Below are 72,089 nucleotides of genomic sequence, written 5' to 3'. Positions count from 1 at the left end.
TATTTTTATGTTGTGGTTAATTAAAGGTATGACCTAATAAATGTTTATTATTAGGCTATAATTACTACGGTGGTATTTTCTAGCCCACTATCAATCAGTAAAAACACAGACACCTGTTATATTTTAAGATAGACTTGCTTCACCTGGGGCAAGGCGGGTATTAATTCCCTAAACTGTCTCCCATATTTCCCTGCCCCAATCCCACGCCATCTGATTCTAATACTTTCTTTCGAACTACCTCCCATCCATAATCCCAAATACTTGCTAATGTTCTTCACTGGGCCGAATCCTCCACCCAACCCATAGCACCAACCTCCTTCCTCTCTTGTCTCCTTCCCAAGATCCTCTTCTGGTCTCTGACTGTTTCTTTTCCTAAGAAGGTCTCTGTCCCCAAAGCCGGAGAACCTTAGCCATGCCCTATCCCATTAGCCTGGCCAGGTGTATTAGCTTTCTATTGGTCAAGTAGGAATATGTTTTTTAGGTGAGGTTACACAGCAATATTTGGGATCCATTAAAAGACAGCAAGCGGGAATTAACATCAAAATACATCAGACCAACTTCAGACATTTTCATTTTTATGTACATTGGTGTTTTGCCTCCATGTGTCTGTGCGAGGGAGTCAGATCCTCTGGAACTGGGGTTCCAGTTGTGAACTGCTGTGTGGTTGCTGGGAATTGAACCCAGATTCTGTGGAAGAGCAGCCAGTGCTCTTAACCCCTGAGCCATCATCTCTCCAACCTCCTCAGGTTTTGTTTTAACTCGATTTTCTGTAGGGATCCCTTGTAGCTCAGGCTGGCTATGACCTTGCTTTGTGTATCCAAGAGGAACCTTGAACTTCTGGCCATTCTGCTCCCACGTGGCAAGTTCAGGAAGCATTTTCCGCTGGACCTGGTTTTCTGTGGCGCTGGCGATGGACTGCTAGGCTTCACGCAGGGAAGATAATCACTTTACCAACTGAGTTACACTCTCAGGCCCTGTCGGCAGCTTTAAAATGCAAATTAAATTTCTTTCATGGATAGAGGATTTTTCAACTAATCTATTTGGTTGGTTTTATTTTGTTTTGTGAGTTTCAGTAATTTGAATATCTTTAAAAGGCCATTTCTTCCAAGTTGGCCAAATATATATGCATACAGTTGTTCACCATGCGTCTATACTATCTTGCTAATGTCTATGGACAATGAGATATTGTCTCTTTTGTCCCTGATATTGGTCATTTATGATTTTTTCCTTTTATTCTCAGTCATCCTGGCTAGAGGTATAACAATTTTTATCACTCTTGTTAAATTTTTTTGTTTCAATGATTTTTAAATATTTTCTATTTCCTTAATAAAAAAAAATGTTTGTTGTTTCTTCCATCAGCCCCTGATAACTTAGATGTACTTTGAGTTTGGTTTTGTTATTTTTCTATTCACCAAAGATGGGAGCTTGGGCCACTGAGAACATTTTTTTGTTTTCTTCTGACATCCTGGCAGGCTAAATTCCCCTCAAAGCTCAACAATGACTTTATTCCTCAACTTCCAAAGCTCCAGAAACCAGGGAAGCACCCAGAGACCTGTTTCCTCACTGGCCAGGCTTCCAGGTCCTCTTCTTCACCAGCCTGACCTCAGGCTGCAGGCCAGTGCCCTAGACCTGGCCTCTATGCCAACCTCCATGAAATATTTGGCTGACTCTATGAGCAGATGACCTTGCCCGTGACCCCATAGACCCAGGTAACTTGGCTGACCCCTCTAGACTGAGGCTCTAGACTGATTGGCTCCTACTCGCTGAAGGCATAGATAGGCCTGTTCCTATAGACTCAGGCTCAAGGCAGACATGGTACCAGGCCGACCTCCGTGTAAGTAAGTTTCAGGCCAGCTCCTAGGACCCAAGCACCATATCAGTGGCCATAGACCCAGGCTCCACAGCTCCACAGCCCAAGCTACAGCTTGTTACAGTAAGAGCCAGACTGTAGGGTCCATCCAAGTAATCTAGCCCATATGCTCCACGCAGCCCAGGAAGGGAGCCCTCTGCCCTCCCCCCTCCCCCCCCTTTTCTTTACCCAGTAAGTAGTAGTCAATATTTGTGTGGAAGGGAGGATGCGTTCCAGCTGCCCTGAACAACAAAGTAAAGCAGAAGACAGTTTTATTCATTTATTTATTCTCTCGTTCAGTGAATAGCCCGAGCTGCTCTGGTAGGAGACTCTGTCTTGAGTAAAAAAGTGCTTCAACGGAATCACAACAGGAAATGATGGGATGGCTCTTGTTACAGCCCAGTTTGTTCCAGCTCCTATTAGGCGGATGGTGCTTCCTAGCCAGCTCCTTCAGCTACAGATGTAGCAGGTAGCTGTCCGAAGGGCGCCCCCCAACCCCCACTCAGCCTCCCCCCACCCCCTCCAACAACTCACAGGACTTTGCCTTCAGACTTTCTGTTCTGAGAATTGCCTCAAGAAGGATGAGTTGTTTCTGAGGGGAAGACACAGTAAGCCGAAGCCCTGTCTCTAAATGTAGCTAATTTCTATTTAATTGGCCAGTAACTGCATTTAAAATAAACACCAGTTGGTAATCAAAAACAGGAGGATAAAGGCTGAGCAATTGTGTAAGCAAGATAGAATTACCAAGCCAAAACAAAGCTGGGGGGGGGGGGGCGGTGGAAAGTCATGCTGCTTTCAGAGACTACGCAGGCGCAGGCGGGCAGGGCCAGCTGTGGCCCGCTCAGCCCTCATAAAGACAGACAGGAGCTACTAGTGTCAGCAGTGGATTCTGGTCACCAGCTGATCTCTCGTTATGAAGCCTTTGCTCCTTTATTAAATAAAACTTTAAAAACACTCATAAAGGGCCCTTTCGAAACTGCCAAGCAAAATGAGCTTGGCACACCCTCGGGTATCCCCGGAGACAGACGAAGAGAGCTTGGGCGGAGTTCCAGAAGATTCTTTACTCCCCACTTGCTCAGACTGTCAGCTGAAAGTAGAGGGCTGCAGACAAGTGAGCTTGCTTCCTTCCAGGAGCAGAATGTGCCATGGCAGAGTAGAGCGGCAGGGGCATGCTTATACTGGGGGGCTCTCTGCACCACCCAAGATGCACAAATGTGTCCTGTACAGGCTCATTGCTGTGGCCCTTCTGTTTGGCACTGGAAGAAAGGGACAGAGGAGGAAGAGGAGGGCAGGGCCACAGTGTCCTGAGAAGGATCTTGAAGACAGGAGCAAGTCCTTTAACTTGAATCTCCATTCTTTTAGCCTGCGCTCAGAACCCAGACCTTCATCGGTCCTATCTCTAAAAGGCAGACTACTTGGCTCCCTTCTAATTAGCAAGAATTTTTTCCCACTTGGACAGTGGGGCTGAATTTTTTTTTTCCTTCCAAAGACAAAATTCACATCCCTGCTTACTGTTTGATTCATTTGGAAACAGTACTTACTCATTAAAGGGACGAAAACAACCTGGGAGGTTGAGTTGAGGAGTGTGTATAGTCACACACACACACACACACACACACACACACACACACACACACACACACACACAAGAGGGTCACAGTAAGTAGCACTTCTCATCAAATCAGCTGCCCGGAGCTTTTTAAAGGGGGGAACGGCATTTATTGGTTTCCACAAGTCTTGGCTAAGTTAATCCTAGCATACAGTAACCCTGTGAGGTAAAATCATGATTCCTGGTGTTTTGAAAGCAGTCAGTGATCCAAGAAGAGGGAGTTAATGTCCCCCAGAACCAAGATTAAAACCGACACATCGAGGGAGGTTCCTCTCCCTTCCTGAGACGGGAGGCCCGCTTGTTTGTTTCCAAGCAGGACCTTGGGTGAGCCACACTCGGTCTGAGAGGCCCGCAGCCACAGGAATGGCAGGCCCCTGCTCGGCTGAGTTTGCCAGGCGCTGTCCTCTTCTAAGGCTAGGGAATGCGGGTTTGGCCCCGGAGGCTGTTGAGGTGGTTTGTTAGTTACATATTCTTGTAAGTTGTCAGAAGTCCGCCGTGTGTACACCTCCCCCTCCCCCACGCAACACACACACACACACACACGCACGTACACACGCGCGCGCGGACGCTGCCCTGGGCCACCCACACACTGGCACGCTTCTGCACACGGAGGCCAGCTCCCACTCTGCATTAGCTGTGGCGTGGACTGAGTCACATCCGCACAGCCAGAGGAGTGAAAGCCTGTAATTTACACAGACTCTAGTTCTTTGAGTCAAAGCAGAAGATCAGGGTGGGATTTTCCTTTCCAAGTGACTACTCATCATTGAATTGTGGGGAAAGCCTGGGCTATCATCAAGGGACGCGATCGAAGAACATGGCAGGCTTCTCTTTGGGAGCCTTTCCCAGGAAAAGTGGATGGCAGCGCTCCCCTCCCGCACTCCACCGGGCTTCATGGGAAAGCTTCCCCCCCCCCCGCCCCCCTGGTGTTTGGAGACTGGGTTTTTCCTGTGTAACAGTCCTGGCTGTCCTGAACTGAGTAGATCAGGCAGGCCTCGAACTCACTGAGCTCCACCTGCCTAAGCCTCCCGAGTGCTGGGATTGAAGGCGTGCGCCACCACGGCCGGCCTGAAATTTTAACTGAGAAAACAAAGGAGTATCTCAGTTACTGTGTATCAAGCGGGAAGGTGTAGAAGAACGTAGACAAAAATAAGCATTAAGACCACACTGAGTCTGTCCACAGGAACCATAGGACCACGGCGTTTGCATACACCAATTTTCATTCTTTTTCCTCTCCCACAGGAAAAGCTTGCTTGGTCCATTCCATTAAAAAAAAAAACTGAATATTTTATTAACTAAAACCTGAGGGGGGGGGCGTGGAGTTGGAGATAAAACATATTTGGAGGGCCAATTTTAGCTGTGTTTACATATTATAGATGGAATCTCTTTTAACTAGGTTTTAAAAGACTCAGAACAGCTCTGAAATTTAGACGCTTGATGAGCAACTATAGAAGTGTCACAGCAACATTTGGACATGTTGACGATTGTGGCAGGGACTTTAGTGGTGAGGAACGAGAGAAGAGATTTTTCTTAATGATGACATTTTAGTAGCTGGGTAGAGACTTCAAAAGCCAGGGCAGACATAGGGGGGAAAAATCATCTTGGAGAGCTCCCCCGGAAGGCTTCACCAGCCGGCCTTCACAATGTGGAGAAAGAACTCATCCTCTCTTCAAGTCTAAATACCCCTCAGTTCCCCAGTTAGGAAAGGAAGGTGGGGAAAGGCGTGCACGCTGAGCCCCCACTCTGTGGGTGACTCTCTCCTCGGGAACCCCATGGTCTGGGCCAGTGAAAGAGGTGCCCTCTGCCCAGGCTTCTACCTTCACAGGGATCAGCTTCTCACCCAGCAGTCCAGAGAACAAAGGGCAAGTTTCATCTGCCTACAGAAGGGGTGGGGCAGGTGGGGGGGGTTGGGGACATGGGGGATGGGGGTGTGAGGGAGTGGGGGGGGTTGTGAGGGGGGGTGCCTTACCAATGCCCATCTCATGGCCACTGGGGCATAAGAGCTTTTAAAGAATTCTGCTTTTGAATACCAAATTGACATGAAAAGTGCATTTAAGAAGAGAAGGCACGGTCCGTGCTGAAGAGCGTGCTCTATGCAAATAGGTTGGGTGGTCACTTGCTGGTTTACAGTCCTGGTTCTCGACTGGGGCTGTGCCTTGTATTGCTCGCCTTAAAATCCTGATACCCTGTATCCTGCAAACACCTTTCTCCCCCCACCTCCATCTCTCCTCCCCTCCCTCCCTCCCCTCCACCTACACACATACACACACCACACACACACACACACACACACACACACACACACAATCTATCATAGCCTAGGCAGTGGAATTCTTAAAAGCTCTCTGTCAGTGCCATCAAGACCGTAGAGTTATCTAACGCAGTGTTCAAGGCCTTTTTTAGCCTAGCTCTAGGCTCCTCTTTGACTTTTTCCCTCCCAAGCCCATGTTAGCTTCTCTTCTCTGAAACCTTCTCCGTCAACCTCACCATGAACAGTGACTCACTCATGGCTCCTGGATCACGGAACATTTTGTCCGCATCTTAATGAGAGATCACTTCTCACACTGCATTAAAGACAGGAGTAAATAAGTCATCCTGCTCCTCCAATAGAATGTAGAGGCCCCGGTAGGTTCCCCGGTAGGCACGGCAGGATGTGTATCAGGGCACAGGACTGTCTATTGATTGACTGTGTAAGCGAATGGATGTCAGTCTTGCATATTAGTTTGCCTTAGCAGACTGGACCCAGTGTTCGGAAGCCAGCCCCCACTGCGAGACTCGGAATCAGTAATTTGGAGGTGGGAGAGCTACATCTTGCCACTCAGCCTTGCTCGGTGGATTAGCGGCACCTACATCACACAGAGCTTGTTACATACATGTGCTTGACATCTCAGGCACCTCATATGCTAGTCACAGTTTGGGGGATGTTTCCTAGGACCTCCCACAGGATTTCTACATAGCCAGTCTGACAACCAACACTGGATCCCACTGTTTTAGGCTTCTGATGAACACAGTAGGCCCTGAGTGGTTGCCTTCTGGTTTTTTTTGTTGTTGTTGTTCTTGTTGTTTTTTTGTTTTGTTTTTGGTTTTTTAAATTTTTTCTTTTTTCCCAACCTATAAAGTCGTTTTTGTTCCTTGCAACCAAAAGTATTCCTTCATATTCTGAACATTTAACTATGATTATTCAGTCAGAGCATCTTTATTATGTCTTACGTTAATTAGGAGTATCGGATATATTTTCTCTACACATCAGATTTATACTGTAAATATCATTCCAGTTTTCTGGGTGAAGAAAGTGAACTTTGGAACAATTAAAGTGATCCATGACATCAAATAGCTAGCATGTAGTAAAGTTTGAATTTGAACCCAAAGTTAGAATCCAGGGCCTATAGGGCTCTGAAGAATAGATTTGTACCACTCCACCACACCACTTAAGCCTTAAGTATGGTTTTTAGCAGGTCACATTTCTCAAGTAATTGAACAGATACTGAGAATCTCAAAGGCTTTCATTTGCTTATATTCTTTCTATAGATAGATTATAAATTGAAACAGGGGACTGCAAAGATGCCTCGGCGTTTAAGAGCACCGGCTGCTCTTCTAGAGGACCCCAGTTCAGTATCAACACCGTGGCTCATAACCACCTGTAACTCACTGCCAGGCATTCAGTGCCTTCTTCTCGTCTCCACAGGCTCTGCACTCGTGTGTACATACACACATACACAGACACACAGACATACAGACATGCAGACACACACATACATACACACACACACACACACACACACACACACACATGGGCGGGGGTAGGGGTGGGGGGGTTGGGGGTGGAGCGGAGAGAGAGAAAAAACATGCATACACATAATGAAAAATAATAAAGATAAATAATTTTAAAACAAGAAATTAAAACAGAAGCTTAAGATTTAATTTTCTTTAAAATGACTTTAACGTCATTATTTCATTCTAATATAAGCAAGTTCTTCATAAAAAAAATAAAACCCTGTATTTTCCCAACCAAAATAAAGTAGTGGGAAGAGTGACATTATTTTATATTTTTTCTCATTTCTAACATCTGTGACAAAAGCAAATAGTTGAGTTTGTAACTCAGACGATGGTATTTGTGCTTTCTGTGTGTACATGAGCTTGCGGCAGGTGTGCCTCAGGCAGGGTTCCTGTGGTAGACATTACCTAAAGGCTCTGCACCGATAGACTAAGGTGAACAGTCTTCACAGCTTCACCAGGGAATCATTTGGAAGGGGTTCTCTGACTGTCTCCTTGTTTGATTTTTGTTTGTTTATATCACCGCTGTGTAGCAGTAAGGACCTCTGACTACTAATGTGGTTTGTTCCCACTTCCTTGATTTGTGCACAGGTATTAATAGTTTTTTGTTTTGTTTTGTTTTCTGTTTGTCATTACATCATCAGTGTAAGTGGCAACACAGCCAAACATGTAAGTGGCATTCTATTATTGCTATGAAAATAGTTTTGGTCTAATGGACCACCTTAAATCACCCGGAGCTCTCCTGGGATTAGCAAGGTGACATTGGACAGCTTCTGCCATAGATCGATTGACTGAGATTTCTTAAAGAGCATATAAACACCAAATGACTCCTGTGGGCACCAGCAAGACCCGAGATTGTATGTTGCCTCACAGTTCTGTCTCTGCATGGTGTTCAGTGTCACTTTTAACTTGGTGCTCGGCCCCTCATCACTGAGAGAAGGCTCCTTAGAAGTCTCCAGGTGCTGAGTGCTCGTGACACCTCAAGATGGAGGAGGGCATGGGAAACGGCTTTCCCAGATGTGTGCTGCCTTAGAGGCACCATCACAGCACAGTGAATATGCAGGTCCATCCTTTGTTCTGCTGTCCAACACATTAGGTGATTTAACAAGGCTTCTGCTTGGAATGCTCTGGTCAGGTGATCTAATTCTGTTAGTAATATTTAAAATATTTAAATATAAATATATAAATAAATATAAAAAATATATACATATAAAATAAAATATTTAAATATAAAATCATACACACTCAGCTTTTTTCTTGAGCTGATTTTTCCCCCCTGACACTGTTTAAGTAGGAAAGGTTTTGTATAGGTCGAAGGGGGCATGGAGACTTTCCCAAGCACTTCTCCCCTAGGCTTGCCAGAGCAGCCATCTTGGCAGCAATATAAAGTAGCAACTCTGGGCTATTTCACTGAGTCTCTTCCATGAAGGAAAAAACCCTTTGCCCTTGAGCCAGTACATGTGCCCTTAGGGATGGGGTTTTCTTTTTTCTTGTTAGAGACAGGAAAAAAGAAGGTAGTTTGCATGAATCCCTACAGTGGGGAAATCTATTCAGCTTTTCCGTCTTTCTGGGCTTCTCCATGCCACGGACACTGTTCCCTGGCTCCCATTTGCACTGTTGGAATTTGCCCTGGCACTCCCTGAAGGGTTAAAGGAAAAAAAAAACGTGGATCCTGTCCTTCATTAGCAGCAAAGCTTGGGGTTGACTCAAAGTAGGGAAAAGGCTGGTCACACTGCCCAGGCTCTGTTTACTGAACAGATCTCTTAAACGCTCTGGAGCAAGGCAGACAACCCACAAGATCAACATGAACTCACTCTGAAAAATGATGCCTTCTGCTTTGCTTTAGGAGAAAAAGAAAAAAAAAAAGCAGTTTTAAAAAGAAGTTAAAACCGGAATGTGCTGGAGGAGGCAGCCTAGATCATCAGAGAAACGGCTCTGGGTTCTAACCTTTCATCTGTTTCCCCCCCATACTGTTTCCTTCAGGGTCTGCTTTTGTTTTGTTCAGTTCTGTTTCCCCCACGCCCAGACAGGTTTCTCTATATTATCTTGGCTGTCCTGGACTCACTTTGTAGGCCAGGCTGGCCTCGAACTCACAGCAATTCACCTGCCTCTGCCTCCTGAGTGAGTGCAGGCATTACACACGTGCGCCACCACGCCCGGCTCGTTCAGTTCTGTTTTTAACTGAAAAACTACGGTCGTGTACCTTCCCTCTCTCACTTCCATAGTGGAAGGGATAGTCCTGTCTCCTGGGCTCTTGGCCTCGGAATCTTCAGAGAGAATTTATCTACGTCTGCACTCAGGCCCGGATCGCACCTGGACGGGAAAGAAGCCGGAAGCTAGACCCAGCAGAGCCGGCATTGCCCAGACCTCCAGCTATTTATGTCTGTGTGCCTAGCTGGACTCGGCTTTTGAGCATTGGTGTTGAGGAAATGTGACGTATTCTGGGTACCTGCCCTGCCTACGCTCAGCCACTCGGAGCTTTTGATCGCTATTTTCACTTTCGTTATCACGTGGAACACCCTCTCCTCAGCACAATGTGGAATTTCTCAGTTGTTCTTGAAGGAGAAATGGACCCATCCGTAGCGGTAACGTGTGTTCTGTCTGTGCTGCTACGTGGTCATAGAAACGGAAGAAGCACGTCCCCTCCTCTAGACTTGGAGGATGGCTGCGTTTGCAGTGATTCACAAACCTGGAGACCTCCTGGTACTTGTCATTTTAAGGTAGCAGTGTATCCCACTCAAGCTGGAGAGGCTTTTGGGAACCACTGGTGCTAGTGGGTTCTGGCCCTTTCAATCCTCACATTTGTTTTCTCTCTCTTCCCAAATGCACTCACTTCCTCCTCCCGTCCCGGCAGCTGGCGTTTAAACTGCTGAAGCCTGTGCCTCCTAGGTGGTCCCATGACTCGAGGCCACTCCCCGCCTCTCAAGGCCTCAGGCTGGACGTTGGGCACTGCAGAAGAGAGCTAGGCTGTGTGATGATTCTAACAATATTGTCTTTATTTGAAAGAGTGCAATGGAGGGTCAGAAATCAGGCAGCAACAGCAAATAACCTGGGTGGGTCGGAGGTCATCTGTCGGCAAGCAAAGCTCAACATTCCTCGGGCGCCATGTCCTAGCAGACACACAAAAAGGCTTCTGCTGCAGGGAAAGAAGGTGACTGCTGATAGGGGGGGCGAGGGACAGATCCTGCCCAGGAGTGTTCTCCTGATGCATCCACCCCACCCCCACTGAGATTTACCTTCCCATTCCTATGACCATGATCGACAAGCTCCCACCTTCACGATGGGCCCCAGGGTTGGAGAACTTCAAACACTCAGGGAATATAAACATTTACTATGTGGGAATATTTTATTGCTATTGCCTATGAGCATTGGCCAAAAAGGTGCTGCTTCTACATCCCCTCATCTTGTTGTATTTCACACAGTGTAGATTTTAAAAAGAAAGAGAAAAACAGAAACAGTGAACACACACACACACAAATATACACATACATACACACATACACAGTACATACATACACACATATACACATACATACACACACTCACATACACACATACACATACAGAGAGAGAGAGAGAGAGAGAGAGAGAGAGAGAGGGAGAGAGAGAGGGATGACAAAGAAAAAAGAGGAGAAGGTTGGGGGTAAAGGGAGAAAGAAAGAAATGAGAGCGAGCAGGCAATTATGTTGTATAATAGTTATCTGTCACAGCCAAACTCTGACACGGCAAGACCATGTTCTCAACTACAAAGCTCATGCAGAGAACTGTGCAATTGAGTTTTGAAGACTCTTGGGTTTTAAGCAAGTTGATGATGTTGTGTTAGGCTGCATTCTTAGCTCTTCGAGGCTGCGCAGGGCCCACAGGCTGCAGGTTGGCCACGCAACCTTCAGAAACTTTATCTTCTTTGTGGGGGATGTTGCTTATAAAAGCCTTTCACCTGCCAGGGAGTAACTTGGCCTATTTAAAGGGTGCAGGTGTGCGGCAGCACATAGTACTGAGAAGTGCGGCACATTCAGGCAGAGAAAAGACTGCCAGAAGCAAGCCAACCAATAAAGAGCCAGGCTGTTCCTCTCCCTCCCTCAAAGGCACAGGGAGCAGGTTCTCAGAGCCGCGTCCTGGGGATTACACTTGATCATATATCTTTTTTTTTTCTTTTCTATTCTTTAGTGAGAGAAATGTCAGGTCTTTCTACCACTTTAGAGTGAATGCAGCTAGCTTCCGTGGGAAAGAGAGCTGTGGAGTGAAGAGGCCCCTTTACCCTGAGTTTACAACAGAAAGAAAGGGGAGAAGGCATCAGTCGGGTTGCTATGTGGAGACGATGGTATTTGTTTGGGTCAAGGAGAAACAGGTAGATGGCTGCTATCTGCCTTGAGCCACTGTCCCTAGCCTCCTGGCCTCTGCAAGGTGTCTGTCAGTGAAAAAGAGCCACATGTGCAGGTCATTGAGAACGGCTTGCCAGAGACTGGGTGTGGCTGGAGAATCGTCTGTTTGCAAGATTGTAGCGCTGCTGCAAGATCCCACTGTGATCCCTGAGACTGTGAACTGTAAAAACCTGTCTTTTGTTTGGTGTGGTTGAGCCCTAACACACACCTTTAATCCAAGAGCTTTCACTACACAGGGTTTAATAAAGTCAGGAGACGGAGCAAGGAACCAGCTGACAGGGATTAAAGACTAGGAGGGATTTTGAGTTGAGGGGTATTTAAGGCGGCTTGTAGAAGCAGAAGGAGCTCTTGGGCTTTTAGCTCTTAGCACTTTAGCTCCTCAGCTCCTTGCCCTTTGGCTAGCAAGCCTTTGGCCTTGGGTTTTTTGGCTTTTTCCTCCTGTGTTATCAGTTGAGCTATTGAGCCTTTTGGGTCCTTTTACATCGGGATGTGAGCTGAGTAGGAAGGTCAGCTGGGTGCTCTCTCTGCCTCTCTGAGCTAGCAGGTTTTCACCCCAGCACCTGGCTCCTGAGTCTTTACTGGTAAAATAAAATGACCGGGAGTTTCATTTAAAACAACAAAAGAATGCTGCAAACTATCAGCTCTGATGACTTCTGCGGCAGTGGTGGGAGCCCAGTGCCCAGTGTCCAGCCTCCTCCTCTGGCCCCAGACCTCACCCTCAGGGTTTGTTTCTCTAGGGGTATTGGACTACCTCTGGTCACTGAGCCAGCAGGGGATCTACAAATGACCTTTTGAGCTCAAGGAGGCAGCCGGGACTCTTTCCGTAATCAGACCACTGGTGAGGGCCATGGAGCCTAGGACACCCAGAACGGAGTGACAGTTTCCGAACCGAACCACCATGGACATCCTCCCTCCCTGGTGTCTGCATCCTAGCCTCTGAGCTTTGGAAATGCCTGCGATCCTAGCAGCTCACTACACTACAAGGGAGCCCGTCTTCGCCATGGTAGCCAGAGCAGAAGAGAATGAGGACCCACCTAGTGGGGTGAGTAAAAGCATTCTTGTTGTTTTGACATCCTGGAGCCTCCTCACCCCACCCCACCCCCCCAAAAAAAGAAGTGTTGCAGAGGGGGCCTCACCTCTGTACTCCCAATGCTTAGGAGGGTGAGGCAGAGGAGTTACTGAGAGTCTGAGGCCACCCTGGTTTACATGGGCAATTTCAAGCCAGCCTGTGCTATACTGAGACTCTGGCTCAAACAAAACAGAAGAAAGAAGAAGAAGAAGGAGGAGGAGGAGGAGGAGGAGAGAGGGACAAAGGAAAGGAGGGAAAAATGAATAGAAAAGAAAGGAAAGGAGGGGGAGGGGAGGGAGATGAAGGGGGTTAGGGGAAGAGGGAAGAGGGAAGAGGGAAGGGAAGGACTTTTCCTGGGCATCCTTCCTTTCACAGTCAAGCCTCCTCTCTCCCCTCTACCTCCCTGTTCTTTTCCTTATGGGGAAAACCAGAAAGGCAGGAGAGGTGGCAACAGTTTTCAGCAAGAGTCACTCTAAGAGGCTCCCTCCTGCTGGGCGCATTGGCACTGTAATCTCAGCACTCTGGGAGGCAGAGGCAGGTAGATCTCTGAGTTCGAGGCTAGCCTGCTTTACAAAGTGAGTCCAGGACAGCCAAGGCTATCTACAGGGAAACCCTGTCTCGAAAAAAAGTCTCCTTCCTACCTCCCCAATCTTCCTCTCCTGCCCTAAGCCTAAAGATACCTTGGAAGAATTTCAGGAAGGGGGTGCATCTAGCTCTCCCTTCCCCAGCTGGATGACTGCCTGAGCGGTGGGCATGCAGGTCTCCCCTGTGCCCCACAACTCCAAGCAAGAAAAAGGCTGCCCATCGGCAGGGGAACCCAGGAAGAGAGGCTGTGTGGTTACCACCGCTGCTGAAAGGTAGCGCAAAAGCTGCACTGAGCTAGACCTGCTGTTTCTTCCCATTGCAACAGCCACATCGACAAGTATCTCAACGGTGAGTGGCCAGAGTAGAACACTGACTTAGATCATCAGGGTCTGCATGTGAACAGATAGCAGTTTAGCATCTAGAGAGGCAAGAGGAGTAAAGGAAGTGGTGAGGACACTCCCATGATGTGTGTGTGTGTGTGTGTGTGTGTGTGTGTGTGTGTGTGTGTGTCACTGATGCTTTGAGCCAAGTCAGAGGGCAGCAACCAGACAAGTGCAAGAAGCACTTCATAGTTGCATTCTTATGCCCCTTTGAGGTCAGGATCTAGCTTTGCATGTTGTACAGTCCTGAGCAGCAAGAGGCCTACGGAAGCTTGCTCGTGATGAGACTCCATACCCTCTCCCTCCCTGAGGTGCAGGCTTTGCCCACAGCAAGTATCAACTGGAGGATGGCGGGGCCCATGCCTGAGACTGGATGTGTTCAGGCTTGTCTGAAGGATGGCTAGATCAGCCAGCCTGGGGCCCTTGTCTGAGTCCCCAGGGAAAAGTGGGAGGAAGGACCAAATGGAAAAATTGAAAGAGCCACTAGCTGACAGATGAGAGAGTTGCGCTAGAGCAGTGCTGCCAACTAAATCACGCTTCTCTTTAGGCATACTCTTTAGTCCAGAGAACCAACATTTTCAAGAGATGATGGCTGTACCCACAGAGGTGACAGAACATGGCAGGAGGGTATGGGGAGCAATTCCTTCCCTTCTGGTAAGGCTCAGAATTGAGAGCATTTGGGACAAAAGCCTGAGCGGAATGCATCACGTCCTCCCATTTCCCCACCAGGGGTTAGGAATGATACATAACAGAAGTCTGTGAGTTGGCTAATACCAAGTTACTCCCAACTTACTGGCCTAAAAGAACAATAGTTATTTGTTATCTCAGAGAAGGTCAGAACCCTGGGTCAGCTTAGTAGGATCACCCGAGATAGGCATTTTGATGAGGTTGGTATGATGTCACCTGGGGGATAGGTGGCTTGAGGACCCACCTCCAGGAGAGTCACCCACACTAGTACCTGTCAGCTGGGTGGTTGGTGTTGGCTCAGCACTTGTTGACTTCCTCTAGGATACAGCACAGCTACACATTAACTGCCTCCTTGAACTAATTTTAATTGGGCACATATGGATAGGTAGTTCTAGACCCATTTGATTTCCTAATCCACTGGATTAAAAAAAAAAAAAAAAGCAAAGCAAGTGTCTGAGTTACCATTTGGCAGGATGCGGCTGAAGACAGTCAGTGTGTGGCCAGCCAAGCTCTCTGCTAGTTTGACTTGCTAAGGCGGCAGCTGTGCCCCAGTTGTTGCAGCTAATCTATTACACACTGACAGTGGGCGAGGTGCTGTGCTTGGCACCTTCCGTGCCATCTCTTGTGCAATCCTGACTTTTTTTTACAGTCAAGTCTATTGTCGTCTTCGTTTTATAGCTGAGGAATTTGAAGCTTCAGGGTGACATCCAATTACTAAGAGAAGGGTTCTTGGGCCAGTAAGAAGGCTCAGCAAATGGAAGAAGGCCAAGCCTGGCAACTTGACTTCAGTTCCTGGCACACTGTGGTATGTGCGTGCACATGCGCGAGCGCAGACACACACACACACACACACACACACACACACACACACACACACAGACACACACACATGCACACACACCAGCAGCAGCAACAACAAAAAGAGAAATGGCTTTAGTGTATGTCGCATCTATTTAATAAAGCAGGTTAGTTGATAGCAGTTCACAAAGGACATTTTAGAGCTTACAGGACAAAGTGGCAAGTTCACTTGCATCTCCCTTAGGCTGGACATGGTGGCGCATGCTTCCAATCTCAGAACTCTGGAGGCAAAGGCAGGTAGATCTATGTAAGGTTGGAGCCAGTTTGAACTATATAGCAAGTTCCAGGTCAGTGTTGTGTCAAAAAATAAAATAAAATAAAATAAAACAAAACAAAATAAGAAAGAAAGAAAGAAAGAAAGAAAGCAAACAAACAAAATCACCTTGTCCTATGACCAGGCACAGCAGTCAGGTGGCTTTGCGGTCTCTCCCAGCAAGATTCTGTACTCTAGGCCTCAAAGGTCTAGGGGGTTGTCTTCCAAGGAGGTTGTCTGTTGGAACAGCCATCTCTATTGGCTGTTATCAGAGTCCTGTGAGGCCCAGGAAGGGAGCTCTGTGACAGAAGGGAACCGCAGCCTCTTCTCTGGGGTGATTGCTGATAATCAAACCTGGGCATTTCCTCTGTGTGTCTGATTCCCACAGGGCATTTCTCTGACCAGCTAGACAGTCTGGATGGAGAGACACAGGCCTATGCCTACTTGGGGTGCCACATGCCATAACCACCCTAATCCCTGCCTCCCGACCATAGAGACACACTCAAAGAGGTCTTTCTTTGAAGAAAAGAAAAAAGCATCCTCTTTGGACTTGAGGTCAGCACGGACCTCGCTTGCTCTCCCTCTGCCCCAGTTTGAGTGTTTTCTTAGCCTTGACAAGCAAACAAATGGGAAAGCCTTGGCATGTTTTCTCTTACAATGATGTTTTGGGAGGCCTTTCTGGATCCCAGTCCCTCTCAGCAGGGGGTGCATATAGCACTGTCAAAGATAAACTGTCTGGACTCTGAGATTGTGTAGTTTTCATATACAGGGTGTGTGGTGTGTATATATGGCAGGAAGGCCATAAGGGGTGTGAGTTCATCCTGTAAATTTTTTTTTTACAACACAATACATGCCCCTCAAGGCCTGAAATGATGTGGGGAGTAATTTATGCCCCCCCTCCCAGTGTCTCCAAAGAGCACTAGAACGTCATGGTTTTCTGGGCTTCAGACCATGGTGTGAAATGTTTCAAATCTGACCCTGAGAGACTGTAAGGCATCCAATGTTCTTTCTGGTATTTCATGGGTTCTTTTGGAACCTAGACCCACGATGTAAAATGTTTGGACCCTTGGCATCTCTAAGGGGGCCCCTCCTTCATTCTTCCCAGTCTGGGACTGACCCTTGGCTTCCACTCAGCAAGCATAAGGCTGAGAGGGGAAGATTCCGCATATTGGCCCGTGAAAAGCAGAACTGGCGAAGGTTCCAGTCTTCCCAAGGAAGGGAAGGCAAGGCGGTACCTTATAGAGAGATGTCTATCTCAGAGCTTACAGTGTACGCAGAAACCAAAGGGGCCACTAGATCTCCGAGTCCTTTATAACAACCTTTCCCACCATTAGGGACTCCCAGGAGGCACATGTGGCAGGCTCTCAGGACAACCGGGAGAGACGCTATGTAATAGTCAATTCAAAGGGGAAGGCGTGCTATTTATGATAGTGCAATATTTCACGCCAGCTGGAAGCCATCGTTTGTAAAGACAACATGTCAGGAAGCAACCGTTGTTCCTGGAGGATCATACAACAACTAGGAGACTAAGGAGGCCTGGAAAGCCTCCTGAGCGTGGGACCTGCCTTCCTCCACGTTATCTCTGGATCCGTGGAGCAGGGCGCATCGCTGATCTGTGTGATTCTTCACTCCCCTCCACTAAAAGCAGCATGGGGCGTGTTTGAAGTTGTGCTTCCTGTGGGAAGAGCTCTGGGTTCTGATCTGGACTCTGGTTTCTGTGAGCCTCCTCTGTAATTGGAGTCTTTACCAAATGGATTCAGATGTTCTGCTGGGTTGTTGTGAGTCTTCAAGACCATGCATACAAAGGCCTGGCATGGAGAGATGCTTCCAAGCCCTTAGTTAATAGTCATCGTTTTTTGTTGTTGTTGTTGTTGTTGTTGTTGTTGTTGTTGTTGCTCTTTTGGGGTTTTCAAATCTTATTTTTATTTATTTATTTATTTACTTACTTATTTGTTTGTTTATTTTTAGTCAGGACCTTGCCTTGTAGCCATGGCTAGCCTGGTAATCACTATATAGCCAGGCTACATTCAAACGCTAAGTGACCCGCCGCTGTATGATTGTCTGCATGGACCGCTACATCTGGCTGAATGATAATTCTTAATAGTAAGCTGAATAAAGATGGTAATCCTTAATTCCAGATGAATAAAGGAACTGTCAATATCATTTCATATGGATGTTTGGAGCCTTTTAAAAAAGATTTATTTAGCTGTTTTCAAACATAGAGAAAAGTATAAGAAATAGTAGACTAGCACTACACATACACACACACACACACACACACACATACACACACACACAAAAGCTGCCTTACCTTTGTGTAATTTTGTTCTATTTAATTAAGTGGTGAGAAATGTAATGCTTCCTGTGGTGATCCATGCTTTATCATCTTAAACCTCTTGGGAAATGATGCCATCTTTTACCAGAAAGGGAAGAAGTTTAACAGGAAACTGTGAATAGTGATGGCTTTTATCCCTGTTTCTGCCTGTTCAGAATTCATGTCATCTCTGTCCCTTAGGTTTGTGTGCTATGTCCACAAGTGTGTCCACTGCCTGGACCAGTTAGCTCAGAACAGCTATGATAACATGTCAATGACATTAGACTCTACATCTAATAATTTATTTTCTTTCCTGTTTCCCTTCCTTCCTTCCTTCCTTCCTTCCTTCCTTCCTTCCTTCCTTTTCTTCCTCCCCAAGACAGGATCTCTCACTCACTATATAGCTTTGGCTGTCCTAGAACTTACTCTGTAGACCAGGCTGGACTAAAACTCACAGAGACACCTGCCCTGCCTCTGCCTCCCCAACGCTGGGATTAAAAAGGCATTCCCTACTTGGCTAATAAATGTGTTTTCAAAGAGAGCAGACCCTGCTGGAGTGAGCCCAGGCACAGTAGGAGTGCACTGAGGCCCTACCTGCCCCTTGGCCACCACATCTGGTCTGTGGAAATCAGTGTGAAGGCGATCCCTTCCAGGGGGGAAGTACTGAGGGCAACAGAAATCCTGCAGTTACCCTCAGTGAAAGGGCTGCCCCAGGGGATCATGGAAGCTTTCCACATCCTTCTTGCCTCCCAGCAGAACGGGTACACCTTAGCACACTTAGTTGATAGAGTCCTTTGTCAGCTGAGGCTTGTTGCTCTTAAATCCTCACTCTCACTGAGGTACAAAACAACCCTGGGGGAAAACTCACAGTTCCTCAGGTTTGTTTATTCATTAGATGACACTGAAAACAGATCCTCCTTATAAGGAGTGGCCCTGGTCCTGGCACATAGAGCATCTTCCTGGATCTTAGTTAAGGATCACTTTTGTTGTTGTTGCTGCTGCTGCTGCGGGTTGCTATTTTGTTTTGTTTGTTTTTGCTGTTCTTTTGCATTTTGGAGAAAGGACCTCGATGGGAAGAAAAACAAATAAAACCAAGCACCAGAGTAATTCAAGTTTCCAGATTAGGAGTCAGGATGAAGAACCACAGCTGTGGTGACAAGTTCCTGTAATCCCAGCACTCAAGGAGGCAGAGGCAGGTAGATCACTGTGTGTTCCAGGCCAGCCTGGTCTACAAAGTGAGTCCAGGACACACAGAGAAACCCTGTCTCGAAAAACAAAACAAAATAAAACAAAAACTAAGAAGCAACCCCCCAAAGCAAAACAAACAAACAAAAACCCCCATTACTGCTACTTACCTAAATAGTTTAATTCCAAACTGTATTCTTTCTTTTTTAATCTTTTGGAGACCTGGTCTCACTGGGTAGCTCTGACTAGCCTGGAACTCACAGCACCTGCCTCTGCCTCCCAAAGTGCTGGACTTAAAAGTGTGGACCACCACATCTGGCCCTAACTGTATTTTAAAATATTTATCTTCTTATTCACCCATAAGGCCCTCATCCTTCATCCAGGGAGCTTCCTTTTGCAGCAAAGACTGTTGCAGAGATCCGCAACTGGCCAAATGAAAAAAGATAATTTACCGTGGGTGTCCAAACCCACTTGATGCATTTACAACATAACCCTACATCTAGGGTTCAGAGAGCATGGAGGAAGAGGGTGCAGAAAGAGTGTAAGCGCCAGAGGACCAGGGTGTCTTCTGTAAGGCAGTGTCTTCTATATGTGACAAGGGAGCTCACCCAGGAAACCCTAAATAAGACCTGCATAATGGCACCACCAGTCGACATGCCAAAGTGGATGGGGAACTCTCACAAGGCCCCTACTAGATAAAGAACCATAGGCAATCAATAGCTTCGAAGAGAGGAAGAGTCAGTTTTATCCCATCCCAAGAGGTCAGCATAAAATGCACACACAAACAAGCAACAGTGCTAAATGTGCTCAATAGAGATGAGGGTAAGTGCGGGAGGGCGGGTGGTCGGCTTCTGGAGGCATGCTGCGCTGCGCTGCTGGGGGGGGGGGGTCGGGTATAGGCTGTGGGTTCTAAGACCCATCAGAATCACGTGAGGCCTGGCATGGCCAGAGGACAGCGGCCAGAGGCTGCAGCAGACAGCAGCAGCAGCAGCATGTGGCTCTGCAGTTCTTAACCTTTGGAATTTGCCAGGAAGCTGCTGAGAAATCCCCCGTGCGGTCACGCATGTGGTCATAGGATGCTGCACACATATGATTACATTATCCTGCTTACTCTTCCCAGGCCTTCTAGCAGGGGTGCTTTCCCACGGAGTTTGTCTTCCTATCATAAAACTAACCTTAGAGCGCTGTCAGCTGCTGACACCTTCCTCCTGGATCTCTTGCCTGCCCACTGACACCTCCTAGAAGTCCATAGTCCCTGCAACAGTGTCCCGGCCTATATCTCCCAAGGCCTTGCTATAATCCTGTTTGGTTATTTCTGAGTCATTCTAGGCAGGTGGCACCTTAGATATTCCAGACTTGGGACGCCTCAGAGGGTAGAGAAGTTTAAAAAGCTGCCCATTTCCAACAAACGACTCTAACTTGTTAATGGGAGGCAGGGAGGAAAGGCAGGAAGGGTGTGGACAGTTGTCCACAATGAGGCACAAATTAGAGAGGAGGGCAACTCCTGACTGTTGTTGGTGAATCCGAGCACATTTCCTTTTGAGCGAGGATGTCTTTGGGGGGCTTGTGGTTGTTTGTGTGTTTTTGAGACAGGGTTTCTAAGCCCCAGGTAGCTGGCCTTGTCTTTATCTTCTTACCTTCTGCCTCTCCCTGCGTGCTGGGGTTAGAGGTGTGAGCCACTGGCCCTGTTTACACAGTGGTGGAGAAGGGCACAGAGCTCTCGAGAGTGCTAGACAGACACTGTACCGCCCGAGCCACTGGCCAGATGGTCTCCCTTTCTTAGGACGCATCTTATTCCTTCTGAGACAGGATGCATTATAAACTGTCTGTCTGTTAACGTTGGGGCAAGAAAAATGGACGCTCTAGCAATGGTTCTTGTTGGTCCTGTGCAGGACCCCGGTTTAGACCCCAGCACATACTTCATGGCTCACAACTATGGAACTGTAACTCCAGTTTCAGGATCCAATGCCCTCTTCTGGCTTCCTCAGGGTCCTGCATATGGCCCACATGCAGACAGATACACACAGATAAGTAAAAATAAATATTAAATTCTTTTATTATTAAAAAAATAACAAAAGCTTTCTGTCAAATCATAAAGAACTTATATAGGGAGAGTCATTGGAATTTTTTTTCTCACCCTTTGCTCTGACATCCTTCAAGACTTCACTTGTCCTGACCTTATATTGAATTTCCCTCTCTATTTTTATTAATATAATGACACCATGGCTTTCCATTTTCTGTTTTGAAGTTGCTTTATTCATTATAAATCATCACATTGAAATATCTAGTGTTTTCCCAAGTGTAGAAAAACAAATAGGAGTAAAAACTGAGTAATTAAGTTCTACCTCTCACTGATGTGTGGTGGTACACACCTGTAATCCCAGCACTAGGGGAGGTAGAGGCAGGCAGATCTTTATGAATTCAAGCCTAGCATGGACTACAAATTGAGTCCAGGACAGCCAAGGCTATATAGAGACTGACTCAAAAAAACCAAAACCCAAACCAAACCCAAACCAACCAACCAAATAAATCAAAAACACCCTCGTAAAACAACAACAACAACAACAATAACAACAACAACAACAACAACAACACCTGTCTCTCCCTCAATTGCTGGCTGACACCCATATAAATAAAGCTGTTGCATCTTCCGCTACTGAAGCACTGGATGGTACCATATCAAATAATTTTTTTGTGGAGTCGTTTGATTTCTACCTGAAGAACCTGGAAAAATACTCACAGTCACTGGCTGCTCATGGCACCTCAGAAAGAAATGCTTGCCATGGGAGATGGTTTGTTCCTTCTGAATGAATGAAACCCGACAGTCCTGAAGATAGTCACATTTGCTAGGTGATTCTTCTGTTGAAAAGATTAAAGTAAGGAGCCAGAGAAAGGGCCCCTCTCCCAAAGCCCGGGCCTGTTTCTCTCTGGCTCCTCCTAGCCTGTGTGTGCCTTTGTACCCACCGGCTGGTATTGACCCAGCAGCAAGTTCGTTATGTGGCCCTGTGTTTACACATGGGTCTCCTGAAAGGCCAGCAGTGAGTGAGCTGCACCAGGGCAGGCCACACATCTCAGTGCATTTATTTGCCTTTTCAACTGATATAGGCTTTCCAAACACTGGTTCACACACTTCCCTTAGAGACAGGCACACAATGTCAAATTCCTGCCTTGTCAGAGAAATAGGTGCAGAAAGGCAGGTGGTGGGGCCAGGGCCACACAGCGAGTGTCCAAAAGTATTTGGCCTAGGCTCGGGTTCCTCTGACCCCAAGCCTAGCTGTGTCTTGTCCTCTGGATAGCACACCCAAATGGCCAATCTTGCAAGCTACATGGGTGCACATTTGGCAAATGTAGCACTGGCGGAGTGGAACGCTGCAGCTTGCCAAGGGCATTGGTTCTGTGTCAGGCTTCTTGAGAGCTGGCAATGGATGCTTCAGGAAGGCAGGGAGTGAGATGCTTCTTGGCTGCTGTAGCCTAGCACCTACACCTGTGCCTGGTGCAGAACAGAGACCCCAACAAATGCTAGATGGATGGTAGATAAATCTTGCCTGAGCCTTGCCTGCCTGCCACCTTTGTGAGTCTTCAAGGGCATTTTACAAGACTTTTGTGGCTGGGGGTGGTGGCATACACCTTTAATCCTGGCACTTGGGAAGGTGAGGGAGGAAGATTGCAAGTTCTAGGTCATCCTGAGCCACCTAGGGAGAGAGTGTCTAGACAAGTAAATACACCACAAATAAAAGCAAAAAGCCAATGACCCTCTCTGAAGAGGACACAGATGACTGCTTCTAGAATGGTCTATGCTCTACACACAAGGACTCACAAGCACATGGAGGCCGGATGTGCTAGAATTAGATCTCTCAGATGAAATAAGGCATCAGCTCTCTTAACTACCTCACAGTGGCTTTTCTAATGCATCGTCACCTCAGGTTTAGCAGATAGCTACAGCACAGTTACACGGAGGAACCCAGAAAGCCATGGCCTCACCTGTGTGCCTATAGCACAAGTTGGGCCAAAGCACAGATTCCTGTGAGCCATCCATCTGAGGGGATGGTATTGGTGTGTGTGTGTGTGTTTTGCTTTGTTTTTGTTTTTGTATTTTGTTTTTTGAGACAGGGTTTCTCTGTGTAGCCCTGGCCATCTTGAACTAGCTTTGTAGACCAGGCTGGCCTCAAACTTGTAGAGATCTGCCTGCCTCTGCCTCCCAAGTGCTAGGATTAAAGGCGTGTGCCACCACTACCTGGCTAAGGGGATGGCATTGTTAAGCCTCCAAGTCAGGCTTGGCAAAATGAGCCATTGAAAGGGACAGCTCTCCTAGGTAGAGGGTTTGGTCATGGAAACGGCCTTGGTGGCTCCTGTAGAACTCCTAACAGTGCTCCCACTCATAATAGTGCTCCCACCCCACTAGGCAGGCTGTGTCCTCTCTCTTTCTCCCTGAACATATAAGTCATTTGGAGTGGTGTTTCTTATTTCCCAAGCAGAAAACTGAAGGCAGATAGATGAATTTATAAATCTTTTGAAGTGAAGCTTTATTTTGCTTTCTCTGGGGATGGGAGTTTCACCCTGGGGGCCAGGCTGGCCTGAAAGGCACAGCAAGCTTCTTTTCCTAAGCTTCCAGCAGAGTGGTGACAGGCAGGGTCACCACACCCAGGCACATGGTGTTTGAAAATGTATAGAGAAATGCATGTGGACATCTCCAGTGAGACAGAATTCCAGCAATGCCTCTTTTCAAAATCGAGTACATTTCATAATCACAAGTACCTAGTCCATTTTTATTTGGAATATATTTTATAAAATCTCCGAAAGTATCTAGAACCATCCAGATCAACTTTGGGTCTCAGTTATGGAAATCACACACTGCCTCTAGAAGGCACTGGTTCGCGCCCAATCTCCACACTGTATTCTCTTTCCAGGCTTGGAGAAGATACTTGCTCAAGTGCTCAGGTCTGGAGGATCTAGAATTTTGCATCACTCTTCTGGAAAAGGCCCAATCCTTTCTCAGTATTAATATTGGAGATTTTCTAGCTAAAGAGTCTGGGCCTACTAAGAATCATTGACAGACCCAAGAGAAGTCCTGTGGACCAGGCTGCCTCAAGTCTGTCCCACAGAAGATCACCCAGTCCCACCACATTCTCTCAGCAGTCTCTGGGCTGCTGAGGTTAAAACTGGCAAAGGCCACGAAGAAGTTCCCACGATCCTGCACTCAGGAGTGGAGGCCCAGCCAGGCAGGAGCAGATTGCTGACAGATGAGGCTATCTTTACGCAGATAGCCTTTTGCTGGCTGCTCTCTCCTTGCCCTTCAGATCTGGATGGCCATGCTCAAGAGGGACTGGAGAATCTCAGTAGGGAGGTTTGGAAACAGCCACCCACCCGGCTTGCCGGGTTGCTACTCAGCTTCCAAAGCTGCCTTTTCACAGCACGTTACAGAAGCTTGAGAAAATAGTATTATCTCTGCTAAAGAAGCCGGGATGGTGACCCTAAGGCATGACATTCACACGTAGAGGTTACATCTAATTTCTACACAGGAAGTGAACGGCAGAGCTCTGGGAAACACACGATCTCTGGCAATGAAGAGGAACTTCCCTCATATACTTAATTAAGATTGAGAAGTATTTTCCAGTGGGAAAAGTTAGTTGCTGACCACCTGTATCACTCAGGATTTATAACGTCTGGAGAGCTCAAATGACATTGTCACGTCTTCCTGGGGCCAGGCCAGTGAATGGGTGGCACAAAATGTTAATACCGACAGTCATTACTGAAGTTTCCCACATGGCTGAGCCCAATTAATTAGGCCTAGCCAAACCTGCTAGCCACACCCAGGACCCAGGTGAATAGCTCTCTTGGATTCAGGAACACCCCTTCAACAAACACTCATTTGTTACTACCTGTTTTCAGTGAATCACTGCCGAGGACTCTTCCTGACAGAGCGTCCTCAACACAGCACTCCAGACCAAAGTCAAAAGCCTCTGCTTTAGAGTTCATTAAAGGTGGTCTTTCAACTAGTTTACACGTGGTAATTTCTATTTCACTTTGACCCATGGTTTGCTCACAGCCAAGGATAAATGCAACTTATGTTTTAGGCCCAAATCAAAGGACTGGATAGATTCTTCCAGCCCTGTTTTCCTTAAAGCTGATGTAAATCATATTTTCTCTCCAAAGCCTGTGGACTACTAGCAGAATGTGTCAGAAACTCCTGTGGGCCAATGTTTTGTACATGTCATGGACAGAGATGGGAGTATCCTGGAGCAAACTCATGTCTTGGGTACCAAAGGTATCAAAAGTGGTCTAGACCAACCAAACCATATTCACCGAATGCCAGTTACTGCCAGGTACTAGGTGGGAAACAGAGATAGTCATCCTTTCTGGTCTCCTAGATTTACCTTCTAGTTGGTAGGCAAGTAGGGAAAGAAAACAACAACAACAACAACAACAACAACAGCAACAACAGCAACAACAACAAAAGCCAAACCAAACCCAAACTCAAAGGGACTTCTAATAGCAAGTGATGCTAAAATAACTCAGAGGACTGGTGGGGGGAGGGGCTCAGTGATGGAGCACATAGGTGACATCTTGGGTTGGAGCCCCAGCAACTCTCAAAAAAGTGGGGAGGGATAGCATTTGGGTGAGCCTGAGTCAAGGTCTTACTATCTAGCTCTGGCTGGCTTGGTACTCACTATAGAGCAGGCTGGCCTCAAACTCATGAAGATCTGCCTGCCTCTGCCTCTGCCCCCTGAGTGCTGGGATTAAAAGGGGGTGTGCTACCATGCCTAGTTCATGCAGGTTTATTTTAAAATCGTCTCCACAAAAACAAACTCAAGCAGGACAGAAAGACTGTTAGGAGGCCACTGTCCTCTGATGCTTTTACTTTGGTGAAGGGAAGGTATTTATTTGGAGGCATGCTGAGAAATTGATGCAATCTCCAAGGTAAGTGACGTGATAATATGTCCCCAAACTTAAAATGCACTATCCTTTGACTCAACAAGCCCACTTCTAGGGACTTAGTCTGTCAAAATGGAACATGCTCAAGAGGGTATGGGTACAAGATACCACAGCGCAGTTTGTAGTTAACAGCATTGCCAACAACCTGAAAGTTCATCAGTAAGAAGTAAGTAAATCACAGAACATTCCTACCACAGACTGTTTTATAGCCATAATAAGAGTGAAGAGCTAGCTGGGCATGGTGGCACCCGCCTTCAGTCCCTGCACTCAGGAGGCAGAGGCAGGAAGGTCTTTGTGAATTTGAGGCCAGCCCGGTTTACAAAGTGAGTCCAGGAAGCCAGGGCTATTACACAAAGAAACCCTGTCTCGAAAAAACAAAACAAAACGACAACACGAAGAATGAAGTTGCACTCCATATATTGACAAATGAAAAGAAGCAAGGAACACAAACTGTGTTTAATAGCCCATTATCTCTGAAAATTAGATATACTCATCAATGTGATCCTTGGAAGGTTCTTATGGGTTAGAGATGAAGTGTCACCCAAAAGGTTCAAATGTTACATGCCTGGTTGTCAGCCGATGGGCTTTTGGGATGTGACTTGATCGTGAAGGCTTTGACCTAATCACTATACTGCTCCATTGATGAATTCTTAATTAGATTATGGGGAGGAGAGAGAAGCTGAGGAAGGTAGGGCCTGCTTGGAGGAAGTGAGCTGCCGTGAGAAGTATAGTTTGTTCTGGCCTTTTCCTCTCTCTGCATCTCTCTTGCTTCCTGATCACCACGAGGCCAGTTTGTTTGTTTTTCCTTCACAACAATCATGTAGCAACAGATTAAGCTGATCTTAACCCAAAATCTCTGAAACTGTGAGCCCAAATAAACCTTTACCCCTTCCAAGTTGTCTACGCCAGCTTGCTGTCTGCCTGTTTGTTTTGGCCACAGAGAGAAAGTGCCAACTATCTCAGATTATATAAGGAAGTGATGACAGCTTTTGCCTCTTCTCTTCTGCATCCTTGTGCACATATTTGGCCAGTCAGAAAAGAAGATGTTTTGAAAAAACACTGAGGTATTGGGAAGCATACTTCTCCCTTTCACACACAGTGTGTTTTGTGTGTGTTTCTGCCTGGTGGTTCGATCTCACAGGTAAGTGTTATCTGTAGGCAAACACTCCTTCTCAGCGGTGTGATCTCTTGTGGGCTGACGTAGCAGGTGAACAATTCTCATCCAGGGCTCAGTATAGGGATCAGACATAGGGACTGTATCACAACAGTGTTGTCTCTTAGGATAGCTCTCTTCTTTGGACGGTGGTGCATTTATCTCTAATCCAGTCCAAGATTTGCATAGCTACCTTGACCATCGAACAACACATTAAGATAGGGAACTGAGGGGGTAGGGGTGGGGGATGGGAGGGGTGGGGGGGCGGAGTCTTGAAAGATATTTGCAGTGTGTCCTTGGGTTCTAAAAACACATTTCTTCCAGCGGAAATGTCGTCCCAGCTCTCAGAGTTCCTCAACTCCTGGGACACTGTGGTGACAGGCTGGAAGAGCAGACTGCTAAGGGAAAGGCTGGAAATCGAGTGTAACTCTGGTTTCCTACAGTGTTGTGCCAGGGAAGGTCAGCCAAGAATACTCATAATCTGTTCATCATGGGCATAAAGTGTGTCTCATGTTAAATAAAGCATGTCTGCATATGTAAAAGTCTTATTTAAAAGAAAATTTGTCATCAAGAACATGAACTAGCTATGGAAATGACTTTCAGTCTCTATTTTTAAGATGCATTAAATATGTATCTTAGTGGAGGAATTAACTTGCTTTGGGGCAGATTTTCCATTCCGTTCTGAGGCAGGTGTTGGAACTCAGGCAGGGGATAGAGCTTGGGGAACTGGCAAGAGTGGCTGAGGCTGCCGGGAGAACGGCTCATTAGAAAAGACCACGGGAACACCCCCACCCCACCCCAACCCCCGCCCCCAACCCCGCCCCGAGAGCGGCTGCATGTGAAACTGAGTCAGAGAGCACAACCTAAGAACAGAAACTGCCAGTCATGAGCCTGGGCCCACAGCTTTGCATGCTCCGTTTGAAATCAAATGTCTTCAGTCTGCTGCTCACCCCAAAGCTGGGTCCAGAGGAAAGGTTTCCAACACTAGCTCAGGAATCCTCCCTCAGCCTCCCCCCTGCAGCAGGAACGCCTGGAGGGCGGCGGCAGGCCTGTCTTCTGGGCTGACAGAACCTGATCACAGAGGAGGAAGCGGATTAACACGTGGGGCATTCAGTCCAGAAGGCTGAGCTGACTTCTGGATCAGAGCTCCTGGTCTCACTATGAGGCTTCAGGGAAGGCTTTTGTTTTTCCGGGTCCTTGACTACGAACCTTTCGGTGTTCTTGGGGAGAGGGCCTGCTTGACTGATGGTATGGGCACAAGGTAGTGGAAGTGGGGAGACAGGAAGAAAAAGGGAGGGATGACAGAGTGGGATAAAGAAGGGGAAATAGAGATTCCAGAACTCACATGGTGACATCACTGACAAGAAAGCTCTATAAATAGGCAGCAGGTACGACAGGGTCCTGTGAGGAATTCTCAAGTTCAATTTTCTTTCTCTTTTCTGGAGTTTTTTGGAGTCCTTCAGCTTGGAATCAGATGACTTTCCTTATGACATAAGGCTAAGGCCACAGTCTTAGTATTAATGATTCAAGCAATAGATGGACTCTCTGTTCAACTGTCACAGAATCATAGGAATGCCTTCAGATGTCTGTTCCACTCAGTTTTCAGATAAGGAAACTGAAGCCTGGAGTAGTCAGGTGACTTGGTTAAAACTCACAAGACATCAGGGACTAGAATTCAAGCTCTCTTTTTTCTAAGTAGTCAAATGATACTAATTTTTCACTCTCACATTTTACTCAGAGTTCTATCCACTGTTTCAAAGTACATGTTTAACTCCTCTCTCCCCCAAAGCGTGCTGTTTTTCAGGAATGACTCAGGAGACAGGGAAGACCAGCAAAGCTTACGTACAGGAGCCTGCAAAGATTAAGATGATTAAAGAAAATTGGTTGTTGTTTTGAGACTGGGTCTCTTTCCGCAGTACAGACTGTGAATTCAAACTTATGGCAATCCTCCTGCCTTACCTTCCTCAGTGCTGGAATTACAGGATCAAGTTGAGTTACCATTTTTTTTTTTTTTTGGCTTACAGGAATGTTAATTAGCAAATAGTGACCAGAATTTAACAACAGCTGAGGCATAAAAATAGATTCCAGCTCAACCTAATACAATAAAGGTCCAGCCCTTGTCTTCAGGGAAGCCATGCCTGCTAAGCACTATCTAATCATCAGCTGGGATGTGGTCTGGACTCAACACTTAGTCATTGCAGGTAACAGTCACAAGGCATGTAGTAAAACAAGAATCTGGAAGTTTCCAGTTTAGTAAGTCTAAATAAATGGCACAGCTTGACATTAAAGTACATTACATTTTACCAGAACTTTCAGGCTTGGCAGTTTATCTTGATCAAATTGATTAAATTATCGGTATTCCGGCTATCTAGGTGAGAACAGGATTAAAAATCTAGTGCTGTGGCAGATTTGGGCCCAGGGGCCCTGCTCAAACTATGGCACCAGCCAAGGACTATACGTGCAGTAAATATTGAATCCCCACCCAGATCTAGTCAACAGACAGGACATTCTCTACAGTTGAGTGCAGAGTGGGGACTGACTTTCACATGAACTCTGGTGCCCCATATTTAACCACGTCCCCTTGATGGGGAGACCTGGTGGCACTCAGAGGAAGGACAGCAGGCTACCAAGAAGAGACTTGATACCCTATGAGCATATACAGGGGGAGGAGGTCCCCCTCAGTCACAGTCATAGGGGAAGAGAGTAGGGGGAAAGCGGGAGGGAGGGAAGAATGGGAGGATACAAGGGATGGGATAACCATTGAGATGTGATATGAATGAATTAATAAAAAGGAAAAAAATCTGGTGCTGTGCCTTGAACCACTTCATGAAGCATGGAACATGCCCAGTGAGGGTGGAATTGCTTATTCTCTTGACCCAGAGGACTAGCATCCCTCCTTCACTTGGGGGCGGGGCTGTGAAATAAAGACACTGCAGGATAAAAATCACTCTAACCATTGTGTATGTATGTGTGACTACACTAAGCTGCCAATATATAGAATTCTTTACCTAGGAATTCCATAGGCACGGCTGTCAGCTATTTCCTTCCTACATTTTTGGCTCACTAGATACCCCTGAAGAAGTCTCATAGTTTGGATATGAAATGTAGTGCCCCCCCAAAGCCTACCTAAGGGGGCTCAGTCCTCCCCTAACTCTATTCTGGGAGGTTCCAGAAACCTGAGGAGGTAGGTCACAGCTAGAGGAAGTAGGTCACTGGGAAAGGGGCCTTGGGGAGCATCTTGTGCCTGGTCTTTTTCCCATTTCTATGAACCCTGAGATGGCTCGTCTGCTCTTCCCATTACCACCATGTATAGGCCAAGGAACATAAAACCAAGTGGGCATTCTGAAGTCACAAACTAAAACACACCTTATGTCCTTTATGTTAACCTAGTGAAATTTTGGTTATCGCTACTCAAAAGTACAACAAAATCCATGTCCCACACCTACTTGTCTTGCTTCTACACAGCCCAATTAGCTACAGGCTGACCTGACGTATTTGGGGCTGATCCTCAAGCCTTGCTATTTATCTGATTCCTGTCCGTCTCTTCCCTTTCATCCTGTCGGCCCAAATTGTTCCTAGAGAAACCTCTTTGTTTTCTCAGCTCTGGGAAACCACAACACTGTTCACACTATTTTATTCTTTAAAAAGTGAGGCTGGGGAGCCTAAGAGTCTTCTGTTGGCTTCCTTTGGGCTTGGGTCATTCTGTGACAGAGGACACTGAAGTAAGGAAACCTGACCATTCCCTTGGCACCCCAGGAACAACCCCAGATCCAGCTGGTTTTTCACCCATTCTCCCTTCCGATGGGAGGTTTTTGTTGAACCAGAAAAGCAGGGATAAGATTGCCCTCTAACAGGAAAGCATGCCTGAGTGGAGGAAGGAGCCTGTTCACAGTAATCTCCTGACCCTCCACTGCCCACCCAGTGAAAACGTAAGCACTGTGGCATGTCTTCAAAGGCCAGCCATGGAGGCATGGCTTTCCTAAGGCCATCATCACTTTTCATTAGATGTGGTCTACTATAGGACATACAAGGAAGAAAAGGCAGGTATTTTTAAAAGAATTCCTGTAATTAGGGATACTGCTGTAGTAAGTACTGATATGTGTGAACAGTACTCACACATATCAAATAACAAATCAGGCTAATTCTTGGGCTCAGTTTCATAGATGGAATGAAAACAGTATATGGTGTGGATGGTAACAGCCTCCAGTGACTAAGTGTAAATTTCGTAGTCAACTGCTGCTTGATACTTAGAACCTCACACTGCCTTTGAAATTCTCAACAAGCACTGGGAAAATTTCAGCTTTTGAGGGCATTTCAATTATCAATTTATATTTGCACAGTTTGTTCCACTAGCTACTCATTGCTACTCTGTACCATCTTAGCGACAAAGCCTACCAGCAATGTGTTCTCCTTTGGTTCTGGAGGCTAGTCTTAAAAATCAAGGCACTGACATAGCCGTTTCCTTCAAAACTCCAAGTATCTCTTTTCTGGCTTCTAGAGGCTGTGTGTACTCCTCGGCTCATGACATAAACCTTCATCTCTGAAGCCAGCAGCATGGTGTCTTCTCAACCTCTCTCTGATCTTTGCCTTTTTAGAAGTATTCTTGTGGGGCTGGTGATGGTTTAGCAGGTAAGGACACTTGGTGGTCCTGCAGAGGATCCAGGTTCAGGTCCCAGCACTCACAGGATGGCTCACAACCATCTTCTTTCTACTGTAGTTTCAGTGATCCGATGCTCTCCTGACTTTTGCAGGTACTAAGGCATGCATGTGCAGCACACGCATGCAGGCAAAACACTCATACATTTAAAACAGCTACAAAAGCACTCTTTTGCTGATGTTAGGGTTCGAATAATCTCCTGCTATAATCTGAGTATGGTTTATCTATACTAGAACTTACCTTTAATTTAGTATGCATCAACATTTAGTCCTCAGAGTGGTAGGATTAAGAGGCAAGGCCCAGTACAGAGCCCCAGTGAATGGGCTGGTTATCAATGCCGTCCGTCCCCCTTTCCTCCTTATACACGTCCATTTGCCCTTCTGCTTTTCTACTGTGTGACAGTATGTATACAGGCCTTTGTTAGGTGAAGTCTCCTGGGTCTTGAGCTACATAAAAACTGCATTAAATATTGCTTTACATTCTTTCAATTTGCCCACAACCTAGTTACTAAGATCATATGACTTTCTTGAACAGACAGGCCTGTGACTAAGCTGCTGCTGACAAATGGCAGTAATTTATCACAGAATTGGGTAACAATGATTCACAGAAGCCTGCATTCCCACTCACCTAGCATGAGGTGTATACACCGGCAAGTTAATTATAAGACTGCTGAAGCTGTGGCTCTAGAAAAATGCAGGCATGTACCTAGAGCTATGGGTAGAAACTTGCATTTGAATGACTCCAGTCCCTTTTATAGGAGGCATCACACACAGCTGCTTCATTTAGCTTAAACTGACTGAGGACAATACCAGTTAAATTTACGACTGCTGTCCTTAAATGCAAACCAGCTATGCCCAGTGTGAGTTCAAGTCTTGAACAGAAGAAATATTGCAACTTTAGGGCTAGGGATGTAGCTCAGTAGACAGCACTTGCCTAGCATGCACATGGCTCCTGGTTGTTTGCTGTCCAGCACCACAAAAACGGAAGCCTCTAAAAATCTTCAAGCGCGTTTGACTTGTCAAAAGCCCACCACTGCTGCTCAGAAATATTACAAATTAATGATTATACAAAAACTTCTATTTCGGACTACAATGTTATCATGCCGTCAAGTAGTACCTGGGTAGAGCGCTCTTGGCACTCAGCTCTTAACAGCAGTACCTAATGAACTGGGAAACTGTTCCAAGTGCAGTTCTGCTGTACCCAATACAAGATCCATCAACTAATTTGGCCCCAAGACTTGGAAAGCATTAGAAGGGATTTAGAGGCTCTTGAACACTTAGTTGAGCCTGTAAGCTAAGTAATTAAAGTGACTTTAAGACTGAATATAGTTAAGGAGACATGGCTAGTAATAAATGAATTATTTAAACACTAAACAGGAAGTCTAGCCTGAGTTCAGCAGCATACAGGAACCCACTAACCCAAATTAAAGTGAAATACAACACTGCTTGCTTTTCCATTTTGAGCTTGGTTGTAGCTTTAAGGTTATCCTTGGCCCATCAGTGAAAGATTTCGTCTGCATTGTTAGTTGGTCTTATGTTTATGGTTTATTTAATTCATTCCTTGAATATCTTTTGGCTGACTTAATGCTTGCCTACACAGAACTGTGAGGACATCTTCTAAAGCTTTAGCCTTGCATGAGCAGAGGTGGTTGTCAGTGATGCTCCCTGAACATGTACTAAATCTTTAAAGTAGCCAACAATTTTAACTATGGCAGAATTTCAGATTTTCATGAGATAACTTAATTGTACTTTAAAAAAACCTAATAATTAATATGAACTGCAGAATGGCTAAAAGCAATTGGAACTTCGCTCAGCTTTGTTAATTTGCCTAAAAGAAATCAGTAAACAGGGGGTACATATCTGTTTTAAAAAACTTAATACTATCCCAAGATAACTATTCAGTTTTTAAGTTTGTAAGGAAATATTATCATTTATATAGAAGTTTACATAAACTGTAGTCTCCAAGAAAACTTCTATTATTTAGCCTTTTGGAAAAAGCCTTTCCACTGAAACTCATAGCCCAGATCTATAGTCCTAGCTACCATGGAAGCTGAGACCAGAGAATCCAAAATTCAAGGTCAGTCTGGACAACTAGAGACCAAATCTCAAAATAAAGGTGAAAAGGGGGCTTGTGATACAGACCAGTGGTAAAGTCCTTGCTTACCATATGCAAGGTCTAGTTTCCCTCCCTAGTACTGCAAAAACAAAAAACAAATAACAACAAAGTGTGGTGGTACGGTGCGAGGTGCAGTGACTCATACCTGTAAGTAATCGCGGCACTTGAGATTGAGACAAAAGGGTCATCATAGGTTCTAGTCCAGTTTGAGGCCCAAGGCTGCCTGGAGTAAAAAGTGGGACCTTGTCTTAAAAATACAACAAGAAAGCAACAAAAGCCTGTTTTAAGATGAAGGAATAAATATGTAAAAAGCTGTCATCATCTGTCCAGGATTAGAACTTACATTTTCATGAGAGGATGAGACAGGAGGATCTCTGACTTTTGGCACCAACCTGGTCTACAAAGTGAGTTCCAGGACAGCCAGGAGTACACAGAAAGACTATGTCTCAAAAAACCAAACCAACCAACCAAACAAACAAAAAAACCCCCAAACAAAACCACAATTAAAAAAAAGAAGCTGGACATAGTGGCGCACACCTTTAATCCCAGCACTCAGGGAGGCAGAGGCAGGTGGATTTCCGTGAATTCCAGGCCAGCCTGGTCTGCAAAGAGAGTCCAGGACAGCTAAGGCTACACAGAGAAACCCTGTCTTGAAAAACCAAAAGAAAAAGGCCAACCTAAAAACTTCCATAGTATAGTATTACACAACACTGAAGTATCTCAAGGATATATTGTGGACTCCTTTTCTAGCTGTTTCAACTGTATTTTAGATAAAATGGTATAAATAACAGTTGTGTTGGTAGAAAGAAATCCCCACTAAATGCCTTTCGGTATGTTTCAAACCCACAGAGTCGTTACAAAATTTAGACTCACTCCATAGATGTAGCTAATTCAGAACATGAAATACAGTACTTACCGTAGGAGTTTAATAATTCCATGATAATAACTTTATCATGTAGATACAGTCTGCGGTGCTCACATATACTCATTATAGGAATTTCATTACCCTGAAATCTTTTACAATTCCTTTTTATATTTCCTTCATGTAGTTGAAAGTGGCACTTAACTAGCGCATGTTTTTCTTTACAGCTATTTGCTGATATAAAGTTGTTGCTTACCCCCAAGTACATTATCTGCAAATAAAAATACTCATCTTTTTTTTTCTTGTGACTTACAGTTGGAAACTAGGTAGCGAACTTCCTTCAAGTCCCGAGCAGAAGAGGACAAGCAGCTCTGAACCGATCTACTCAGACTCAGTCCTACAGTCCTCTAAGGAGCCAGCCAAACCACGTCAACCTGCTCACCCAGCCAGTCACCCCACCACCCAGCCAGCGCTTACAGGTCATCGACTATTTAGTGGCTTGTTAATTTGAAATAAAAACAGAACAAAACAAATTTTAAAGAATTAACTTTTATTTTTGCTTAGTTTTATTAAAAAAATAAATATGTCATAAAGCTTTTTGTTTCCTTTAGGGAGAAAAAAGGAACACGTTCCATAAAATCAAACAAGCAATGGTAACATGTCTTAACTTGAAAACGACTGGGGAGCACTGGTTTACAAGTTATAATTGAATGAATGACTGCCACAGTTGCCTATTCCCTCCTGTCAGTGACAGCAAACAACAGGATCAACTAGGGCAAAATAAATAATTGTGTGGAAGCCCTGATAAGTGCTTAAACCGACGGATTCACAGAGACATCTGTACAGCTGTATCTTGCTTTAAATAACAAAGAAGTTCCTGTAAAGTTTGGGTAAATGGGAAAACCACAAACATACAAGGAGAGCTTGGTATCTGAAGGACTTTTGTGGTAAATTATTTTATGAACAACCACTTTCACTTTATTCAGAGGTTTTTGCTTTGCTTAGAAATACTACTGCTCTGAACTGAGGCAACAGCACATTTACCCAACAGTGCTCTTGCTGGGCCAGTGGCACAATTTCCAAGTTTGTGTTTCTATTAAAGTAAGTAGTGTAAGGTAGAGTCAGCCAAGAAATCCAGTGCATCTGGCAAAGCAGGCACAGGGGTGGGCTTGCTGTCTTTAACCATTCAGTGCAGTAGGTATGGCTAAGAACCTATTTTGTGCAAAGCACAGGACTCAACCTTTCCACTTTGGTTGCCGATGTCTTCTGTGGTCTAATACCAGTCCAGGGGGAGGTCTGGAATTCCAAAAGAAATACTTTAACCCTCAAGACTGGCTTTAACCAACCTCTAGCTGCCTAACTTTGAGACTAAGGTGGGGAACAATGGATGAGACTGAGTTTTCCATGGCTAAATTTTAACATGTGTCACACTTCACAACCAGTTAATGGGAATTCTGCTGGTGACAATTTTTTCAAATGGTTCCTTTATTACTATTTTACTTCCTCTGGACAGACCCTGAACTCTCAAGGAAAATTCTGGAGGTTTCCAAGTGGGTGATGCCCTTCAGTCCTGATCACAGAATGAAAAAATTTTCCCACCTGCCAGAATTGCACGAACTTATACTACCCCAAAGTATAACACAGAATGCTTTGGCTAGGTAATAAGCACGGTAGTATCAGTTCCAGTTGGTTTTATCAATGTTAAATAAACAGAATCCTCACTCTATTTGTTTTGACAAAACTTCTACCAGACCCAAGCAACATTTAGTTAGGCTAGTCAGTTGTTTTTGTTTTTTTTTCTCTCCAAACACTTCTACTAATATTGCTGCCTATATGTACAAGTGTGAATGAAGAATACGCACTCTTTAGTCTTTTCCACACCAAGTACACTAATGATTAGTAAGTAATTAAATAATAAGTGGCCATATTAAACCCATTTTTTTTCTTTAAAAAAAATACTTTCTAGCACTTAAAAAAACTGGGTCTGAAAGTATCCTATTTCTGTCAAACTCTGCTTCCCTCCCAGTCCCACCCAAACCTGCTACAAATGCTGGATTGAGTTCATATCAAATAACTTAGTAGTACCAAGATTTTCAAATGGAAACAGTGTTACTGACTTCTTCATATTGGATAACAAAATAAGGGTAACTCTGGTCATCATTAAAAATGACAAAAATCTGAGGCTCAAAGAAATTATCCACACAAGAGTCATACAAGTCACTGGTGACACTGCCAGGATTGACTGGAGGGGGCCTTCGCATGCCGTGACTGCCCATTGTGTATCTGCCAGTCAATACTTTGGCCAAAAACATGAAATGGACTCCTTTGGGGGACTTCTTAGAAAAGTTGTGAGAGTAGCTTGCCTTCTTTGCAAAATAACTGCCTTGTCCAAACATGGTAGCATGCTTTCCACAGACACGGGGGTCAAAGTTGTGCTTGCAGATTCCATCGACCACATCTTGGGAGGTTCCATGAAATAAGTGTCTCTCGTTTATTATTCTGTCACGGCCAAACATTTTTCTGTTCATATATTCTTTTTTCCTAATGAAAGACGTAGACAGGCATTTAGGAGGAAGACAAGTAGATTATATAGCAAACAGAATGCATTCAAACTTTGCTTTACAGTTTAAACAGTAAAGATATTAAAATAGTTATAAAAGCAAAATGCCAAAAATCATATTATAGTGTATTATAAATTTTAATAATAGGGTTTATAGGTGCACTGTGATGACTATGCCTGTGCTACTACATGGGAATACTAATATGCTAAACTATGCAAATGCTTATTGTGTTCTATGTTGGCAATAGCTAATATTAAGAAATGCTCTCTCAAATTTTTTCACACCTCTGACTCACCTTTTATATTTCTCCCAAAGAAATTGGTTTTGGACTCTTAATATTTGTAAGATTCTGTATTTAAATTCAGGTACAGTTTTATGAAAAAGGTTATAAATGATTCGATAACTTTTATCCTCTGCAGAAACAGGCACTTGGATGAAGTCCTGAGATGGATGCATATAAACCCACGTTTCAGGGTAAAAGTTCACTGAGGTTACTCCATCCGGGCAGATGATTTGTGATGAAGTTGCTTCAAGGGGCAGAGAAGCTTGCGTGGGAACCCCACCAAGTGTCCTAAAATGGAGGAAAAAAGCACTAAGCAAAGCATTCAAGCAATCAATACAATGCACATTAGAGAGTGCTTTATAGTAGTGTCCAATTTTATGATTGAATAGCTTAAATATTTAGGTACTAATGTTATTTATTTACTGAAGAAAAAACAAAACATAAACCTGAGTGTAGTGATGCTCAGCTATGACACAAGCACCCAGGAGAGAGAGGCAAGAGAAATACAACCCCAGGACAGCCTCAGTAACTTTGTCTCAAAATAACAATCCAAAGAACAAAACAAAACAAATAGCAACAAAATAAAAACCATCAGTCAACAACTACAGACTCTTAGAGTGAATACAGATAACCTATCATTAGTTTCTTTCTAGCCTCCTCCCTGTAGAGACAACTCTGAAATATACTGCTTTAGAGCAAATAGCAAGGAGAAATTTATAAGTATCTTCACTTCTGAATCCTCCTCCAGTCCTCTTTTGCATATACAGTTAATGAAGCTTTGTTTCAAAGGGGCAACATTAACTTAGAGGCTTTGTTCACACTTTGCTGACACTAAGCAGAAAAATTACTATAGAATATAGAATGTATAGGATGGGAAATAAGGTAGGATTGGGAAAAAAAAAAAGGAGCTTTCAGGGTAAAAATTAAAAGCTTATTTGAAGTGAGTCTAGGACAACCAGGACTGAAAGAGAAACCCTGTCTCAAAACTCCCCCCCCGCCACAAAGATGAAACTAGGGGACTAGTAATGGTAGGTAGGCTCAAGTAAGAAAGCTGGGACACTCAATGCACTTAGTTCAGTCTCCAGCCCACCCCCTGCCCCTATTAGTGCCAACAAATGCCAGAATGTACACTATTCATTCAGTCTTCAAATTCAGGTTTTTCATGGTCAAAGATGAATTTAAATAGTTTTTTCCTGCCTGGTTCATATATTTAAGCCATACTTTTAAGATTTTTTTTCCCCAAAACAATATAAAAGGGGGGAGGGAACTGGAGAGATGGCTCAGTGGTTAAGAGCACTGTCTGTTCTTCCAGGTCCTGAGTTCAAGTCCCAGCAACCACATGGTGGCTCACAACTATCTATACTGGAATCTGACGCCTCCTTCTGTCATGCACGTGTTCATGGACAGAGCACTCATATACATAGAATAAGTAAATATTTGAGTACAAAACAAAACAAAACAAGAGTCAAACAAGGTAAAGGGAAGAAGCAAAGAATAAATAAATCCTGACCCTGAGACCTAGTTTCAGTGTCAGGGTAGTGTCACACTCACTCATCAGTACGTGGTAGTCACAAGGAAGGAGTAATGTCTGCTAGTAGATTAGGAAACTGACATTTTCAAAAGAGCTCTGTGACACTGAGGTTATAGTTGTATTTGAGCATTCAGCTTGTCTCTAAAGAGCACATCCAACCTTCGCCTCATTAGTCATTACACCATGAGCCCAGTATTTCACACACATTATCACTGTCACAAGGACTGTGATATGGTTTGATTTTCCCCTTCTCAAATAAAGACGCAGTTCAGAGAGGTTAATGATTTTGCCCTGATAATAGCAGATATATTTTTTAATCCAGGCCTGATTCTTTCAATTTTCACATTTCACATATGGCAATAAAATAAAGCCACTAAGTAGTAGATACAAGGTGGTCTGTCTGACTCTTATGACAACTACTATTATGGTGTTACCACTACCACATCACCACTTTTAAGAGGTGGCATGTTAAGAAGCTAACGCTGTAGAAACACAATTGCCTTCTCTAATCCTTGCCAGCTTCATAAGTAGCTGTGTTTTCAACTCCATGTGGCCCGAAGCCCCTTTTTTAAGACAAAGCTCTAAGTGAGTGGATTTAGGATTTAGCAAATCCTCCCGCCTATCATCTGAAAATCAGGGGCAGATTATGTAGTTTCTCCAACCTTTACATGTATTTCTTGTCTTTTGAGTCATTTTCTGAGAGCTCTGACAAATTCCTTTGGAGACTTGGTTCAGGTATATTTTCCTGTTATGTTGGTCATATTTTTCCCCCTGATATGTTTTTCTAAAGAGAAGTCACATTGCTTTTATCAGATTCTCAGAAAGTCTGGCTCTCCTTAAAATGCCATCACTCTTCTGAGCCAATTACAAAAAGGCTTCCAACTTTAGACCTCCCTGCATCCCGCTTTGCAAAGGCGGGTGGTAGCCTACCTAGCTTTTCATTATTGTCGAGGTTTGACATTTCCAGCAAAGGTAAGATTCTTCCCAAATATTCTGCTTAAGACTTATTTGTTAGTTACAGCTGGCATACAAAATAAAGGATTTCATTATTTTTTATAGATGCTGTAATGGCTCAACTTACAGGATTCAGAATAAGCCAGGAAAAAACCTTCTGGCAGTCTGTAAAGACATCGCATGGTTGGTCTGGTTTCAAGACTGAATAAGAAGGAAGACAGTGCTCTTTCTTTCTGTTTTCTGGCAGTAGATGTAGCATGAGCAGCACCTCACGCATCTCTACCATAACCTCCCTGCCATGATCAACTGTGTCCTCTAGTTATGAGCCGCAGCAGACCATTCCTTCCTCAAGGTTTGCTCTTGTCAGGCGTTTTGTCAGAGCAATGAGAAAAGTAAATGATTCCCATGTCCATCTTTGTACTTCGTTCATTCCACTCCTCTCTGCTGCTCCCCATCTTCCTCCTGGACTCCCTGTTCCGCTTTCATGTCTGTCTCACATATATATTGCTAAGTCTTGAATATGTTTATTTATTAAGCTATGGTTAGGCAAACCATCTCTCTAGAATTTTGTCACGTGCACAAGCATCCCTAGTATGAGTGGAAGAACTCACCAGTTACAAAGCCTTGCTTGTTACTGAATCCAGTTAAACCTTAAACATGGGTGTTAGAGATTAACTTTGCATTTCATTGACAAAACATACAATAACTGTCCGTGTGGGTATGGCTTATTTCCTTTGAAATAACGTTTTTCCCCTTTGTTGATGAATGAAATCCAGAGATATGTAACATATTTTCTCTGTTTATTATCTGTTGATGGGCATGTAGGATGATTCTTTATTAGTGTAGCAATAAACACAAATATGCAGATAATCTAGATTTGATACATGGATAACATCTATTCCTACACATGTGTGCTTCTTCCATCAAGCTAACATTTTAACCTTAAACAGATGTATAAAGGCATGTGTGATGGACTTTTTTTTTAATACTCCAGTTGCAACATCCCAAAAAACCATGTGTATGTTTCAAGCAACATTACAAATGTACCCCTGTTTTCTGAGAATACTGTTTCTAGTCAGCTTGTAGTACTGCAATGACATACTACAATGCTTATTGTTCTATACCAGCCTTCCAGAACCTTGGAAGAATGGCTTCTCAGATTCCCAAATTATTCTCCTGGTCTCCACTTACCATTTTGAAATGTTTCTTAAACCAATCTCAGTGTTGAAATAAAAATGAATTAATTTTATCCCTCTAGGGGAAGAGCCAATGAAACTCCGTTTAGCATTCTGATGAGGACATGCAATAGATGTCTTTTCAGCCCCTCAAGCCTCCTAATTTGATCTATTGTTTATGCTACTTCAGCTCAGGTGTTCTAGAACTACTAAAGACCAGTCAATGGAATTTGCTGGAAATTTATGACCCTCACATCTATTGTTTCCTTTGATTCTTTGCATTTAATAGTTAAATGTAGAACACAAAACAATATCTCTCCCGCTAGGATCATGACCTCTGAAGTCCCATTAGGAAGGAAAGTCCTACAGTGGAAGAGCAGGGTAGACTGGATCCTGTGTTTAATATTTCACTCTAGTCAACCTACTCGGTGTTTTCCTTCTGGAAACATCTGCCTACTCTCACTGATTTGCTGATCTCTCATTTTAGTCCTTTATCATCACTGTTTCAGACTGGAAGACTAAAACAGATTTTTTTTAAAAAGAAAAAGCAAGTAATTTTCTTTCTTTGTGAGTCTGCATTCTATAAAAATGTCATATCTGTGCTTGTCTCATTTTTATATATTTTATGCTTTTTCTTTTTCCTTCTTTCTTTCTTCTTTTCTTTTCTTTCCTTTTCTTTTTTTTTTTTAAGACAGCATTTCTCTGTGTAGCCTTAGCTGTTCTGGACTCATTTTGTGGACCAGGCTGGCCTCGAACTCAGAGATCCATCTGTGATTAAAGGTGAGCGCCACCATGCCCGACTTTCATGCTTTTTCAAGACAAGGTTTCTCTGTGTAACAGCCCTGGCTGTCCTGGAACTTGCTTTGTAGACCACGCGGGTCTTGAACTCCCCGGAGATTCACCTGCCTCTGCCTCCCAAGTGCTGTGATTAAAAGCCACCATTCCTGGCTAATATATTTTATACTTTAAAAATGAGTATAAGGTTTTACAAAAGGCATAATCACTTAAGTACTTCTTTTCATCACTTGAAACTTTTCTCATCAATGTAGCATTTAAATGAGGATTTTGTCCTATGAGAGAAGCCACTTCTTGCTTCTGTTAGCTCAGCTTGCCAAGCTGCTGGTCTTACTAATGAGTTCTACTGGCTCACCAGGAGGACAGTATGTTCCTAACTACTGGATGCAGACACTAGCTCCAGCTGTGCCAGTGAAATACCAGCAATAGCATTTTTATTACTTCTAATTAAAAAATAAAAAACCTTAGAAAGTAACAATTTTCATTTTCACATATGGACTTGGAAGAAAACACAAGCCAAAATACTTCTAAAATTGACCTTATTACAAACTGATTTTGAATTCTAACTGTTTGAAGGACTCTTTATTTTGGATTTTTGTGTGCTTGTTTTAAGACATGGTCTCCCTAGGTTGACCGGATTGGTCTACAATTTGGTACGTTTCTCAGGCTGGCGCAAAACTCGAGGCCTCCTACCTTTACCTGCTATGCACCAAGATAATAACCTGAGCAACTATGACCAGCTTGACTTGTTTTTAATGGTTCTAGTTCACTCCCAGAATTAAATTCATTAAGAATTTTCCATGAATGACTTGAAATAAAAATAGTGGAATATAAAAACAGCACTTTACCTTAAGGATCAGAATGGACCAGCCAATATTTCAGTTCATAAAAATTAAGTAAACTTAGTATCACCTTCAAAATCAAAGTCTAATAATGGTATATTTAACCAGAGGTTATGACTGTTCTAGATAATCTAATTTTTAAAATTTATTTGCGTGTGTGTGTGTGTGTGTGTGTGTGTGTGTGTGTGTGTGCACATGTGTGTACTTCCACGCCAGCTCATTCAAGCACGTGTACATTTAAATGTGCCACAGAGCATGTGTAGAGGTAAGATGACAACTTTTGGGAGTCAGTTCTCTTTTTTCACCTTGTGGGTTCCAAGATTCAACTCAGGTTGTCAGTCTTGGCAGCAAGACTTTACTCACCAAGCCATGCTGCTGGCCCTAAACCAACCGTCAAAGATTACTGGACTAATGGTTGCATGATTTGTCTTTCAGTATCTATAAAAATATACCAGTGGTCTATCTGGAGGGAATCAAAGAGTAGCACCTGGGAAATGAAACCACTCACCCAAAATCCAGAAGGCTGAGGGAAGCCTATGTACTTTCACTAAGAAGCTATATTCTAGCTGGGCACAGTGGCGCATGCCTATAACCCTAGCACTCGGGAGACAGAGGCAGAGGCAGGCAGATCTCTGTGAGTTCGAGCCCAGCCTGGTCTACAAAGTGAATCCAGGACAGCCAAGGCTACACAGAGAAACTCCATCTCGAACCCTGCCTCCAAAAAAAAAAAAAAAAAAAAAAAAAAAAGAAAGAAAGAAAGAAAGAAAAACTATATTCTTAGGAAACAGGACCAATAATTTTATCACAAGAAGTTATGCCTTACGTAGCAAGAAAGAATATAAATTACATTAAAATTCACTCAAGGAAGAAACAATGGAGAACATCACTTTATAGAACTCCACTCCAGTCCCCTGGCCATTTATCTGGGTAGGAAGTAGTCTTGTAATTTGGAAACATCTCTTTAAAAGAAGCAAGTTCTACGTCATTCATTCCAAATACAAATTACATTAGTTGTAGAAAAATGTTAACTGTACCTTGCTTTTTGGTTCAAAACTCCAATACAAAATTCATGCTTTTAGGGTTGGGTGAACAGTAGTTACCTACACTCAATTTACTGAAGAATTAATCTAAAGAATGCACAATTTCACATTCTGGTAATAGTAACCAAGATAACTCTTTCAAGTTTGGCAAGCAGTAGTGCAGTTACACAAATAGGAAGTAAAAATGAATTGTTAAGAAGCAACTGGGTACCTACTGTAAATATGGAATCAGTATGAAACAGGAGCGGAAAAGGGGCCTCCGTTTTATTTCTCTTCGGAAGAATGAGTTGTGGAGGATGTAATGGTTGTTCCACATCATAAATCTAACTTCTTTCAGACCCCGAGAGTTGGCTTCTTCAATTAATCGAACAACAGACTATGGAGGAGAAAATAGAAGGCAAGTGAAAATCAAGTTTATATGAGAAACGTAACTGAAAACAAAGAACAGCTTTCTTCATTGCTAACATAAAAGGAATTTCAATAAATACAATAAATCAAACTAATTCCTATATTTAGGATTTCAGTCCATCAAATATGTAAAGTAGAAAGACACTCCGTGTTCACAAGAGCGTGGATCTCTGCCTTATGACCCATGTGAGGCTCAGAAGTCTGTCCTACTGTCAACCTTAATGATGTTCTAGAGACTTTCTTGACTTAAATTTGTTAAGGACAATTTCAGAAAGGGAATTAAAAGTTAACAGTGCCCATTTAAAAAAACAAAACAAACAAACAAAAAACCTCAACCAAGTTCTAAGCCTAAAAAACCTGGCAGTGAAAACAAGGACAGTATTCCATCTAAACAGCCCCTGACTCCATTTGGAAGATAGAGACCAATCAATTCTTGAATGAAAAAAATCAGAATTGAGGTTAAGGTCTTGGCCATTTTGCTTGGTAATGTCTTTTAAAAAAACACATATATACTAAAATGTCTTTTTGTAAGTCTACAAATGAAATTAATTAATAAGCTGACAGATCAATGAAATGAGAAGTTAATCTCTAACACCCGTTTTCAAGGTTTAACTGGATTCAGTACCAAGCAAGGCTTTGTAACTGGTGAGTTCTTCTACTCAAACTAGAGATGCATGTGCACATGACAAAATTCTAAGAAGATAATTTGTCTAACTATAGCTTAATAAATACATATTCAAGCACTTCTCCCATGGACTCAAGAGTGACTCTTGTTCCATTAGGCTTTTTAAAATGGTAGATTTAACATGATTTGATTTCTATAAGCACAGAAGGCAGATATAGTCAAAAGTTACACTAGTTCTCATCTGACTAAAACTATTATAAGGATGGCACCAAGTCTGTAAGTACTTCATCTCTATACTGTGAGAGTCCGGGAAAGCCCTTTAGTGGCATTCTACGTATGGGTTTTCAGATTAATGGAAAGAAATGTACTTTTACAAATATGAAGAGAGAAGTTACCTGTACCAACCAGCAAGACTTTTAAATTTACATCCTTAAGATATCTGATTTTATACTCAGTTCTGCTAAGTCACCATCGGAAAGGAAAAAGGCCACAGGGGAAAAAATTAAATGTATTTAAAAAGAAAAAAAGAACATGTAAATACCTCAGGATACTCTCTCCATCCAAAGTGGTCTCTACAGAAGAATTTCCAGAATGTGTGGTAAATAGAGTTTGAACTACTACAAGGTGGTGTAGACAGCCTTCGTAGTTGGTCAAATTCAGTTGTTTCAAATACAGTCATGGCATTCAAATCTGCCCAAAAGTCTTGTCCTCTAGAAAGACCCAAGAAAAAAGACCTGCTAAATAAAAGTACCTAAACATTTTTTTGGGCATTAAGAATATCTAATATAGCCTGCTGTAGAACTGTCCAAGTTTGTTTTATTTGGTATAAAAGAACATTACTGGTTGCTTCCCCAACATCCATTCTCTATGTATTAGTTCCTAACCAGAACAGGTGTCCTTATGGTATGACTAATACATAATAATAATAATAAACCACTGCCATCACTGGCTAAAGCCATCAGCAATACAATCTTAGCTTCTTCTCCCCGGTTAAGATAAACGAAACTTTTGAAACATGCCCTTTTCTCCCTCCAGGAGTGTTAGGTTACCTATTGTGCCAATAGGTTACAATACTGCCTGGTGAGGCAGGAAAAAAGATGACAGAAAATGACACCGGAAGAAGCCAGTACTGTGGGTTCAACAAGCATCAATATTACATTTTATCATGTAAGTGGATACATTTTAAAAAGCAGTTTGAATTATTGTGAGGATTAGCTATGAGAACATTTTGTCATTTTGTCACCTAGCCTATTACTGCTAAATTAAACCTTTACAAACATCCCCATATAGGCTTTTGCTTTTGGGACAGAGTCTCATGTGATCTAAGCTGGCTTTGAGTTGTTATGTAGCTAAGGGCTAGTCTTGAACTGACTTCCTACCTCCCCTTCCCGAATGCTGAGCTTACATGTGTTGTGCCACCACACCTGGCTCACATGTTCGTATTGTTGGAAGACAAGTCCAGTATAAGAATCAAATTCACTTAAATCATTAACTGGCAAAAGATTATCTAAATAAAACACATTTTCTATTTGGTGAATCGTTAGATCACGTTGAAACATCTGAGCCATTAAAGAAACTAGTTCAAATGCTCTCTGCTCCATATAATGTATGTTTGCAAATTTCTGAAAGAAAATACTTTTAAATAAAATAATATTAGAGATATTTGTAACTAAGCTCCTAAATACTTTCTCTCGGTCTACTGGACGTCTATAAGACAGAAGACTCTCCAAATCAAGTCAACCTTTATATGTGAAATTAAGTATTGAGACAGGTTTTCCTTGAAGAAGATTTAGAGAAGGGTATTCATTATTATCTATTTGTTAGTTAATCCAACCGTGGTTTTGGTCCACTTGCTTCAAGGACTGTAAATGAGTATCCAAAACTCTCTGTAGTCAAGTGTTTGAAAATTAAGCTGGTTATACAAGTTAAACTATTTATTGTAGCCTTTCCTAAGTCCCTGTAATATGCTAAGGATGGCAATGGAGCACTATGGTAAGAATGACAAAATATACTTCCACACCAACGAAGACCCTCTCCTCTCACACCAATATTTAACATCCTTAATGCACACAACCCTGGTAAATGTCGAGGAAAATCTACTACTTTTCTCTCATCCTCTCACGTCATAATTTATGATCAGGTCTTTGGGAAACAAAAGAAAGCAAAACTAAACTGAGGCCACATAGTAATTGAACTACTTAATTGTAAAAAAAGCTGTATGTCCCTTTAAAATTCCCTAAAGATTCCCCTGTCCCAATACAAATTTCTTGCTTAGGAAGAGAACTGAGATTTTTGTCTTAAAAACAACATACACATTAAATTAAGCATGAAATGGGACTGAAATAAAATGTAGTTGGAAATAACATTTTGAGAAAAAGATGGTATGAATGTAGAAGAGAGATTATTAGAAGCAAAGGTCCGGGAGAAAGATAAGGGTACGGGGATACATTTTCTCCCAGCTCATTACGAAATAATGAAACCCATTTATTCTGTATAACTAGAAAAATTTTAAAAGGGGGAAAATCACATGTAGACACTATTCCATTTAAAATTATTTATAACTAGTAATATTTAAAGGTAAAATGTTCATAGGAAATTCCACAAAAAGGAAAACAATCCTGAAAATGGATATTCCTATGCTTAGTTCAACTTCACAATAAGTGGCCTGAGCAATTCGCACCTCACTTTATAAAGGAGAAAGCTGACATAAGTGAGGAGAGCTAGAACTCTTTCTCTGAAGGACATTCAAGTTTCTGAACATATTTCTCCCCCATTAAGCTCATCTTCCAGCAACTGTTTCTTAGTAAGTTAAACAAATCCTTTGTCATTCCTGCTTTTTATTGTTTAGACTTTATCACTTTAGCAATTTCTGTACAAACCTTTATCATTGGACTTCCTAAAAAATGATTTACATGATCCACCATCTACAAACATGGCTTTTGCTACATCCTTTATGCATTCCAGTCCTTTTTTGAGAAATTTCTATGACAAGCCCTAACTTTCTACAATTTACTTTCTTTGGATTGGTGTACTAAAGTACTGTTTTGGCTATATTTCATTTTCAATACACTGTTCCAGACTTGATAGAGGCAAAATAACAAAGTGATAAACATTATCTTTTTATAAGATTAATTTTGCTACCTGTTTTCCTTTAAACAGGGGATGCCTTAAAACTTCAAAACCAAGAGGTTTTTTTTTCTTCTACAATCTGTATCTCTACACATGTACATGATATAATTACTAAGTGTTCAACACCTTCTTTATCAAGCCATTATTTCCTATTATCAAGAAGGAAATTATGAGTCATCTATGCATGGTAATGAATGGTGTGCTGAATTAGACAATGCAGAAAGAATTTAAGAGCTCAGTTTTCCAGGGGTTCCAAAGAAATAGTATACATCTGTCCATACACATTTAGTAGTGGCAAATACTATATTCAAACGGTCGGAGCAAATGACAGATACACAGCATTACAGGAGAAAAAGTGGTTATTGGTGTCTAGGAATTAATAATGGTTGGGGGAAAATTAAAAAAAAATAATTCAAGAAGTACGTAAGAAAAAAATTTCAGGGCAGTTTAAACGTTATGAAATAATAGTGAGGAAAGGGGCTGTGCAGAACAAGAAAAATGAGCTAACTGCTTTACTCCTTAGAACATAGGAGCAGTTCAAATAGTTGGGAGAAGACCGTCTAAACGGGGCATAGGACACGAAGGACATGCACATCATGCAGAGGCGATGGGAGAGCACAAGTTAATCCAGGACCTTGGAGTAAAGAAGATAAGAGGGAGAAGGCAATCAGGGATGTAGTAAATACAGGGCATGTGAAAACTGAAGAAACAAGGCTACAGACTGAGGGGGAGGTGTCACTGTCAGAGCAAGTACAACAATCCTGGCAGATGAGAACACTAAGCAGGAGAGAATTCCTCCTGAGAGGTGGCCAGAAAAGATGGCCACTATGCTGTAGAATTTAGCTATAACCTCAGCATTAATCAGAGGAACAAAGACACATCCTGTGCTGGGTATGGTGGCACATGCCTTTAATCCCAGTACTCGGGAGGTAGAGGCAGGAGGATTGCTATGAGTGCAAGGCCAGCCTGGTCTACAAAGAAGAAGGAAGGAAGGAAGGAAGGAAGGAAGGAAGGAAGCAAGGAAGGAAGGAAAGAAAGAAAGGGGGGAACAAAGAAAGAAAGAAAAGAAAGGGAAAACACACTCTGCAGCACGTTATGATTTTACTAGAAGAATGAAATTACAAACTCTGTTACATACTTTGCTAACAAACATACCACCACACATACTTGTTCAAAAATTCAGATGACTAACTTGAAATTCTGGAAAGGACCCTCTTCTCATAATTTAGATGCTTTTATGCAATGGTTCTCTCTTATCTCACAAATCCCTTCACATACTAATTAATTAAGCCAACATTTCCAAACGTATCTTACCCATGTACGTACTAGTACCCACATAGGGGCAAAAAAGTATGCCTTACTTACCATTTCTTCTATATATATCTCAGATACTAAAAAAAGAAAATGAGAAGATCACGCAATGTGAAAGATAAACAGAGGTGGAAGAACCATCAAAACCAATACAGAAGTAAGATACTGAGGAAAACAGAAATTACTTATAAAATATCCGAGGGGCTGTTAAGATGGCTCTGGGGTAAGTACACTTGCTGCCAAGGCTGACATCCCCAGGGGTCACATGGTAGAAAGAGAGAGAACTGACTTCGACATGTAGACCTCTGACCTCCATAACTGTGCCATGCCACGCACCCCTCTCCCCATGAGCACACAAAATAAATTAGATGCAATAAAGTATTTGAAACTATGAAGGAAATAATGAGAACTAAAAAGAACAATTTTAAAGAGACATAATATGTACTTAACTGTATGCTGGAGACAGAAGATTAAAAAAAAACATTGCACAGAACATTAGTTTAGAGAGAAAAACAACCCACTGTTAAAAGTAGATGGCCTGGGCAAGGTGGGATGGTGCACACCTTTAGTTTTAGCACTCAGGAGACACAGGATATAGCACGTTCCAGGCGAACCAAGGATACACAGTAAGAGCTTGTCTTTAAAAAAAAAAAAATCAATGGCCTGCTATTGTTGGTAGAGCTATCAGGAGAGGTAGCAAGTGCTGCCTCAGAATGTGACATGTGAACTCAGCAAACACACCACCACAGGTGACCTAACGTGTAGAAGTTAACTAAGCAGGGCACGAGGACGGAGTGCAAGAAGCACACGCAGTCCATGTGGGAGGTCAGAGTGTCTGTGTATATGTGGGAGGTGATCGGAGATAAGACTGGTCTGGAGAGATTGGCCGGAGCCAGATAAGAAAGAGCTTTGTATGCTGGGTTAAGAGGTTAGGGCTTGATCCCATGGGCAAGACAACGTTCAACAAGACCCGGGGCTGCCTTTTATAAAGCTTACTCCAGGAAGATAATTTATTTTTAGTAGAGGATAAAGACAGATGAGGGAAGAGTGGACACCAAACCTATTTTGCAAGATATTAGCATATTTATTAATATCCATTAATATTTAAGCTGTATGAGACAAATATTGACAGACTGTGGAGGTAATAAAAGGGGGCTGCTTGAGAGGGTAGCAACAAGCTACAGAAAGAGCAACTGCACGTGGCTAAGAAAGTACAGAGTCCATGATGGCCAGGTGGGGTAGGAGACACATGAAATACTAGAACTCAGACCGAGGCAGGAGAAGTTTGTGCCAGTCTGCATTACAGATAAGACTTTCTCAGAGAGTCCAGAATGTGTCCTGTGTTTCTTCCATGTGTTCTTGAATAATGATTTTATTGGCAAGTGGGAAGATGATGTAAGTAAAAATTAGAACTCAGACTTCAGCGAAGTAAATTAAGTATACACTTTTCTGAACATTGCTCGGTTCTAAAGAGGGTGCTAGACTTCAGAACCTTGACTTTCTGCCTGCTGAAGAGTTAACCAGTTTCTACAGGGATAAATCTATGAGCTCAACCATTAGCACTCAGCCTAGTCAGCTGAACTAGCCAGCCACAATTGGTAAGTCCTCTTGTTTTATTACTGTCATGTAAAATGAAAATGTCTTCCTAAGCCAAGGGTCATCAGGATAGAAGGAAAAGATGAAGTGCTGCCCGAGAGTGCGCAGGCTCTCCTGGCCTCTCTCCTGCCTTCACAGACGGGAATGTCTGCACAAAATATAGCCGGCTTCTGATACATGGCTTTGATGTTTCCAGAACTCAGTTACGCTTGAGTATCTACCTGTTTACATACACTTTCAAGATCTTACAAGGAAATAAGAACCAAAAACATGGTTTTTGTGAAAGCACTGTAACTATTAAACTTCAAAGAACTGTGTACTTTGTATCTCAAACTATGAGGTTAAACTTTTATGAAAATGAGTAATATTCCCTTTGTTCAAAGTAAACTTTCTTCCATACCTCAAAGTAGACAATAAAAATAAAATGTCTGCCACATACATATACTGAAGGTACAAATACTGGTTAATTTCAATCTGAGAGGAGGAGAGAGTTGGGGACTGGCTCCAGAACCTAACATGTGCTATGCAAGCATCTGACTACTCAGATATATCCCTGACTCTTTTTTATTCTTTGAGGCAGAACCTGAACTGTCTAGGCTCGCCTTGAACTTGCAGTTCCCCTGCCAGATTACAGACATGTAACACCAGGCCTGGGCAACAGTTCTTTGAATCAGAGAGTATTTAAAGAAGGCCTATAGTTTTCTATATTAGAAGCACTATCACTGTCAATTATATAGCCTGTTACTAATTATGATTTTTGCTAAAACTGCCTCAAACAAATAGTAGAGAGCTCCTGGAGGAGAAAAGAAAACATTTATAAATGCTGACACCTCATGTAACATCTTTCACTGTCCACGAGAAGCTTAAAATTTTATACAATTTATATACCTGGGATCCTTTTGTATTTTAAAGTAGCTACAGTTACAGACATGTTCATAAGACAAATCAGAGAGTATACACTATTATATATATGGATCTTAGTAGCTATGGGCAGATTAAATAACAAACGTTGGACTGGAGACATGGCTCAGTGGTTAGGAACACTTTCTGTTCTTGCAGAGGACCTGAGTTTGATTCTGAACACCCACATGATGGTTCACACCATCTGTAAGTCCAGTTCCAGGGGATTTCTTCTGACTTCTTTGGCACCAGGCATGTACATGGTGCACGTACATACATGGAGGAAAAATAAAATAACAAATCTTAAATGTTGCTTATGAATTAAATGTGTCCACTTTTAAAGAGGCTGATCTAGCAGAGGCAGGATTACTGAGGCTTAGATTACTCAGTGAACTATTAACAAAATCAGAATCACAGACTTCTCTAATGTTTCTAAATACATTAAAAATTATCAGTAGGGGATAAGGCATCCCCATTTTAAGGTATGATGTATTTTTAAAAAAATGATCATTAGGCAGAATTATTCCCATTTGTGCTGTTCCCTTGGACTATCTTGGAACTCCAGAAACATGTCTTAGAATTTCTGAGAAGGCAGGCAGATAGAAGTAGGACATCACACTTGTCTGCATGCCAACCCTCATGCCTGATTTACATGCCAGACATTTAATGTGTGGTCTTGACGAGAACATTGCAGAATGATAGAGGGGGATGGGGATGGAGACCGAGAGAGGTGGGAAGGAGCGGAGGGAGGTAATTAAATTTCCTAAATGAAAGAATATCCCGAAGAATGTGGAGAACGGAACATGCAGTTAATAAAGCTTAGGTCAAAACCAAACCAAACCAAATCAAACCAAACCAAACCAAACCAAACAAAACAAAAAAAACTATGATACTAAAACACAGCCACTTGAATGAGCCCAAACATTTGTTAAAATTCTAATTGATCCTCTCCTTGAAGCTCCTACAGTCCCTACATTTCCCTTTACTCCCAACCCTCGCACCCATTTCCACCAGTGCAACCACTAAAAGCACATTATAATATCCATACTCACAGGGGAAAAAAACCTAATAAAATGTTTTTACTATTATTAAAATAAAACTTCAGATGAAAGCAAAGAAATATACATATACATTTTCTAATATCATATAAATAAGCCTAAAATCTCTGTAAATAAAAAGTATACTTGTAAGATCTTACTGCTATCTATTTAGAGCACTGGGATTATATTTTGCACTCTCAAGATGCCAGAAATGTCATACAGGTTAATTTTGATCCAAGTTCAATCACATGTCCTGAAACTAGTAGAAGGTAACTATAAGTGAAACATATTTAGCTGTGGCCTAATAAGGAAGTGAAATTTAATTTCTAGGAGAACAGCTGGGAAAGGAAGCAGTTTAGTTTTTAAAAATCATGCTAAAAGTTCTACTTATACCTTATATTGCCTATGCAGTTAGAGATTATTGAAATATGTAAATATTCTCTCTGTTGAGTAAAATATTTTAGAAGCAGGAGTTTCAAAGTGATCAATTAAAAATGTGTTCCACATATTAAAGGCACAAACTCAAATTTTAAAAATCTGAAAGTAGAAAGAACTAAAATAAACTTATTTAGAAAATACTTCCTCATAAATATAAAATATTTAATAGTACATACACAGAAGGTAGACTGATAAAATCTCCTTTAGATCACTTTAAAATAATCTCAAATTAGAATCTATTTATACATAAACATTACAGAACATGCTCTAATAATATCTAGAAAGATACAATGTAATAGTCCAATTTATTTCTGATTTAATATTTCACTTACAAATGACTTTAAAAAATCATTCCAATTTTTTTGCCTTGTCTTTTCCCCCCAGTTACTCCAAATAGAGTGAAATGGTAAATAAGATACGTGGTTTATGTATTGGTGCTAACAATCTAAAGTAAACAGGCTTTGGCAGACTAGAGCTTAATGTACACATGCTAATGTACAGAGAATTTATTATTATAGCTCTTCAAGCAAATATTGTGGGAGGGATGAGAAAGTTTTTACAGAAAAGATATTGAAAGACTTAAAAAAAAAAAACCACACTTATGGAAGTTTCATAAATAGTGATCATAAAAGTTTTTACCATGGTCTTAAGTGGTAACTTTTGGGTGGAGAGAGGGGGTCTAAAAAAGTCAAGTTCAGAGAGTAAAATGAGTTCAATTTTAGAAATTAGTCTAAAATTTTTAAATTAACCAGTTAATTGTAGAACATTTTACACAACATTTCTGATATATGACAGTATTTCACTAATCCAAATGTCAAAAATATTTTTTTCTTTCATTCTTTACCCAGATTCATGACTGTCTTTTATTTTTTGAACTAAGATGAGTACTAGGAAGGAGAACCCAGTATTTCTTCTGTGCTTATTTACGCCTAGCAATAAGGAGGTAGCCCAGGTGACAGTCAGAAACCAAATGCCAACCACAACAGGAAATGATTTAGGGTATTTTGTACCATTTGCTCTGTCTACGCCCTGATCAGCTGTGTGAGCTATGAAGCGAGATCCTGAAAACACACATATTATTGCAAACTCATCCTTGGGTTCCCACCCCTGCCATTCTCTGATGCCTGACAAATCAGTGCTGGTAAAAACATGGAGCAAAGAACTTAGAGCTATTTCAAACAAGCAGAAACAGATAAAAAGCTCTTAAAATGCAAAAAAAGGAGTTCTCTAAAATTAAAAAAAAAAATACAGCCAATTTGAGAAGTGCTGTTTCAACCAATATAACACCAACCTTTAATTCTCAGAAGCAAATGCACTAAAGCGTAGGACTTGAATTTGCATAAAGAATACATTTACTAAACTCTCAGACAACTTAGTCATGGAAGATTACAATACACTCTGTATACAATTTCTTGTGGTACAAATATTGGAACAGGAGAAAGACAACAGTCACCCTACCCTTCCTACTCTTTTAAAAGCTTATCCTTTGCAATGACCATGAAAGGGTTCTTTACTGGTCAAGTGGGTGCTCAAGTTAGTCAACAGAATAAAGCAGAGAAAGACTGAAAAGACAGGCACATTTTATTGTGTGGAACAGCAAAGAAGAATGCTTAATTAACTTTCTATGCTTGTCTTAAAAACAGTAACTAGCTAGGTCAGAAAGGAAAAATTAGAAGTTTTCCATTTAATAACTAGAAGCTTTCTGATAGAATCAACTTCTAAAATTTGGTCTTTCTGACCACAGAATTGGTTATATTTAATTAAGTTTGAAGAATCTTTTGTACAGACTGATAAATCTACCAAATATAAACTAAGATAAGTTAATTTATTTTACATAAAAAGCTAATCTCAAAACTTCATACCGTATTTTAAAATCTACCACTTGTAATTTCAAACTTTTATCACAATTTGAGGCTTTCAGTTATTATTTCAGGTTAGGCTTGGTGACATTTAACAATTGTAGGGAAAAATTAGTGGGGGTCTTTATGCGGTATAATTCCTGGTCTCTAGAAAGCTTTGTCATAAATAAATATAAAAATACTAACTCCAAATCCAGAATCTAACAGAAAGTGGGTCAATCTTGAGCATTCTACTATTTCTCAGAGATACAAAATAATTCAACTATAAAAGAAAAAAAAAAAAACACTGCTTACTTTTAAGAACTGAGTTTCTTTCAAATTCAGCAGTGTCTACTATGAGCACACCTTTCACAAAACTGTGCCAGAATCAGTCATAATGTAACTCAAAACAGGGTATTCTTTGTAAAGTGATATACACATGTACTTAGTTTTCTCTCTACAACTCACAAAGACTGGTAATTACTGAAGGTTGCTGATGGAGGTTAAAAGGACTTGACAACCTAATCTAAAAGCATTCCAGAACTAGCCCCATCGGACAAAGAACCCACAAGCTGGTGGTCTCAAATCATGGGAGATAAGAAATTAACAGGCCAGAGAAAACAGTTACAATTTACAATGGTTGGATTTTAGTAGCATTCCTTCAGTAGTTAAGGTTTACACAAGATATAAACTGCTTCACTCTTCAGAAACAGCATTCAGATCTGGATATATTTCTGAGCACTAATCAGAAATATAAAGAATTTACTTTTGCTGTATAATTGAATGTAAATCTAGAAATTCTAGTGTAATAGGGAAAACGAAGCAGATTTACAGGAGCACAGAAGAGTTAGTCAAAAGTATCTTACATGGCTGAGTTTTTTCCCTATATCTTCATATTACTAGTATTCCTTTTTCATGTATAATAATAATTAAAGTCTTTGGATTCAACTGGATAAAAAAATTAATTATGTATCATGCAATTATATTCAGGAATTGCCAGATAGCATTATAAGCTTTGGTTTTTTTCCCTGAACCGTCTGAATAGTTAGAATTTTTTGCTTTTTCCAAGGTTCATTTTCATTATGTCAGGAAAAGCCTGACCCTAACCTAAAGACAGGTGACAGCTGCTTCAGAAAGTAACCTGCTCATTGATGAAAAGCCAGAAAAATGAATGAATGACTGCCATTGATTCTCATGATAGCTCCACACAGGCCCACTAACTTCTCTAGATTAGTACAGATAAATGCCAATTAGTTTTATTTCATATGTAAATAGCAGCGTAGAGAGGTGGAAAAAAACAAGTCACTGCATGGCTTGATCATAACAGCACAAGGCACCCATTTTGAAGTCACTTCAAACAAGTTCTTGCTTATGGAGCTCTCTCTTTCTCTTACACAGGAATTTAAAAAATAAATTCAGTTATACAGCTGTGTATATTCAAGAAATACCAAAAAGTCACAAGGCATAGCTAAGTCTCAGCTGTTCTCCTCTGTCCACTGTTATCAACAACACAGAATGTTTTAGCTCATACATTATCACAGCTGTGTAGACCAGAACTAATTGAGCTAATTTAACTATTCTAGTTAAGTTCAGTCAGGAGCTTGCTCTAGTTTAGATAATTCACCAAGCCACACAAACCACAACATAAACTTTCTATCACCTCTGCATTTCTCTTTGTCTTCTTACACAGGGTTGCTTTGATGTCATCTACTGGCATTGTCCCTTGGATAGATTTTTGAAAAGGCTCATGAGAACTATTACCAATAAAAATACACAGCACCTAAGATTATAACAACATTTTAAGCAAGCAAAATCATGTTATCCATAAATACTAAGCAAATGCACAAACCTATCATCACAGCATTTAGGAGGTTACGGTATAAACTGCCATGAATTCATTGCTGGCCTGGGCTACATAGCAAGACCATGTCTCAAAATAAACAAAAAACACCTTCTCCCTGAGAAAACCTAACCACGGGTACAAGCCAATCTTCTTTCAACGAACTGAGAATCATAGTTTCATTAACGAGTTCGCCCCAAAACCCATCTTATGGTTCCCTTCCTTAGTAATGAGAAGCAGCACCTAGAATATTCTGATTTACTTTAAAATGAATGTAATGTGAAACTAATGGTTATCTTGGTTGCTAGAGACCTGCCCCGCTTCCAGCTTCAATGATCAACATCAGCATTCTCATTAGCAAGGCTCCTTTGGAATTGCTTAGTTCTGTCACTCAAAATTGCCATCTACTAATGATGAATATCTATACTGCTAGAGATTACTTTCTCAATAAAAACACAAGAAGAAACAAAAAACGGGCATGGCGTCTTTAACCCCAGCACTCGGGAGGCAGAGTCAGGCAGATCACTGTGAGTTTGAGGCCAGCCTGATCTACAAAGCGAGTTCAGGACAGCCAAAGCTGTACAGAGTGACCATGTCTCGAAAAAACAAAACAAAACAAAAACCCCACAAAAACCAAAAACAACTATTAGTGCTATTGCTCTCAGTTGCATATTTCAAATTTAGAAATTCTTGAAGTCCTGGCCCATGTACAAAACAAGATTACAAATGTACAAACAAGTTTAGAGTTCAGACCTACAACTAACTAGTCTCCAGATGATGTTGACAATAAACACCTATGATGCACAAAAGCAGAGACTGCAAACGGGAGCATAAGTTTGTTACAATGAATCAAATAAGCATTTATTACACAAATATCATTTATGTGTTTTTAGTATATGAGCATCACCTTAACTAAAGAGCTCAAACGGGAACTGTGAAAACACCTGGCTCAATTTCCTACCCAATTTCATTCCTGACAACAAAGCAAACATTAATACATCCAATTGTTATTAACTTGGGTGTTAAATCCTCACAGGTGCAAAGAAAAGCAAGTAATGCTATCTGCATAGTTTGAAACTATGGCCTGTCTCTGCTAGAGACTCAAAACTATGAACAGCCTTCGAAGTCCACAAAATGATATTATGATATAGTGTGTTAATGACGATTAAGTCATATAAACTACCCCAACCAAGTAGAACAAACAAATGTCATTCATCCACTACTCCTGAATCCCAAGACTGGGTTCAATATGGACATACACACAGCTGAACACACATTTCCTGGTTATGTGCAATCTGCACAGATAGACTAGCTTTACAGGCCTGACCACAGAGATTAATAGCTTTAGCCAAATAATGTGGTAACCATGTGAACCTGGGCTGCTCCAGCTTGTTTGTGAATCTCTCAGCAAGGCTCAACATGCCGTTATCTGCATCTTGTTGCCAGGAAACACAACATCGCTTTGGAATACAAGGAAAACCAGGTTGCAATGACCACAGGTCAACTCCCCAAAAGCCTAATTTTTTGACAATTATTTCCAATCTTTTATTTCTTCTTGTAGTTCACTGAGAATTTCATTAGTACTTATCAGTTCATATTTCCAGCTATGTTATTATTGCAGGACCACTTAAAATGTAGTAGCAGCAATATCAATTATAATAGCAACTCAGTTGTACTTTTCCTCTCTGAAGTGTCAGTTTACAGCATTAGGACTAATGTGAAAAATCATGCTTCTACTGAAACTACTTTCTAACTGATCCTATAGTGTATGCTAAGGGCTCTAAATCTGTTTATTTTTCAAGCAAAATAATCTTACAAGATATAAATGCCAAATATGCTGTTGACCTAAGAATTTTTGGACCTTTTGGGACCAACATGATTGTCTTGCCTTGCTCCTGGTAACAGAATGTAATGTGTTAGGACAATGATCCTGATAGCGTCTTTCTGACCAAGTCAAACAGAAACTTAACGTACCAAAATGTTCAAGTACTCAGGGGACTGGGAATCTGCTTCATGAGTGAAGCGAGAGGCTACAGCTCGGAAGAGTTCTGCTATCTGGAGATGAAGGGTTAGAGTAGCTTTGAGAGCTCATAACTTAATTACTCTTGACAGAACAATTAGAATCGCTAGCTTAGGGGCAACAGTGTTTTTGGACAATACCTTATTAAAGTGATGGTTAACAAACAGGGGCCTCTTGCAGAGGACTAAGGTTCAGTTCTTGGCACCCACATGGAGGCTCAAAACAGTTTCCAACCTTAGTTCCAGGGTATTCAATACCCTCCTCTGGCTGTGGCAGGCACCAAGTGCAGGCATTCATGTAAGCAAAACACTCATACACATTCAAGTACCATGAAAATATCAGAATAGTATATATGCTATATATGAATAACTTCTGAATTACTCATATAAGATGTGTTTAGTCAAACTAAAGAGCACAAAAAGCTCCAAATATTATCTCCCCCTCCCCCCAAAAAAGGTACCCAACACGTAAAATTTTAAAAAACTAGATAAATTTACTATTTGTTTAAGACTCGCAGTGGATTTTCTTTTAAAGGCAAGGTGATTACAGTTAAAATAGGACTTGATTCACAACACTCAACGTATATACAACTTTCATTCAAACACACACTAAACAGAACGACATCTAAATTGTTCAAATCATAAAACATTCCTTTGTCTGGTTAGATAAAGAGACTATTATATAGACATCATGAAAAATCAGAATAACATAAAAGCCAGAAAAGAAAAACAAAACAAAACAAAACAAAAAAAAACAACCAAGATAAAACAAGACTAAAAGAAACCACCATACCAAACTTTCAGTTTCTGCTTTTCCTTTAGGACATTTAACAACTTGTAAGTTATTAGATAATACGTACCCGTACTTCATTCTCATTCTATCATTTTCTGGGTTACAGTAAAATCTTTCCAAGTGCTCCTGGGAATCATTGGAGACACTCTGCCACTTCTGAGTGGCCGTCCTTCTGATCTGCCAATGATAGGGCAATACGGTGTGATGTTTCAAACAATCCTTGCCATAAATGCACGTGCCCTGCAGAAAGTCCATACAAATCTCAATCCCATTCTCTTGGTGAGTGTGGTACTGCAGCTGGTTCACGAGCTCAAACACAAGGTCAAGGGAAGCTTCCTCACTTTTGTCTTGGAAAAGCTCAGTACTCAGCTTATCACTGGTATCCAAGATGTACTGGATTGTAAAACTATTGTCTTGGAAAGCTCCTGGAACGTAATCCATAACTTTATCTATGCAGTCAGGACTTGTAGGAACATCCCCGGAAACCGGATGCAGAAGGTCAGTTTGGAAGTGTCCTGTTGTAGAATCTGCCACTGTCCCAGTGATGGTTTCTGGTGGAAAACTGTGATCCTGAATTGGAACCACCTGTTCTGGAGCCTCAGCGGAAGGATGAGCTTCTGGTAACTGGCCCTCAACATTTGTCCCATCAGGAATCAGGACGGGCATACTGTTTTCTGCCGGTGGACACGATGAGTTGATTTCCAGGGGTTTTTTCACCATCCGTTCATGTAAGCTGCTCTCATCTGCACTTTGGTCTCTAGCTCTAAAAACTCCATCAAGCGAGCCAGATTCTAGCAAAGTATTTAATATTGGCCTCAAAGACCTCAGGGTTCCCGTTCCCAATCTCTTCTGATCTTGCTTTTTCTTAAAACAAGTTTTCAATGGAGTGATCTTTTCAGAAATTCTCATCTGGCATGCAAAGTCATCAGGAGGAGAGGGAGGCTGCACTACACAGTCTGGCTCAGGCTCAGTGGTTTCCATTTCCATGAGGTGGATTAGCTCCAACTGCGCCTCAGTACCTACAAATCCTACCAGGAAAGGAAGAAAGATGGTTATTTGAAAACTGACAACTGAACCCATTCATTCACTGAAACACTTTGTGTTGGTCTATGATCAAGTGTCTGCAATCACTGCTTGCATTATATTTAGCTCTTATAAGTCAATTTTTCATTTTTACTGAGAAATGAAGACTCCAAAGCTATGTCAAAATAAACAACTATGTATTTTTCAATAGTTATATATTACTTATTTGTGGAATATATATATGTATATATATGTGTATGTATGTATTATGTATATGGCTGTGATTCTACTGAGGTCTGAATTTTTACTGTAAGGTAGAAATAACTGTCTTTTCTAGATGAAGCAGGGAAACCACATCTCTATTTAGTTTTGTGGTTCCCTTCACAGTTATTTATGAATGATCTGTCTCGTGAGCTTGCAAAAACTTAAGGTTTTTTTTTAAGGGAAGTTCATCAAAAGGATAAACTTAAAAAGTGAAAGAACTAGTCTCTCTCTCTCTCTCTCTCTCTCTCTGTGTGTGTGTGTGTGTGTGTGTGTGTGTGTGTGTGTGTGTGTAAGGATAGACATTGGAGCTTCCAACTGAATTGTGACATAAGAGAAAGCCAGGAGTCAACCAGCATTTATATTCTGAAAGTTTCAGTATTAACTACTGAACGTTAAATAAAGACCTACTTTTTGTTGTTGTTTTTTGTTTTGTTTTCCAAGACAGGATTTCTTTGTTTAGCCTTGGCTGTCCAGGACTTGCTGTGTAGACCAGGCTTGCCTTGAACTCACAGCAATCTGCCTACCTCTGCCTCCTGAGTACTGGGATTAAAGGCATGCACCATCACGCCCAGTTTAAAGACCCACTTAAAAAAAATTACAATAACTGAGGGAATATCAGGACATACTTAACTTCAATAGTCACTGTACTCTCCCTTAGAAACCAAACACAACACAATCATACAAAGGGTCTTTAGAAAAGTTACACATGTCCATTAAAAAAATATTTTCTTTTTTTAAAACTATTTTTATTTTCTGTACATTATTAATGTTGTCTGCATGTATATCTAAGGGTGTCAGATTCCCTGGATTTAGAGTTATAGACAGTTTTGAGCTGCCACGTGGGTGCTGGAAATTGAACCCAGGTCCTCTGGCAGAGCAGGCAGTGCTCTTAACTGCTAAGCCATCTCTCCAACCCCCATATGTCCATTAAAAAAAAAAAGATGTCAAACGAAAGCATATTACAAACATAAAACACCAATTCAGAACCTGAACTACTAAAAGAAGCAGGAACCAGAGCTTTAAAAACAAGTGAGATTTCCAGGCATTTACTGAAATTGTGCCAGTTGAGAAGGGACAGTGATGAGCAATTAATGGTCTTTTTTCTTGACCAATAGACTGAAAGAGCTCTTTGATGCAAGAATCTATGATTTAATCAAGTATGCATTTTAGGAGTCAAGGACAGTACCTACCACAGTGTACCCCTGAGGATGTCCATAAATATTTGGTAGCTGCATTACTGAAGAAAAAGCACACATTAGGAGCTTGTTTCTTGTTTGAAGGTCAAAACCAAAAATGATAAAACTTTGTGCTTTAAAAAACCAATACAGTCAGGTGTGGTGGGTTCCAAGCCTTTAATCCCAGCAACTTGAGAGGCAGAGGCAGGTGGATTTCTCAAAAACAAAACAGAACCCCAAATGTGAGTATCTAGGAGAGATTTGTAAGTCCATGTATAAAAAGTGCTTAATAATCAAAAGTCAGAAAAACACAAGGCATGGAACAAAGTGTTAGTCTAAGTACAAAAGAGATGAGGGAGGGAGGGGAGGGAGGGTGGGAGAGAGACGGGGGGGGGCGGGGGAGGGAAGGAGGGAGAGAGGGAGAGAGAGAGAGAGAGAGAGAGAGAGAGAGAGAGAGAGAGAGAGAGACGGAGTGTGTGTGTGTGTGTGTGTGTGTTCGGTTCGTGCTCAGTATGAGCTGGCGCTGGCATTGTTAGAGAAAGCTTCACGAAGGAGGGATCTGACATGAGAGACATAAATAACTGGAAAGCAGCCAAGCCAGGCGTTATTATTCATCATTTGGTGCTCTTGCCTCAAGGCTCAATTGGCACAGATTGTGGTATTCCCTCTCCGTATCAAACCGGCCTGTGCCTTCCCCCACGCACGCACACTATCCACTCCTGTGACACCAAGCCAGGCAAAACACTAAGCCATTTTATTTATACGTGCACACACACACACACGCACACTCACGCACGCACTTAAGTTTTCCTCTTACTGCCCTTCATCAAACTCGGAAACAGAACTAGGAAGCAGAGGAGTGGAGTGCGGAAGCCACCAGTTCCTCAATTAGTTTGCATAACAGAAAAAATACAGATTGGAAGGACGTTTCCTCCGGTCGCCCGCTGCAGGCAACCCTGTCGCGCCACCCTTCACCTCGTGACGCCCGGGTCGTCTGGCACTCCCCGGCTGATCACACCTTCCATGGAAACCGCCCGCTCCAAACAGCCCGCCGTGAGACTCCGGGGCGCCGAGCCCGGGTCCGAGCGACGCCTCCTGCCGGCCGCGACAAGGTGCACAGCAGCCAAGACCTCCCCGCCGCGCCCCGCACTTCGCTGTGGCCATGAGCATCCCCGCCCTCACCTTGTCCTCAGAACTCGAGCGGCCGTCCCCCACCCCACCCCAACCCACCCTCACTCACGGTCCACCTTCCTCAGCACCCGACCTCCCCGCCTCCCCGAAGCCACTCACGGCGACTCCACAAGGAATTTTCTTCCAGCCCTCCCTCCTCTTCTCCCTCCGAGGACCGTCCTGCGAGTCCCCGAGGTCTGCGGAGCCGAGCCGCAGCGGGCACCTCCGGGTGGCGGGGAAAGAGGAAGGGGACACCCGTGCGCATTCAAAGTTAACACGAACACAGCCCGCAAACTTCTGGGCTGCAGCCCGGAACGCGCGCGGGCAGGAACTCTCCCGCAGCGATGAGGGGCTTGCTTGTCCTCCCCCCCCTACCCCACCCCACCCCCACGGAGGGGAGTCGCGGGCGGCCCCGCAGCCCTCCGGCGCCAGTCCATCCAGACACCTGCCCAACTCCGGAGGACCCGAGCTTAACCCAATCCCACCCCGCCACCGACGGGCGCGAGCGCATTCAGCTCTCACAGGCAGTCCGCCGATCCGCGCCGCTGTCCCGGCGGGGGACTCGGGGCAGCGAGGCCGGAGCCCGCCATCCCGCTGGGGTCCCTCTATACAACCTCGCTTGCCCACCCGGAGCCCTTCTTTTTTTTTTTATACCTTCAGGCGGGCTGCCCTTAGAACGCACCACAGGCGAGGCACGGCGCGGCGGGCCGGGTCTGCGCCAGCGGTTAGAGCCGAGGGCGAGTGCCGGTGTCTAGGGGTCGTGGGCGGCCGACACGGCGAGCCTCGCGCGGGCCATTCCGCCGACCGGGGCGCAGAGAGCGGCCACTGCGCTCCGGGATCCAGCTCGCTCGCCTGTCAGCTCCAGCTCTGCTTTAAGTGGCTTCCGGTCTCCTCCTCCTAGCCCTTCTCGTCTTCGGGGGCGGGGGGGCGGGGCGGAGCTTGAGAGTTGGGGGTGGAGGGGTGGGGTGAGGGGGCCGGGCGCTCAGTGGGTGCCGGGAAGCGGGGGCCCCGCCTCCCTTGCGCGTGCGCGTGTGCGTGTGCGTGCTCCCGCTGGCCGGCTCGCGCGCGCGCGGAGTGTGCAGCGGCTCGCGCTCCCGGTGGGGGCGGGGCGGGGCGGGAGTGGGGTGGTGGGAGTGTCCGCTAGGGAGCAGAGGAGGGTCCCCCGGAGAGTCCGCGTGATCGCGAGGCGCCTGTGAGGAAAGGGGGCGCGCGGTGCGCGGCGCGTGGGGCGGGCTCCACCTGCCTGCAAGACGGACGCAGGGTCACAGTGTTCCGCGGACACCCAAGGCACGCGATGTGAGAGGGGATGTGAAACGGAACGACCGGTTTCAGTTGCTGGTGCCTTTGTTTATTCGCCTTCTGACAAGACGCCTCCGGATCCCGGGGGGGGGGGCGCGGTGGGGGGTGGACGCGACTGGCCGCCTCCACCGCTGCCTCCAGATGAGGTCGCCGGCCCCGCGCCTTACGGGCGGGAAGGCTGCGGACACCGACTCAGCCTCCGCTAGGGGAAGCCAACGTTGTTGGGGTTTTGACAATAGAGATGCGTGCGTGCGTGCGTGTTTTACAGCCCGCCGTAGTGACTGACTCATTTAACTTATCAGAGCCCTAGCTCGGAGCGTGTACAGAGAGCTACAACCCTCATCACCTAGATAGACCCCAGGCCTGCCCTCACAGAGGTTTCGGGAACCATGTGTTAGCCTCGAAAATATCATCTGTCCAGTGGTGGCTATTGGAACTTCGTGTATTGAATAGGTTTTCAGTAGGGAATAAATACTGTATTAGACTAGTATAATCCGAATCTGAAAAATTAAAAGGTCATAGCTATTCTAAAAATGGAATCCCGGAAAAATAGACGCCAAGAAGAGGTTGTGGTCCCCAGGTTTCATGACACCTCTAAACCAGATTAATGATCACCCAGCGGTGTTGTTTCAAATTACATCAAGCTAAGGTGGGAAGGTTGGGGGCAGAATTCAGAGACCAGTGCTTTAAGCAAAATGAAACTCTAGTTTTAACAAATTATAGTAAGAGAAGATCGTAGTATTTCCAACTTAAGTTGTACCAAGTTTACCTACAAACTTAATGATTACCAAAAAAATCGCAAAAGCAACGTTTTAAGTAAGTTTACAATTTTATGTTGGGCTGCATTCACAGTTAATTCTGGGGCACACATGCAGCCCTCATGTCTCAGTTTGGACATACCATATTTGGGTTTAAATCCATCATCTTACTACTTATTTGTGTTATTTTTGAATTCCATTCTCTTCCAACAATTTTTATACATTCTTTACCCTTTTAATAATTTTTCAGTTACTGCTATGTGCCAGTCACCCTTAGAATGTAGTTATTTAAAACGGATTTATTTGTTCATGATTCCATGAATCCAGGAATTCCATCAGGACATCCTTCCAGCAGCTCATTTCTATGGCATGATGGGTAGGCCTGGCTAATCTGGTTCAAGTCTCTTAGAACACGAGGCTGGAAGTAGAGTCTCAGGCAAAAATAAACTGACAATGATGAGGGAAAAAGGGGTGAGGTGGGGGCGGGGCGGGGGCGGGGCTGAAGAGATGGCTCAGAGCTTAAGAGCACTGTCTGTTCTTCCAGAGGTCCTGAGTTCAATTCCCAGCAACCACATGGTGGCTCATAACCATCTATAATAAGATCTGGTGCCCTCTTCTGGCGTGCAGACACACATGCAGGCAGAATACTGTATAAAGAATAAATCTTTTTTTTTTCTTTTTATCCAAATGACGGGCGGTGGTGGCATATGCCTTTAATCCCAGCATTTGGGAGGCAGAGGGAGGTGGATTGCTGTGAGTTTGAGTCCAGCCTGGCTACAAATCGAGCCCAGGACAGTCAAGGCTGCACAGAGAAACCCTGTCTGGAAAAACAAAACAAGCAAAAATGTTTAGGGTTGAGACAGGGATCCCATGCCTGAGGCCTTGCTATAGAAGGTAGTTTAGAGGATTGATATCTGCCCTGCCCCAGGTTAAGTAAGGCTATTTTTAAAAAAAGCAAGTGTCTGTGTCTTGATTGATTGCTAGCCGGGCCTATAGATAATATATGTAATTTTAAAACAACAACAAAAACCTGGAAGCTAAGAATACTGGAGGAAAAAAAGGCTTGTTGCTGTTCTTTGTTTTCTTCTGTATGGCTTCTCCACCTGGCTGATTTAGGCTTTCTCAGAAAAATGATAATGTGGGTTACAAGACGGGGCATTCCAAGTATGCAAGCTTTTGCTCTGTCATGATTACTAATATGTCATATGACCAAGTTCAGCATCTAAGTGGGGAGATACTTTATATAAAAGGCTGTGTGGATCCCTTAAATCAGGGGTAACTTATCTTAATTCAATTAAGAGTTGATAATCAAATGTACTTCCAAAGCTAGTTTATTCTCTAAATATTGGTTTTCCAGAACACTGGAACTCAGGTGGGGATGGGGGGAGGCACAGGACACTAAGATGGCTCACTCAGGGAGGCAGAGGCAGGCAGATCCCTGTGAGCTCGTGGCCAGCCCAGAGCCGGGTCTACAAAGTGAGTCCAGGACAGCCAAGGCTACACTGAGAAACCCTGTCTCCAAAACAAAATGAAGAAACAAGTTGGAGGTGGGAGGGCTGGAGAGATGGTTCGGGAGTTCAGAGCACTTACTGTGTATCAGAGGACCCAGGTTCAGTTCTCAGCAGACACATGGCAGCTAACAACAGCGGTTTATAACTTCAGTTCTAGGGGACCTGATGCTCTCTTCTGACCTTCGTGGGTATCAGGCACAAACATGTACACATACAAGCATGTGGGTAACTATATACACATAAATATTAAGGATTTAAAAAACATTCTGGCCGGGCGTGGTGGCGCACGCCTTTAATCCCAGCACTCGGGAGGCAGAGGCAGGCGGATCACTGTGAGTTCGAGGCCAGCCTGGTCTACAAAGCGAGTCCAGGACAGCCAAGGCTATACAGAGAAACCCTGTCTCACAAAATCAAAAAAAAAAAAAAAAAACATTCTGGAACATGAACGTTTGAAATTATAGAATGCTTCAGGAATTTTTATGTCATTCTTGCCCTGAGTCCATGCTAATCTACCCTTTGCCATCCCAACCTTAGTATACACGCTGCTGAAGTGAGCATGAATCCATCTACTTCATAGGAAGTACCAGGAACATCAGGAGGGCTCCTGGACCTGCAGTCTGAGCTCCCTAGAGCCCTGACTGGCATTTTGGGCTTTCCTCGGGAGGGTAGGAGTATACTCCTTGATTGAGGAGAGGGGCGAATTGTGCCGTGGAGTTCCTGTGGTACTTTTCCCGCTTTACTAGAAAGATTCCGATTCCTCTTTTTTTCACCCCGTGGGGAAGAAGAACAGCAGGGTGCCTAGCTGAAAAACTTACCTTCCTAAAACTCATGCAGTTAAGGTTATCACAAGGAGACAGTTTTAGAAACTGCTCAGTTGCTGGAAAAGCGTTTCTTTCTTTCTTTCTTTCTTTTTTCTAATACTGAGCCTCTCCTTTCCTCCTGTCCCTTCCCTCCCCCCCTCCTTCTCTTCTGATACATAGATGGAAATTGTGTCTCATGACAGGATTGAAAGAGGATAACATGGGAAACAGGAAGATGGAAGCCATTGGCTAAGGGCGCTTGAAAAAAAGACAAGGGACTTGGGTCATTCGGAAGCTGCTGGCCGTCCTAAAATGGCTATTTCTGACCCTAAATAACCCTAAATTTGTCTCCACCGATATAGCTGAGTTACGTCTGGTATATAAACTATCATAAGTTACCTTCCACTGAGTCTTCTTGCTCACTAGATTTATCAGTTAGATAATGACTTAGCTGTCAGAAACACAAGTGTTGCTATCACAAAACAATGTATCAACTCTTGTGCCATTTTCTGCTAAGTCCTGACACCTCAAATTATTATTAGACTAAGAAACAATATATTAAAGGAAATAGGAAGTAGACAGAAGAAACAATACCCATTCTTGAATCTCCCAAAGTCTCATTGTAACATTTTGATGTTCTCTGCCTCTTTTCCAAGTACTTTTTTACCATTATGACACTAGTGCATATTTATATTATTTTACCTAATGTTGTGCTATAAATAGCTTTCCAAGTTAGCACAAGTTAGCAAGGGTGTGGCTAAGTGAAAAAACAAACACGTATACTGTGGTAAGTAACATAATATATACACACAGGAATGGTCTTAAAATAGAAGGAGAACTACTTGTAGGTAAGTAGCTGACTATAACATGTTTTGGTTAAATGGCTCTTGTCACCGAACATGTCAATTCACTTTTAAAAATTATTATTTATTATTACTGTGTGTGCACAACACAATGTTTATGTGGTAAGGGGTGATGTGGGTGCACACGTGGTGTATGTGTAGAAGTTAGAAGACAGATTTTCAGTCAGTTCTGTCCTTTCACCTTCACATGAATTCCGGGGATCACACCAATGTCACCAGGCCTTCACTGTGACTGCTGTCTCACTGCCCTCAGTTCACTAGAAAAGATTTCATTCAAGTCAACTGATTAAATATGGGTAAACAGAGGGATGTTGTATGGCGTCTGGGTGGATGATTTTCAAACCTGGAAGGCATGATGCAGCTAATGTGCTTCATGTATGTGTGGTCCTTCTGTTTGTGGGCATGTATTTTTTTGAGGGGGGACATACATTTTTATAAGCCACTTAATTCTTCTGAAATATGCACAGAGGGAGGAAATTGTTTTAATTTCCAAGCATTCTTTTTAATGTTTATTTCATGATTCTTGTGTTCTGGATTTGCCTCAGCATAAACGATCAGCTTATTAGAGTGCCCCTAATGCTGAGGAGCATGCTTTCACGTAAGAACCAAGATTCCTTTCGTGAAATTTCAAGTGACTCAAAGCTTCTAGTTTTCCTCTTCATTAACAGTAAATAGTAGCCAGGCTAAATATCAGTATTCTGTTGCTTTCTGGTTTTGAAATTACTAGTAATAGTTAGTTTCCCAACATTCTTCCCCAGAAAAGGTAATTCCTTACGGTTACCACACCAAGTTGGAAACAATGACCAGTGTGACTCAGAGAGCTCAGTGAAAGGGTTGCGATTTGAAAACCAGCTTTGTCCTTTAGTGGTGCTAAGCTGAGCTCACATGGAGAGCATAGCGCTTGTGCAAACAGTGAGCCTGGATCTCCTTATCTGAGTGCTAAGTTCAGACTATCATGTTTTCTGTGGCTGTGTGAATAATTAATGGTTTAGCTTAGCCTAAGGTTTTCCCTACATACCTTTGGTGACAACATTTAAAGATTATAGTTTCTAAAGATGATAGACCATCACCACATTTTTTTTTAAAAAAGCATTAAAAAAAAAAAGCTATAATCTCCTCTCTCTCTCTCTCTCTCTTGAAACTCACTTTTTTTCCCCCTTTGCCTCTGGTGAGGCAGCAAGCCGGGGATACTTAGGGTAAACACCTAGGAGAAAATGAAACATAAAATCCCAATATGGTATGTGCTAAAATGTTTCAGCAAGTTCACTCAATCCTCTGGCGATCTGAGATAGCCACTCGTATATTGTCTGATCTTCTGCTGACCTTCCTGTAGGATTCAGAAAGTCTGCTGAGCTCTTCAGTCTCTCCAGCAAACCAGAAGCATGAGGAAAGTAAGGAGCAAGCAAGAAGGGGGGGGGGGGAAGGGAGGGGGAGGGGGAGGAATGGTGCCGCATGTGCAGCCACCCAAGAGATAGGGCAAGCTTGGCATTTTAACAGGAAATCCCAGGAGCCAGTCCGATTCGGGTAGAATATAAACAAGGATACTGCTTAGATCTTTAGTAGGATGGAGAGAGTGACTTATGGGGGTCTTCAATAGTGTAGTAGCTATAGCTGAGTGATGCTTGCTATTGAATATGAGATGTGAAAGAAATTGGAGACCCGGGAATGATTCATTCATAAGCAACTGGAAGAATAGGCTCGTCAGTTCACTGGGAGGAACAAGCTTTGGGGGACAAGGAGGAAGAAAAGTGTAGATTTGGCTCTTATTGAAAACTGCTAGTCAGCAATTAGAGAAGTTGGTGTTGTTTGCTATTGAAACCAAGAATGTCCTTAACCTTATTTATTTATTGTTATTATTTTACTTCATCATGGTGTGTGTGTGTGTGTGTGTGTGTTTGTGTGTGTGTATGTGTGTGTGTGTGTGTGTCAGAGGACAACTTTTTGAAGTTGGCTCTCTGCTTCCACATTGTGGATCCCAAGGATCGAACTCTGGCCATCCAGCTTGGCAGCAAGCAACTTTACCCCACCGAGCCATCTCCCAGGTTTGAAAGGCCTCGAGTCTAAATCTACACAGCAAACACTGCTTTCTCCATTTCACATTGTTGTGACAAATCTTTTCCCAAGGAGACATAATGCACACGTCTATTCACCCCGCGTAGGACCCACAACAGACCGAAGTCCAGTTTGGTGAAGCAATGTGCTTTATTGGGGTTACTTACAGAAATGTGGATGGGGGGGTTTACTTAAAGGAACAGAAATGACTCAGAGAGCTGCCTTGCCAAGGCCTACCCCAGCGTGGATGACAGTCCACAAAAGCTGGGGAACCTGGGGCACACTGTGCAGCCTGCAGGCGGCTCCACACAGGCTGGAGAGTGACCTTTCTAGGTGACTCAGTTAGTCTGAAACTCCTCCTGGCAGCTCTGCTGGTTTCTGTTTCTTCCAGGCAGCCAGTGTGCTTCCTTGCAGAGAAAGGAGATTTAGTTTCAGAAGCACCTTTAAGTGAGGTGCTGTTGCCCTTGGTTCGTCCACTCATTTTATAATGGGATGTAATGGGTTTCCTTCTTGATAAGTACGAAGCTAGTAAGCACAACCAGGAAATTAAAAAGTGAAGAAAACTGTCTTGTAGTGAGTGAGGCACACACTAGGGATATTTCCCAAAGTTGAACCTCTCTGAACAGAGCGAGGAGTTTGTGGACACTCACGTGTGCTCTTAGAGGGGACACTCACCCTGGCATGCTCAGTTGGAAGTCATATGCTTTTAGACATTACACATTCAAAAAATGACAGACATTTTTCTGGGCAGAGAATTTAGTTTTCACAGTAAGCCAAGTTTACTTTAATTCACCTAAAAAGGGACGAGGAAGATGACTCAACGGGCTTTGGCTGTTGCTGGTTTCTCGAGAGAGCCTAGCAGAAAACAAAGGATGGGTTGAAAGGCACACTTAGCAGTCAATTAAAGGGAAAGACACTCCACCCTCACTCTAAGCAAAGGTGATTGTTCTAAATGGTGCCTGCCTCCAGCCTCACAGTTTCCCATGTCTCCAGCAGAGGCAAGCTGCAATCCCTGCAAACACCAGCAAAAGTGATGCTCCCATGGCCCAGCTGTGGCCTGGCAGGCCCAGTTAAGGAAGCTCCATGAATAATAAATGCCTTTCAGGCTGATGAGTGAAACAGGTGACTTTAACATGCTCTTCCAGGATGGCTAAAAAAAGAAAACCAGCAAAGCCGAGCATATTAAAATGTGAAAAAAAAATCGGCACAAACGCACGCAAACTTTATAGCAATGTAAGCTAAATCTGGCTCTAAAACAGAAATGTATAGTACCAGTTTGAATCCCTATTCTGTATTGGCTTCTTGCCTATAGGCCTTAAAGATGCAGCTGTCTCTTATTTTCAAATGTTAAACAGATGGAAATTTAGTGTACCAGTGAAGTCTATATTAAGCCA

At 43.0% G+C, this 72,089-nt stretch overlaps 1 protein-coding gene across 2 annotated transcripts; it reads right to left on the bottom strand.

Annotated features, from left to right (window-relative positions):
• Window positions 1-35,195: 35,195 nt before the first annotated feature.
• TIPARP (TCDD inducible poly(ADP-ribose) polymerase) lies at window positions 35,196-64,309 on the bottom strand. Of its 2 annotated transcripts, none has more exons than XM_084769419.1 (6): window positions 64,067-64,309; window positions 59,848-60,808; window positions 45,418-45,586; window positions 44,059-44,219; window positions 37,519-37,794; window positions 35,196-37,203 (listed from the first exon to the last, which is right to left on the bottom strand). In XM_084769419.1, exons 2-6 carry the CDS (start codon window positions 60,765-60,767, stop codon window positions 36,756-36,758), a joined length of 1,974 nt encoding a protein of 657 aa, XP_084625545.1. In that variant the 5' UTR covers window positions 60,768-60,808; window positions 64,067-64,309; the 3' UTR covers window positions 35,196-36,755. The 2 variants fall into 2 exon arrangements, with proteins under 2 accessions (XP_084625545.1, XP_084625546.1); XM_084769420.1 differs by lacking the exon at window positions 64,067-64,309 and adding an exon at window positions 62,258-62,436.
• Between the last annotated feature and the right edge of the window lie 7,780 nt (window positions 64,310-72,089).

The sequence above is a fragment of the Acomys minous genome, assembly GCF_964271855.1.
Source record: "Acomys minous genome assembly, chromosome: 19".
Taxonomy (NCBI): domain Eukaryota; kingdom Metazoa; phylum Chordata; class Mammalia; order Rodentia; family Muridae; genus Acomys; species Acomys minous.
Note: the sequence above shows the minus strand (reverse complement) of the source record. Positions and strands in the feature narration are given on the sequence as shown.

Excerpts from the sequence above, each read along its gene's own strand:
- TIPARP (XM_084769419.1), bottom strand. The coding sequence starts at position 60,767 with ATGGAAATGGAAACCACTGAGCCTGAGCCAGACTGTGTAGTGCAGCCT. Across the intron at positions 45,587-59,847 it reads AGAATGAGAATGAAGTACGG|AGGACAAGACTTTTGGGCAG; the intron begins GTACGTATTATC and ends GGGTCTTTCTAG. Across the intron at positions 44,220-45,417 it reads GATGGAGAGAGTATCCTGAG|TCTGTTGTTCGATTAATTGA; the intron begins GTATTTACATGT and ends TCTCCTCCATAG.